Source organism: Hibiscus syriacus, unplaced genomic scaffold (genome assembly GCF_006381635.1).
Source record: "Hibiscus syriacus cultivar Baekdansim isolate YM2019G1 unplaced genomic scaffold, ASM638163v2 tig00110044_pilon, whole genome shotgun sequence".
In the NCBI taxonomy this organism is placed as follows: Eukaryota; Viridiplantae; Streptophyta; class Magnoliopsida; order Malvales; family Malvaceae; genus Hibiscus; species Hibiscus syriacus.
In genome coordinates, this window is record NW_024062574.1 from 769,858 (window position 1) to 827,424 (window position 57,567).

Here is a 57,567-nt window from a genome sequence, read left to right on the forward strand (position 1 = left end):
ACTGCTTCTGTCCAAAATGATTTTTCTAGGCCTGCAACCCTCAACATTGCTCTTGTTCTTTCTAACAAGGTTCTGTTTATCCGCTCTGCCACTCCATTTTGTTGAGGAGTGTTCGCCACTGTGAACAATCTTTTGATGTCTTCTTTCCTGCAAAAGTCATAAAATTCTTTACTTGTGTATTCTCCTCCATTATCTGTTCTGAAACACTTGATCTTATTTTCAGAATCAATTTCCACCCGCGCTTTGAAGTTTTTGAAAGTTGAAAACACATCTGACTTCTTCTTAATAGGGTACACCTAACATCTCATAGAGTAGCCATCAATAAATGAGACAAAGTATTTTTCTCCGCCTAGGTATGTAACTGGTGCTTGCCATACGTCAAAATGAACCAATTCTAGAACACTTTTACCTCTAGAATTTGACATGTTGAATTTCAACCGGTGTTGCTTACTTGTTATGCAATGCTCACACAAAGTAAGTGACACATTTGTTAAGCCTGGAAGTAGCTTTTGCTCCACAAGGACTTTTATTCCTTGTTCTGACATGTGTCCAAGTTTCTGATGCCATAGCATTGCAGAATTTGAACTACATGAGGCAACAGAGGATTATGCTTCTAGCAAAGTCTCTTCCTTCAGCATGTACATGTTTGCTACTATCTTTTCGCATTTCATCACCACAAGCGCTCCACGGAACACCTTCATGTTTCCTTTCCGTGTTTCAATCTTGCTTGCATTATTATCTAACAATCCGTATGATAATAAATTTTTCTTCAGGCCTTTCACGTGCCGCACATCTCGAACAACTTTAATTGTTCCATCATATATCTTCAATTTGATGGTTCCAGCGCCAAAGATCTCTAAGGCATGATCATTGCAACTATACACAGATCCTCCTGAGACATGTTCATAATGATGGAATCATTATCTTCTTGAGGTCATGTGATATGTTACTCCCGAATCAATGAGCCATATATCTGCAAATCTCTTTCTGCCTTCGACGGTGGTTGACGCTTCACAACATAGAGCATCTCCATTATCTGAAGTGTTTGAGGTATTGCCTTGTGGATTGGACTTTTTACTTAGACTCCAACAATCATTCTTCAAGTGACCCTTCTTTCCACAGTTGTAACACTTTAAATTCTTTTTGCTTCTCGACTTTGATCTACCATGTTTGTGACTACTGCTTTGACCACGTTTTGTTGATCTCCCTCTCATCGCTATCAACACTTCTGCTTGCTGCAGATTTACTTGTCTGTCTTCCTTGTTCTTGCGCCGATTTTCTTCATGTAGAACAACAGTTGCAATGTCATCGAAGACTAGACTGATAACATTACTATTTGTCAAGTTGATGAAGAGTTGATCATACGAATCATGTAGACTTTGAAGTAGAAGTTCAACACGTTCTTATTTTCCTATTGTACATCTTAAGGATGTAAGGTGAGAAAATAAAGTGTTCAGTGTGTTTAAGTGCTCCGTCACTGAAGTAGATTCTGACATCCGGAGAGTGTACAATTTCGTCTTAAGGAAAATTTTATTGTGCAACGATGTGGCCTTGTACAATTTGGTGAGATGATCCCATATCTCCTTAGCTATCTTCTTCTTCTCGATGCTTGACAATACTTCATCTGCTAATGCTAGATGAAAGTTTGTCATAGCATTCCCGTCCATTTCGATCTATTTGTTGTCATATGTGAAATCTATCGGACTTTCATTGATAGCTGCTAGACAACCGTCTTTCCTCAGGATGACCTTCATCTTTAATTTCCACAATGAGAAATTTCTCCCATTGAACTTTTCAATATCAAATTTCGTTGTCATAGCTTCTATTACGGATAGCTCCCACTATTTCACTATCATTAATAGTTCTCTGGAACCTTAAAAAAATAAGTAATACCTTCTTACTTTCTTATGTTAGAGGATCCACCTTTTGGTGGCAACCAAAAATACACTAAGTTGATATTTCACACTCAAATCTGGCTCTGATACCAATTGTTGCGGAAGACGGCTATTGGATAGAGCAAAATCGTAACTGATAATTTGAGAAAATAAAAATGAAGATAAAGAAGATACAAATTTTACGTGGAAACCCCCTAAATAATATAGAGTAAAACCAAGCGCAACGGTAAAATAATTTCACTATGAGAAAATATGAATTAAACTTCTCTCGATCTAACAATGAGAAAACAACAACAATTCTCTCTTGATAAAAAAGAGAAAACAACTCTCAAGAAAACTCTCTAAATTCTCTAGTATTGGGAGAAAACAAGAATGATTTGGGATGTGTTTGAAGCTAAATGAGTTAGGGTATTTATAGTTGAAGCTTAAGGACTAATCTTGTAAATATCTTAAAGTACAAGGACTAAATGTGTAATTATCCATTTACCCAATTTCGACATTTTCATCTTCTTTTTGACAATTTCCATTCGGTGGAAATTTGTTTTCAACTTCCGGTGCAATTTGTTTCACCAAAAACCAAATTTCAACACATGCTACAAGAGTAGAGAAAACATGTGTCATAAAGACATTGATTCTTATTCAAAATTAAAAAAGAATAAAAAAAGAAAGAAAATAAATAATAAACGTAATATATATATATATAAAACAAGAGAATTAATATTCATTGCGGTAGGTGACAAATATTAAGATTAATGTCACTGTCGGATAAAAAAAAGTAAAAAGAAATAAGAAAACGACACAAAATATTAAAAAAAATTAAGTTGAAAGAAAGGAAAAACGACTAGAGTTTCAATAATTATTAAAATAGTATATCTTAACTGAAATTCTTAGAAACAATTCTTCAAGATCGAAGAGAACACAATAAAACTACAGCAAAGTATGGTCAACTTCGTTATACTAAACAGAATTGAATTGAATATAATTTATATTCGATGGATATATGGTTGCTGAATGGTGCGGGTGATTTTTCCGTGCGACAAGTTAATATAAGATTAAAAAACGATGATATTTGACACAACTGAAAAAGTAATAAAAATTATGACATTTTAAGTTAAGTGGAACCTAAAATATTATATTTTTCTTAATATTTTTTGTCGAATCTAAAATATCACGAAGAAGATAATTACTATGATTTTTATTTTATTTTCGATTGCGTCCAAAGATTATTATTTTCTAACTTGAATTAGGTAACCGTCTCTCAGGCTTTCCCTAATTATGTTAAAAATATAATAGTCCACAAAGATATGGAAACACAGAACTTAGAGCAAACTTCATAGACATGAAATTCTGGAAATGGATTAACCGAAGTGAAGATCTGGGAATGGGATTGAAGAGAGGAATACTTACCACTATGAACCTTATGGGAACTTATTTCGTATCCAGTGAGTTTAGGAACTCGAACGAGTATCGTTCATTAAATAATCGATAGATAAATAATCATTTCACTGCGTTTGTCTTTCATTCGACTCGACTCGACTAGACCGAAATTTACTTTAAAAAAAAATACATAATCAATTGGAATGAAGGAGCAAAATATAAGTGCATTACATCACACACCAAGGTGGTTGTGGTAAATGGTGAAAATCCATAGTGAAACCCCGAAAGCCATATCTACTCCGATCCACCTCTTTGCCTTTTCTCCATCACTCTTGTCTGCTGCACTGTTAGTGGAGGAGTTGCCTGCATTCATCAAAACTCATATATCAAACTGTAGTAAAGATTTGAATATGTACTCAACCACAAAAATACTTTTATGTGCGATTAAATAATCGTATTGATCTTTTTTCGAAGTATTTTGACTTTAACGTTTTATTTTTTGAGTAAAATTATCGTTAGATAAAAACTGTTAATCAATTAACAGCCGATGCTATTTCTGACATAATAAGAACTATGAGTCTGAAGTGTTGATGTGATAAATACTACATATGTATAAGTAATTATACGATATATGTCACATAATTAAAGTGATGATATGGCATATATTATATATATACGTGATGACGTGACATGCAACACATATCTAACAAGATAATAAGACACGTGTCACATATGTATAAGTGATGATTTGTCATATGACATGTGTTTAATTGATGACGTGACATTACTCATTCCAAAATAATAATAGGTTATGTATCACATCATCACTTTGATCACATAAAGAAGAGCATTACATGTTAATCAATTAACGGTTTTCATCTAACTAATAATTATTTAACCCTAAAATAGAACATCAATAGTCAAAATTTACCTATATATATATAGGTTAAGGTGACCATATTTTCAAAGATAAAGGGTGTGGTTTGCTATTATTTTAAACATATTGTTATAACATAGATCTAGGATATTACCACGGGCTGTAGCTGCCGCCGGAGCACTGGAATGCCCATCCGTCAACTTTTGATATCCTTCAAACAATTTGGCTTCCTGAGAATTGGGTTTCAAGTGCAGAAGAGCTGAATAGATCCCACCACCCAAAAAAATCAGTCCAAGAACAGCAAAATCAAGCATGAAATGGAAAGGCATAATGTCAAAAATAGTTTCCGACATTTATCAAAATGATCATTTTGGTCTATATTTTTTTGGGAGAACGTTTCATTTTGGGATAAAAAAATCCCTCTATAAATAAAATTATTAGTTAACATACGATTAACACTATAAAATAAGGGTATTTTTAATTTAAAATAAAACCGTAAGAGCTAAAATGCACTAGAAAAAGAATAAGGATCAAATGATTATTCTGTCAAATGGGATCTTTTGCTTAAAATGATACGTTGGGGTTTAAAATGCTAAAAAAAAGAATATGAGCCAAAATATTTATTTTGATAAAGGACTAATTTAGACATTATGCGAAATGGAAACTAACATTTACAAATTTTACTTACAGATACAGTTCGACATGTTGACAGGAGCACGACAGGCACTAGGAAGCGTCAATGCAAGAGAAACATTGATGTTGAGGCCAAGCTGGGGGTCATCCCTGTCCTTAATCAACACACACAGGCATTTCCTGCTCTTGTCCAGTACCTGTTTCAGCCCGCTGCAGCAGTCTATGGTGGGGGTTCCGGCCTCTCCGCCCACGTAGGGGAGGCACGGAGCCAGCCCCACCAGCTGATCTCCGCATTCCGTCTTGTCTTGGTTGATGTCGGAGGTTGATAAACCGAACATGATCGGAAGGAGGATTACCGAGAGTGTCCACCGACTCCACTGCATGGTTTTGTTTTTTCCGGCCGACGAGAAGATTAGAGGAAGAGGGGCGGTGATGGAAACTGAAAGGCTGTTCCCAAGGATTATACACACACATGTATATATTCACATGTGATGGTGATGAGGGTCCCTTTGTTTTTACTACCTAATCAGGCTGAGGGAACATGAAAGAACAAGATAATAGCTTTAACATAATAATGGGTAAACTATCTCGTTAGTAACTGAACTTTACTTTGTGTATCAATTTGATCATTCACTTTAAAACACTTTAATTTTAGTACTAAATTTTCAAACACCTTGATTTTTTTTTACTTTTACATTGTGTTTTTTACCATCTAGTCATTTGATTGTTAATACTCGAATGACGTGATAATGTGATCTTGACATGTGTTAACATGGAAGACATTTTTTATTCCACATCATCATCTTTATGAAAATTAGAATTTTTTTCATCTACTTTTAGTTGTTGTCTAAACATTAATGTTCTCCCACGTCTTTTGCAATCGCCCTAGACATTTATGAACTCGTTTCCTTGTCCTCTACTACCATCGATTTATATTTCTCAAAACCCTCTTGAAAACTCGTGAAATTATACATGAAAATCTACAATTTAAAGGTTTGAAAACTTTCTTATATTTGAGAGATTTTAGGTGCTTGTTTGAATACACGAAACGTGAGAAGAATTATTTTCAAGAAGATAAATAGCATACCTAAAAATCAGTCTTATCGGAGGATCATCACAAGAGAATGAGCTTTAGGGTGCCAAACTTTTAGATGATTTTTTAACGATTCTAAGTAAGTTTCATGGAAAATCAATTCGAGAAGAATGAGTGAAATATGAATGTTTTGATGTCGATGTTATCATAAATATGACAATTGACTAGTAATAACAACCGAAGGAGTTGACAATTCTCTACATAAAATTTGGAAAAGAACGATTATGTCTTCATGTTGTTAACGATTCAACGACCCAGTGATAAAAAAACTATGTTAAAGTTTATTGCTAAAATAGAAGTGTTTTTAAATATAACGATGAAATCAATAAACAAACTAAAATTCTGTGACTAATGAGATAATATATATATATATATATACCTATTAAAAATAAATAATTAATGATTCATTTTTTTCAAGAAGATAAATAGCATACATAAAAATCAGTCTTATCGGAGGATCATCACAAGAGAATGAAGCTTTAGAGTGTCAAACTTTTAGATGAATTTTTAACGATTCTAATCAAGTTTCGTGAAAAATCAATTCTAGAAAAATTAGTGAAATATGAATGTTTTGGTGTCGATGTTGTCGCAAATATGATCAGTAACGATTGACTAGTAATAACAACCAAAAGAGTTGACAATTCTCTACATAAAATCTGGAAAAGAACGATCATGTCTTCATGTTGTTAACGATTCAACGACCCAGTGATAAAAAAACTATGTTAAAGTTTATTGCTAAAATAAAAGTGTTTTAAAATATAATGATGAAATCAATAAACAAACTAAAATTTTGTGACTAATTGAGATAATATATATATATATATATATATATATATATATATATATCCCTCATTAAAAATAAATAATTAATGATTAAACAGGAAGACCATAACTGGAACAATAAAATAGAATAAAATGTTGGGAGCCCGTGAATGATTTAATGGAATCCGTGATCATTTGGGATCCGTCCGTGACTGAACACCAATTAGTCTAACTTAATGTGGGAGGACCGCCTAATTTTATTATAACTATATCCGATTTATTAATCGATTAATTAGAACCAGATATAACAAAAATGAGAATGACACTCTCAACCCAGTTTGTTGAAAACGTTAGAATTCGAAACCTGAATTTTACTTAAAAAATTTAGTGCATCATCTCACTAGAAAATTAACTGACCCTTATTCCCATATGTAACGAGGTAAGGGAGAGGTAAGATAGTAGGCTGCCCCCAACGTTAGGTTGAGAGTAACTTCCGTAGGAGACCTCCAAATTATAAAATACCCTCCGTGAGACTCGATCCCACGACCCCAAGATTAAGAGCCTTGTGAGCAATCGGTTATTAGTGACCCACCTAATTAATACAAGAAAAACTACAAGTCAGAATTTTTTTTTCTTGGGAATCAACATAACAGACATCACTATCGACCAGAATAAGAGATTGTACCTATCTGGCTCCAGCCTCCGGGGCCACTTCAAAAACTCCGCCGCCCACCTGACTTCCGGCACATGCAGGGCTTGTTTTGACTGGTTCAGCCTGTACTGGTTTTACAAGTGCAGCATTGCCGAGCATCTTCCTCGGGCATTCCCACTTGTTGGTGTGGCAAACTCAACCGACCACCAGCCATCTGCAAATCTGAATCATTATTAGTTAGTATTCCATGTGTTTCTTTGTCAGTCTTAACCGAAGAGCATCCAGTAAGAGCATTTAGAAAGCACAACGGTAAATGAAAGAAGTTTCCGTCAACATCCTTTACAAATGGAATCACATATAACATCTCATAATTTATCCATATAACGATTGAAATCCAAAGGTTTCCCAACAATAGCACACCCTTTTCAAATTTCCATTTCTAACTTAGCAAAAAAGTATTATAAAGGAGACCCTTCCTTGCACCCTTGTCTGGTTAAGTTCCAATGGGAACTGCAATATCCAATCTGCAAAATGGTGTATCTTATCAGCTATCACATATCTGCAATTGCAAGCCCTTAAAATCTATATGTTATACCATTAACTTTGTCCAACCGAGTGGATTCTCTACAAGGTGAAGCAGCTTTTCGTCATTCATTAGCTTTCATTTGTTCTTTGTTGGCTTTGCAGACGAAATAAACACGGAAATCGACCAGTCGATGCAAGAAGAGTATGCATAAACAAAACAATGATGTGCTGGAAAAATAGGAATTAACGATCACTTTTTTTTTTATTTAATTAAAATATTATATTTTTGTTTTTATTTAATTAAGATGAGATCATCACGTGTTAATTGACAATTAACAGATTAGACGATGTGATATTTTGATGTAATCACACATTTTATCATCATTATTTATGTATTCTTTCAATTTAATTTAATTTTTAATAAATTTAAATATCTAATCGAATAATAATATGACACGTTACATAATAACACGTATGATTAACCCTTTAATAATAACTCGCAGAATCCTCCTCGTCCAGTCGTCCTAGAAAAACAACCCAATCCAAACCATAAAAATGCCCAGACTGTTGCACAAAATGCCCAATACCATCAACACTTAAACCCCTTTAGAATCTCGTCACCTTCTCGGATCCAAACTCTAAAACCCTCATGTTTCGTAGATTCTCCACGGCTCTCTTTCACACCAAACACCTTCCATTTCCCCTTCTCCCCAGACCCATATTCACCGCCCTCCAAACGCTTCCGAAACGCCTCCTCTTCACTTCCACCGTCAAAATGGCCGATACCCACAAGTCCTATTCTTTCCCTTCCCTCGAAAAAGCCTCCAAACCTGAGTTAATCCGTGCTCTCGAGTCTTCCCTAGGAACATCTTTCAGCTCCGACTCGATTCTCCCCACCCCAAACCCTTTAATCCTCGTCATAAGCGGTCCGAGTGGCGTTGGCAAAGATGCAGTCATCAAACGGCTGAGAGAGGTCCGGGAGAATCTTCATTTCGTCGTCACCGCCACGAGTAGACCGATGAGACCCGGTGAGGTTTATGGTAAAGATTACTTTTTTGTGTCAAAAGAAGAGTTTTTATCGATGGTTAAAAAAGATGAGCTTTTGGAGTATGCTATGGTTTATGGGGATTATAAAGGGATACCCAAAAGGCAAATCAGGGAATTCATGGGGAAAGGGTGTGATATTGTGTTGAGGGTCGATATTCAAGGGGCTGAAACATTGAGGAGGATCCTTGGTGATTCTGGGGTGTTTATATTTCTTGTTGCTGAGAGTGAATTAGCGCTTGTTGAGAGGCTGATTGAGAGGAAGACAGAGAGTAAAGAGGAATTACTTGTGAGGATTGCTACTGCTAGAGAAGAGGTCAAGCTTGCTAAGAGGTTTGATTATGTTGTTGTTAATGCTCAGGGGAAGCTTGAGGAGGCTGTGGATTTGGTGGGGTCTATCATTGATGCTGAGAGGGCTAGGGTTATGCAGAGGACGCCATTCATTTGAGGCAGTTTTTCTTCGATTTCTTGTCTACTTTTGTGTTAATTGGGAATCATTGATGCTGTGAATTTGATTGCATGATGAGATAGATATTGTTGGGTGCAGGATAACTATGCATTTAAGGTATTCAATTTTAGTGGATTTTAGTGGATTTGGGTGCATGATGAGAAGGCTAGATTTTTCTTTATTCATAGTTACATTTAGACGATTTTAGTGGATACTGTTTGAAGCTTTACCATCTTTAGTTCCATCTGAAGTTTATGCTAGGAGGAGACCTGTCAATCCATGTATTTGTTCCTATATTCTCACGATGTCATAACCGCGTTCAAGGTGTTGTATATTTATATGTTACTTTGATATGATAATATTGTCTGTTATATATATTTGTTTCTAGAGTGCATGATTTTGTGGTCATAGCTTGTTTTATATGGACTTTTTAAGTGCCTGTAGTAAAAATTTCATTTGTGATGCTGTTGGATTAGCTGATAGAATGATACTTGATCTTTCTGTAAGCAATATCAAGTTCAAATTCAAGTTGTTGTTAGAAGGTTTATTTACTCTCCATGAGTTTGGGTGAATTTCTTATTGGAGTTTAATCGATTTTTATGTTATCCATACTTGAGAGTGAGTGTCAGATGCGGTTATGCTCATGGTTTTTTTCTTTCTTTCTAAGTTATCCATGTATTTTGAGAATCATACTCACATACTCGTATGACTACGAGTAGTACACAAGTGCAGGATACTTGTATGTTAAGACAAGTGAAGAGTCTAGATTAATATATCGTTGTCTAGTGTCTAGAAAATTATCAATTGCCTTCACTTTAACTGTCTTCCTCATTTTTTGACATGCATCCACTGAATGTGCCCTTACTGACCTAAAACTCTATATGAAAAAGAGCAGAAAAATCGATTGATGAATCTGTTAGTCTTCAAATGAAACTGTTTTATCTTTTTTTCTTTCTTTCTTGATTTCCCCCCCTTAACTCGATATATTTATCTCCCACTTGTACCAGTGTAAGTAACAAAATCACTCCTCTTATTGCTTGCTGTTTAGCTGTGCGAGTAAAGTCGGTTGATTTCATGTCTTTTTTCCATATTCTCCACTGGTTGCTCATCTTATTTCTGATTGGCCCTCACATCAGCGTTGTTTGGACTTGAGGAATCAGTGATATCAAGCCAGGTTATTTTCACGCTGTTAACTTCTTTGTAGTTTTGTTGATTCTGAACTCTTGAAGTTTAAACCTACATTTTCTCGGAGTCCAGTGTAGTTAGATTTTCTTATTCTTTACACATATTTGGAGGGTTCTTGGAGGTCACATCTCCGTATCTATACGCCGGACATGAGTATTAATCACATGTAGAGCCAGGGCAACATAGGTTGAAGCTAGGAGATTTTGTGAAGTTTCTCAACTCTGATACTATTTCTCTTTGCTTTTTGTTTCTATCTTTTAAATGATGGATCTTGGATTGTTAGTAACTCACTCTATTTTCTCTTTTCTCCTCTCAAATCTTAAGATAGATGGCAATGAATGTGGCGCTTGGTAGATGATGTCGTTTTTTGGTTTTTTACTGTTGATTTTTTTAGACGAATCGAAACAAAATGATAATTCAAGTATCAAAGTGGATAAGAAAACAAATTTAGGTACCAAAGTAGAGAAAATGAGTATAGTTCAAGGATTAAACTGTAAATGAAAACCACGTAATTACTACTAAGCTCATAGCAATAAACAAACTCTTCGGGGCTTGAGAGATGAAAAGAGCTGTTGAACTTTGAAATCTATCCAGACTTGAAAGGAATCCATCCTAAATGGTCATAATTTCATCACACAAATTTTCAATTTGATCACTCATTTTTACAATTACCTTTTTTCGTCCCTTTGCACACCTTTTAAAAATCATTAAATGGTTCAACTTTTTTTTGTAAAATCCCCATTAAATCTTCTTAAATTTTAATTTTTTAATATTTTTTTATTTTCTGATGTTGGGGTATCATTTTCCTAATCACAACTGTGGAAACGGGGAGGAGGATGAGATGAGTTATATATTCTAATTCTACATTAATTAAATGGTAGAGACCACAGGTTGAAATCGTTTTTCTATGTGTTTTGGGTTGAATTTTATGAGTTCTAAAAAGATTTTAAAAGAATATGAAGTGATAAGAGTAATAAGAGATGATGAGACGAGTTTGTCGATATTTTAAATAGTAAAAAATTATCGAATTCAATACTGATGTGACATATAAATGAAACTCTTAAAATTCCATCGTTATGAAAAGGAAAAAAAGAAAGAAAAATTAGAGAGATAATATGAGACTTTCATGTTAGTAAAAAAAATTATGTCAGCATAAAACCATCCATGCTATCCCGTTGTCTTTAGTTCACGTGATGATGAATAATTTGAAAGTTTAATGATTAAATTGTTATTTTTTACAAGTTTAGTGACTAAAATAGAAACACAGACAAAGTTATGCAACGAAAACGATAGTTTACGCTTTTTCTACGAGGGAATTGATTACAGGGATCGATCCTGTGATCAATTTTGGCATTGATCTCCTCCGTACAAATCAGTCAAACATATTATAACAGGAATGGATAAACTTCATCTCCGGGAAGTAGTTTAACCCTGAACCAATAAAAGAACCAGAATCATTCTTGTTTCCACGTAGACCCATGTGTCATCCTGCAACTTAATTTTCTGATTAAACAAACAACAAATCGTCGGGCACAAGAACCTCAGAGAAAATCATTGCCACTAGTTTCATCAAACATCTTTGGGATTATTAAAACAAACGAACAGATAAACAAAGGGTCGCTGGTGTCATCTCCATAGCCACAACATCCAAGGTTGTAAAGATAAACCGTGGGATCTTCAACACGTGCATAACCGGACACGTATTCCATCATTATCCTGTGGTCCCAAAAGTGCAGATACACAGTTTCGTTTGTAATGTAATTGGTTTTAACATGCATTATGAGACGTGGAATTAAAGTTTGATGGTGATTAAATGGAGTTTAATTGGTTAACTGATATGAGTCAAAAATTGAGGTAATATGTTGGTATTAGTTAATGCATGGATGAATGTATTTTGTCACATGTAGTTAATCATCTCTAAACTCGATCTGAATACAGTAAAAAGTATGTAAATTAATAAGACTCGGGTGACTCTATCAGAAATTAGAAGTCTGGTAATAAATAATTCCAAGTTCAGTAATTAATCAGTGCAACGATTAACCACATAAACTTTAAATTTTGATTGTCCCGTTAAAAGTTGTAATACCAAAAATATATGAATAAGAAATTACGAAATTGCCCTATGATGTAAAAATAGCATGAAATTGCTCGTTAGTGGATTTGACATGTGAATTAGTTTTTGACCTAATAAAATTATTGATTCATCTGTTAATTTCATGATTTGTTCGGAGAATCATTCAGTTCATAACCTCCGTAAAGGCCGAAAACCTAGGATTTTCGATTTCTGAGCAAGTACTTAAAGACTAACACCATGGAAGTATTTTGTATGTCTGAATTGTTTGAAATTACTGAAATAAATGATTCATACTCTCATCATTTAAAGACTAACACCATGGAAGTATTTTTTTCATGCTCTCATCATTTAAAGCTTACATGATTTACAATTTGCAAGATTTGGGCCTGCTGGAGGCTTTATTTTAATTGTTGCTTCTATGCCTGCCCCCTAGCTAGCTGCATTTCATGTTGTTGTTTTTTTCCCTCGTCTGTTAATATCTGTGTGCATGAGCCATGAATGTGCTCTGCATCTGGTTTCCATGTTGGTGGTACGGAATGAATGCTTAATAAATAGAAAGTAAGAACAATGCTGGTAAGCAAGGGGATCTTGTGAAGAGATAATCAGTAACAAACAAGGAGAAAAGAAAAATCGAACTCCTAGTTTCACATTTTACAATAGCGTGCGCTGTCATGATCATCATATCACCTTCTAGGCATACCCATTAATGGGGCTTATCCATGCTACTCTCATTTATACATTGCAGCTGCCTGCTTTCATTTGGCTGCTATTTGGGTGCTAGAGTGTTCATATTGATATTGAAGCTATAGGATGTTTGCATAACGGATTGCTTTCATAGTGAGAAAGGGGAGATATTCCTTTCCTAAAGTTGTTTTAATCATAGATCTACATGCTGGATTTCTGGTATGATTTTGTTGAACTTGGCTTCGGTGGGAAATGAATCAAGAGCAAATTTTTATTTTTTTTCTAACTCATAACTTCTTAAATTCATGTTTCGTGTACTAATGTTTATGAATTACTTTTGGTTCTGCAGCCTACTGTGTAGTTGTTGTTGAATCTGTTGGCAGGCAAGTTCCGATTGCATTTCTGGAGAGAGTTAAGGAAGACTTCAACAAGAGATATGGAGGAGGGAAGGCTGCAACTGCTACGGGCAAAAGCCTGAATAGAGAATTTGGGTATCTATCTCTCTTTGTTTCTTCTTATAGATTTACTTTTTGACTTCTTGGATACATGCATAGCTCTTTGTACATAATAGGTCCAAACTGAAGGAGCAAATGCAGTACTGTGTGGACAATCCTGAAGAGATCAGCAAGCTTGCTAAAGTGAAAGCTCAAGTTTCTGAAGTCAAGGGTGTTATGATGGAAAACATTGAGAAGGTAATAGGTTGCTGCTAATTATATCACTGTTCTAGGTGTAGTTTGAGGGTTAAAACACGGCAAGATGCTTACAACTTTTAAAACCATGGCATACAAAGCAAAATGAAACTTCAGGTGTGTTGCTTGTAGCATGTTGTTTTCTTTCATTAATAACACTTTTCTTTGACCAGGTCCTTGATCGTGGTGAGAAGATTGAGTTGCTGGTGGATAAAACTGAGAACCTTCGCTCACAGGTTAGCCCTATACTCCTATTTAAACCACATTTTATGGACGACCAAAACAATGGCTTCTTTGTGCTTTGATCAAGTTGTTTCCTCTTCAGTTCTAGAAACCATTATAATTCTTGGTCTAAGTTTTCTATTATAAATATTGTCTACCATGGTCTCTTTATGCCTCTTATTTTGATACGTCATATAATGCATTTAACTCCGATAAATGTTAAACGCAAAAAGTACGATGCATTGAACTTAAAATTGGATTACAGGCCCAAGAATTTAGGCAGCAGGGAACAAAGATGAGAACAAAGACGTGGCTTCAGAATATGAAGATAAAATTGATTGTTCTGGGTATCCTCATTGGCTTGATTCTCATCATCGTGCTGTCAGTCTGCCATGGCTTCAATTGTTAATCTGCCTCGGATTTCCTTTGTTCCAACACTTTTCTGCAATGCTGACTCGATTGTCTTGATAGATTGGTTTGCTTTACTTTGTTGTTTTAAGGTGCGCATTTCTCCCTTTGCTTGCCATATAGTAGGATAGATGGAGACATTGTATCTTGTTTGATTGTATAGGTCATAGTTCGAGCTTCCTACAATAGATATATGTCCATTAATCGTTTCTTCTCAGATGTTGTAATGGAGAAATACTCGAATGTCTCTGCATTTCTTAGTTTTCCTACTGTGTTGCTTTGATTCTTAGTTCTTATTAGATACATCATAATAGTGATGTCTCCAAATACACAAATGCCTATGACTATATATAGTAAATACCAGGCTTGGACCTTCCTTGGGGGAGGTTGCTTCGAGTCGAGGAAGACTCGTGCATATCGAGTCAATGGTGACTCGGTTGTCTTGAGTTCGTGGTGTTTTAGGTGTTCAAGTCAGCAGGGTCGGTCTAATGAGTTTTAATGTCCTGAACGAGATAATAATTTTATGTCCCTATACTTGTACCGTCTAATAGACAAAACATAAATAATTTTTTTAAAACGAAAATGTAATAGAAATTATAGTCAAACAATATCATTACTAATACAAACCAAAACCTACAAGGCTACAAATATCACCTAAAACGATGCCTTCGTGCATTTTTTGAAGCAAAAACCTCTATTATTTTACAATAATCAAGACTTTGTAAAAATTGACTTTCGATGTGTAACAACCCGAAAAATTGAAAAAAAAAATATATAATTGTAATTTGGGGTTTTAATTAAGTTAATTGGTGAAATTTGAGGATTTAATTGGAAGTTTTTAAAACTTGTAGCATGTTTTAAAAAGTGGAGGAAATTCAGTGACCAATCACTGAATAATGCCAAGGAGTGTCGGCAGATTGTTCTTCTTCTTATATGCGTGCAAATTGATTCTGGTTTCATACCAGAACAATTTGCTAAGTTTTTACCCCCACGCATCTCAACTTTCAACCACGATCCTGACGTCGTCCGACCTCCGATCATTGTTTTGAAAACACCATCGTGTTCATCATCGAGCGAGGAACAAATCCCTTAGATTAATTGAAGCGAAACGCTGCCAAACGCCGGGAATTTCCAGTCAAAGTCTCGATGTATTTTTTTAGCTAAATCGCCGAGAAAATCTTAAATTCATCGCTGATCGTTGCTCCGTTTACGACACCTCCCGCACCATCGCGTTCCTTGTGCCGTTCCGAGTCCGCCGGTGTCATCCTCGATCTCCGTTGACGGCGGCGCGTGGGGAGGTGGATCAGTCAAAGATTCGGCCGAGTCGAAATCGAGCTCTCCGCCGTTCAAAAATTTGAACCGATCTTTGTAAGTATCTCGAAATCGCTCAAAATAATTTTTAGAAATTTTTCCGTGATTTTTAGAGCCCCGGAGGACATCGCACGCGCCCACACGCGCCGCCGCAGGCGAGTGAACGTTGGAAACTGGTTTTGACCGGTTTAACCGGTTTTGAACCGGTTTTGACCGGTTTGACCGGTCACGACCCGTTTACCCGACCCGACCAGTTTACCCGACCCGACCCGTTTACCCGACCGTTGACCCGACCCGTTGACCGTTGACCGTTGACCGGTGCTATTCTGGGAATTAATTCGGTTTTGGTGCTATTCTGAGAATTAATTCGAAATGGGTGCTATTTTAGTAATTTTTCGAAAAAAAATAATATTTTGGGAATTAATTTGAAAATGGTGCTATTTGTGTAAAATGTTTGAAAGTTTGTTGACCTACTTTGACCAGAACTTTGACCGGCTTTGACCGGCTATTAAACGACCTTTGTTTTCGACCGAGAATACCTATCCTGATAGTTTTCGACGTCCCGAATCCGTTTTTGGGGTCCGTTTTGCTAAATTCAAACCCGAAAGTCTCCAAATTGTCAGTCAAAACCGTTGACTTTAATTTTGACCAAGAATTTGAAATTTTAGAAGGTCATACTTTATGTTTTTCGACGTCCTGAGTTTGATTCCGAAGTCTATTTTGCCAAATTCTGACCCAAAATTCCCAAATCGAGCATGTGAACTCAAAAAGGCTTAGTATCTTAATGTTTTGATTATTTTAAGAGTTTTGGTTAAGGAATTGATTCGACAAAATATTTTATGAAGGTACTCGTGTTTCACCTGAGCAAGGATCAATTAGGTCCGGTGTTATCCATTCGTCAGATCAGTCTGAACCGCGTAATACGAGAATTACCCGTAGGTTTCAGTATATTATTTAAATAATATTTAGATTATTTATATTAGGATTCCAATAAGGATTTTTCCAATTCGTAGGGTCTAGCGCTGCAGCAGAACGTGATCGACATACCCAGTAATAGGCTTCCCTATCTGATTTCCCAGACTGTTACAGGTGTGTTTCCTAACAGTATTATATTACTGATTTAAATAATTTATCTGAATACCGAGTATTTGATATTTGATTTGCTGTATATTCTGATATAACTTCTGAATTAAGGTATTTCATACCGATTTCTGAGATCTGCTTATCTGATATTTGAATTATTGATTTGAATTCTGATTTCCGTATTTCTGTATATGGTTTCTAAGTATGAAATATTTGTTATGTTTTAAGTGATTAATCATTGTTTTCAATTTAATACATTCATTGTCATTTGGGGGGGGTATTGTTGAAGGAAGATTATCTGCAGACTTCTCGGCTTTGTGCTCAGGGTCTAAATGGCATGTGCGGTTGGGTGTATGGTTCTGGGGAACCTACACAACTATGATGTGAACGGATGGGGTTAGTGTTCATGTTTTAAAAATAAAAATAAAAACATATTGCATAAACCGATTTCATTGAAAGATTTTATCTGTATATTTTTCTTATATACTGTATGGAGCACACTGAGCTTTTTAGCTCATTCTGTAGTTTTTACCCTTTTTCAGATAGTAGCAGACAGTAAGCTAGCAGATTTGGCATCAGTGGAAATCAACTACTTATTTTGTACGAACATATATTTCTATATGTTTTTCAGTTATGTTTGGTGACATGTATTTGCTATAATTTTGGACATATCTGTATTATTAATATAATGTATTGTAAGATAAAAAAAAAAAAAAAACCTCTGAATGGGATATGTGACAACTTAGGTTTGAGTCTAACTCACAGACCGGGTCTAGGGGGTTACATTTGGTGGTATCAGAGCTTTCGGTTTTAAACACTCGGACTGTACATGGGTCCTAAATTTTGGATTTTTAAGAAGAAAAAAAAATGTCACCTTATATTATGATTTAAAGTTTTCTCGAGATCCCTGATGCTAATGTGACACATGTTTCAAATTCTTTCTGTAGAGCCTTATAGATCCAATGATGAATGCTGCTAGAGGTCGTAGGACAGGACGTGGACGTGGTAGAGGGCGAGTCACTCGACCTTCTGTTACGATAGACGATCCGATATCACCACGTGATCCTCCTGTTCCGCAAGTAGATCCGACTCTTTCTCATGATGATCAGTTTACTCCTATGGGAGACCCTCCCGTCACTGAAGATGAGGATTCTGAGATGAATGAAGACGCCATTAATAGAGCTATCTTCCGCATGTTTCAGAGAGCTGCTAGAGCCCCTAGTAACATGACGGCAGTGGAGATTTCAAATTCTCTGGTTGCTGCTGGTGTAGTACCATTTGAGGGTATTACTGGTGGACCTCCGACAGACGCTGAGTATTGGCTGGAGGACACAGAGAGGATTATGGATGAGATGGACCTCAGACCTGAGCAAAAGTTAAAGGGGGCCCTAACTATGTTGAAGAAAGAAAGCTTCAGATGGTGGCAATCCATTTCTGGTAGTATTCCGAGGAACCAATTAACATGGGATCTTTTCAAGACGCGCTTCCGGAGTCGCTACATCGGAGAGAGATATCTGCAGGAGCGACGCCAGGAGTTTCAGAATCTGGAGCAGGGTAATATGTCTGTTATGGATTATGAGGTTGAATTTATCCGATTGAGCCGATATGCTCCTGGACTTGTGGATACTGAGACAGATCGATGCTTGAGGTTCGAGAATGGACTCAGTTATGAAATCAGGAGTCGAGTCGCTACTCACCGAGAGAGGAATTTTGATGCTTTGGTTGAGATAGCCAAGACTGCTGAGGAAATAGAGCGACTGGGTATGGAGCACAAGAGAGATAGTGATCGAGCTCAAACCCGATTCAGGAGGCCTTCTGGTTCTGTTAATTCTTCTGCACATCCTAGCAAGAGAGGCAGGGGTGATTCCTTTCAGAGAGGCGGTGCGAGTGTCAGACCTGTTGCATCTGGTGCTTCAACTTTTCAGTCTACTAGACATGGTGAATCTTCTGGGTTGCAACCTTTGCAGACATGTGATTACTGTGGGAAACATCATCTTGGGGAATGCAGAAGAAAATTTGGCACATGTTTTAGATGTGGTTCTAGTGACCATATTATAAGGGATTGCACAGTGTCAGTTTCTACAGTTCAAACACCAGCTCGTACTCCCGCTCGTACTCAGAGTACTGTTCAGACTCCTGTAGGTGGTCGTACTCAGGAGAGAGCACCTGGATCGGCTAATAGAGGCCGAGCATCTCAGAGTAGGGGTCCAGTCAGATCTGAGGCTAGACAACCTGCATTGGTTTACACTGCTAGACTTCGACAAGATCGAGATGGGCCTAATGTGACTGCAGGTACTGTTACTATTCATTCAGTTCCATACTTTGCATTGTTTGATAGTGGCTCTACAAATTCCTATGTATCACATTCCGTTTCTGAGGGTCTAAATATTCCTGTTGAGAATACTGAGCGTTCAGTGATAGTTCAAAGCCCCTTAGGCAAATCCATCGTGTTGGATTGTATTTTTAGAGAGTGCCCTATAGAGATCAATGGGGAGATTTTTCTGGCTGACCTGATAGAGTTACCCTTTGAAGAGTTTGATTTGATTCTCGGTGTAGATTGGTTGGACAAACATCGAGTAAATATTGATTTTGAGACTAAGAGAGTTGTTCTGAAGACCCCAGATAATCGAAAGATTGTAATGATCGGGGAACGACGTGGATTTCTGACGAATGTTGTGTCTGCCTTGGTAGCGGAGAAGATGATCAGGAAAGGTTTCGAGGCGTTTCTTGCTTATATTTTGGACACTAGGAGATCGCAATCTGATATTGAAGGCATCCGAATTGTCAAAGACTTTCCCGATGTTTTTCCCGAGGAGTTGCCTGGATTACCTCCAGATAGAGAAGTCGAGTTTAAGATTGAAGTCTATTCTGGTTCTACCCCGATTTCAATGGCTCCTTATCGTATGGCCCCAAAGGAGCTTAAGGAACTGAAAGTTCAACTCCAGGAGTTGTTGGACAGGGGATTTATCCGACTCAGTGTATCACCGTGGGGAGCCCCAGTTCTCTTTGTCAAGAAGAAAGATGGGACGTTGAGACTCTGTATCGATTATAGGAAACTGAACAAGCTCACGGTGAAAAACAAATATCCTCTGCCCAGAATCGACGATCTATTTGACCAATTTCGAGGGGCTTCTATCTTTTCAAAGATAGACTTAAGATCTGGTTATTATCAACTTAAAGTGAAAGATTCGGATATTCCGAAGACTGCTTTCCGTACTCGATATGGGCATTATGAGTTTTTAGTGATGTCATTCGGGTTAACTAATGCCCCTGCTGCTTTTATGGATCTGATGCATAGGGTATTTCGACCTTATTTGGACCAGTTTGTAGTTGTATTCATTGATGACATACTGGTGTATTCTAGAAGTGAAGCAGAACATGAGGAGCATTTAAGGATTGTTCTTCAGACTCTAAGGGAGAATAAGCTATATGCTAAGTTGAGCAAGTGTGAATTCTGGCTCAGCGAAGTGACTTTTCTTGGACATATCGTCTCTGCTAATGGTATTCAGGTGGATCCGAGCAAAGTGGAGGCTATTCTGAACTGGAAGCAACCCAGGAACGTCTCTGAGATCCGTAGTTTCTTGGGTTTAGCTGGTTACTACCGTCGTTTCGCTGAGGGGTTCTCCCTTATTGCAGCTCCTCTGACGAAACTATTGAGGAAAGATGTTCCATTTGTCTGGTCTGAAGACCAACAATCTAGCTTTGAGAAATTGAAGACTGTTTTAACTCAAGCCCCAGTGTTGATTCAGCCTGAATCTGGGAAGGATTTTTCTGTCTACAGTGATGCTTCTCATTCTGGATTAGGATGTGTTTTGATGCAAGATAGGAAGGTTGTCGCTTATGCGTCACGTCAATTAAGGCCGCATGAGTGTAACTATCCTACTCACGATCTGGAATTAGCTGCTGTGGTTTTCGCTTTAAAGATCTGGAGACACTACCTCTACGGAGAGAAGTGTTATATGTATACTGATCATAAGAGTCTGAAGTATCTACTTACTCAGAAAGAATTAAATTTGAGACAACGTCGCTGGTTAGAACTTCTAAAGGACTATGATCTAGAGATAGAATATCATCCAGGAAAGGCTAATGTAGTGGCAGACGCCTTGAGCCGTAAGGCGATATCAGATCTCAGAGCCTTATTTGCCAACTTGAGCTTATTTGATGATAACAGTCTGTTAGCGGAGCTACAAGTTAAACCTACTTTGGCCAAGGAGATTAAGGCCAAACAACTCCTTGATAGCTCGTTGCTTCCTATTATTGAACAAGTTAAGCAAGGATCGAGTTCGGAGTATACTGTGGATCAGGATGGTATTTTGTGTTTTCACAGTCGTTACTGCGTCCCTAAAGATGATGAGTTGAAACGAGTTATTCTTCAGGAGGCTCATAGTAGTCCTTATGCTATGCATCCTGGTGGGGACAAAATGTACAATAATCTCAAAGAGCGCTACTTTTGGACTGGTATGAAGAAAAATATTTCAGATTTTGTGGCGAGGTGTTTGACTTGTCAGCAGGTTAAGGCAGAGCATCAGCATCCATCTGGATTGTTACAGTCAATTAAGATTCCTGAGTGGAAATGGGAGCGTATTACGATGGACTTCGTTACTGGTCTTCCTCTAACTCCTTCCAAAAAGGATTCTATCTGGGTGATTGTTGATCGACTCACCAAGTCAGCGCACTTTATCCCTGTTCGGGTTAATTATTCTCTGGATAAACTGGCTAAGTTGTACATTTCTGAGATCGTTAGACTTCATGGTGTTCCGTTGTCTATCATATCTGATCGAGATCCGAGATTCACTTCCAGGTTCTGGAAAGCTTTGCATGAGGCTATGGGTACTCGTTTGAATTTCAGTACAGCTTTTCATCCTCAAACTGATGGACAGTCTGAGCGAGTGATTCAGGTGTTGGAGGATATGTTACGGGGCTGTGTGATTGATTTCCGTGGTAGTTGGGAAGATTTCTTGCCATTAGCTGAGTTTGCTTACAATAATAGTTATCAGACAAGTATTCGCATGGCACCGTATGAGGCTCTGTATGGACGTAGATGTCGTACTCCTATATGTTGGACAGAGTTGCATGATAGAAAAACTTTGGGTCCAGACTTGGTACGAGAGACTGAAGATACTGTTAGACTGATCCGTGATCGCTTAAGGGAGTCATTTGATAGGCAGAAGTCATACGCAGATAAGCGACGTAAGGATATCGAGTTTGAGGTTGGAGATCAGGTTTTTCTCAAGGTATCTCCATGGAAGAATGTATTGAGATTTGGACGTAAAGGTAAACTGAGTCCTCGATTTATTGGGCCGTATCGTATTCTGAAGAAAGTTGGACCTGTTGCTTATCAGCTTGAGTTGCCTTCCCAGCTCAGTCGTATTCATGATGTTTTTCATGTTTCTATGTTGAGGCGATACCGTCCAGATCCAGATCACATCATTCAGGTTGATGAGGTAGAGCTGAGACCTGATTTGTCATATGAAGAGGAGCCTGTTCAGGTTTTAGAGAGAGATGAACCAGTTCTTCGGAATAGGCGTATCCCAATGGTTAAAGTTCAATGGAGTAATCGTAGCCCCTCAGAAGCTACTTGGGAGACGTTGGAGTCAATGGAGATTCAATTTCCGCATCTATTTTCATAAGGTAAATTTCGAGGAAGAAATTTCTTGTAGAGTGGGAGAATTGTAACAACCCGAAAAATTGAAAAAAAAATATATAATTGTAATTTGGGGTTTTAATTAAGTTAATTGGTGAAATTTGAGGATTTAATTGGAAGTTTTTAAAACTTGTAGCATGTTTTAAAAAGTGGAGGAAATTCAGTGACCAATCACTGAATAATGCCAAGGAGTGTCGGCAGATTGTTCTTCTTCTTATATGCGTGCAAATTGATTCTGGTTTCATACCAGAACAATTTGCTAAGTTTTTACCCCCACGCATCTCAACTTTCAACCACGATCCTGACGTCGTCCGACCTCCGATCATTGTTTTGAAAACACCATCGTGTTCATCATCGAGCGAGGAACAAATCCCTTAGATTAATTGAAGCGAAACGCTGCCAAACGCCGGGAATTTCCAGTCAAAGTCTCGATGTATTTTTTTAGCTAAATCGCCGAGAAAATCTTAAATTCATCGCTGATCGTTGCTCCGTTTACGACACCTCCCGCACCATCGCGTTCCTTGTGCCGTTCCGAGTCCGCCGGTGTCATCCTCGATCTCCGTTGACGGCGGCGCGTGGGGAGGTGGATCAGTCAAAGATTCGGCCGAGTCGAAATCGAGCTCTCCGCCGTTCAAAAATTTGAACCGATCTTTGTAAGTATCTCGAAATCGCTCAAAATAATTTTTAGAAATTTTTCCGTGATTTTTAGAGCCCCGGAGGACGTCGCACGCGCCCACACGCGCCGCCGCAGGCGAGTGAACGTTGGAAACTGGTTTTGACCGGTTTAACCGGTTTTGAACCGGTTTTGACCGGTTTGACCGGTCACGACCCGTTTACCCGACCCGACCAGTTTACCCGACCCGACCCGTTTACCCGACCGTTGACCCGACCCGTTGACCGTTGATCGTTGACTGGTGCTATTCTGGGAATTAATTCGGTTTTGGTGCTATTCTGAGAATTAATTCGAAATGGGTGCTATTTTAGTAATTTTTCGAAAAAAAATAATATTTTGGGAATTAATTTGAAAATGGTGCTATTTGTGTAAAATGTTTGAAAGTTTGTTGACCTACTTTGACCAGAACTTTGACCGGCTTTGACCGGCTATTAAACGACCTTTGTTTTCGACCGAGAATACCTATCCTGATAGTTTTCGACGTCCCGAATCCGTTTTTGGGGTCCGTTTTGCTAAATTCAAACCCGAAAGTCTCCAAATTGTCAGTCAAAACCGTTGACTTTAATTTTGACCAAGAATTCGAAATTTTAGAAGGTCATACTTTATGTTTTTCGACGTCCTGAGTTTGATTCCGAAGTCTATTTTGCCAAATTCTGACCCAAAATTCCCAAATCGAGCATGTGAACTCAAAAAGGCTTAGTATCTTAATGTTTTGATTATTTTTAAGAGTTTTGGTTAAGGAATTGATTCGACAAAATATTTTATGAAGGTACTCGTGTTTCACCTGAGCAAGGATCAATTAGGTCCGGTGTTATCCATTCGTCAGATCAGTCTGAACCGCGTAATACGAGAATTACCCGTAGGTTTCAGTATATTATTTAAATAATATTTAGATTATTTATATTAGGATTCCAATAAGGATTTTTCCAATTCGTAGGGTCTAGCGCTGCAGCAGAACGTGATCGACATACCCAGTAATAGGCTTCCCTATCTGATTTCCCAGACTGTTACAGGTGTGTTTCCTAACAGTATTATATTACTGATTTAAATAATTTATCTGAATACCGAGTATTTGATATTTGATTTGCTGTATATTCTGATATAACTTCTGAATTAAGGTATTTCATACCGATTTCTGAGATCTGCTTATCTGATATCTGAATTATTGATTTGAATTCTGATTTCCGTATTTCTGTATATGGTTTCTAAGTATGAAATATTTGTTATGTTTTAAGTGATTAATCATTGTTTTCAATTTAATACATTCATTGTCATTTGGGGGGGTATTGTTGAAGGAAGATTATCTGCAGACTTCTCGGCTTTGTGCTCAGGGTCTAAATGGCATGTGCGGTTGGGTGTATGGTTCTGGGGAACCTACACAACTATGATGTGAACGGATGGGGGTAGTGTTCATGTTTTAAAAATAAAAATAAAAAACATATTGCATAAACCGATTTCATTGAAAGATTTTATCTGTATATTTTTCTTATATACTGTATGGAGCACACTGAGCTTTTTAGCTCATTCTGTAGTTTTTACCCTTTTTCAGATAGTAGCAGACAGTAAGCTAGCAGATTTGGCATCAGTGGAAATCAACTACTTATTTTGTACGAACATATATTTCTATATGTTTTTCAGTTATGTTTGGTGACATGTATTTGCTATAATTTTGGACATATCTGTATTATTAATATAATGTATTGTAAGATAAAAAAAAAAAAAAAAAAACCTCTGAATGGGATATGTGACAACTTAGGTTTGAGTCTAACTCACAGACCGGGTCTAGGGGGTTACAGATGCTTAGAATTGTTAATCCGTTCAATCTATCTTGAGTTATTGTGCTTCGAAGATAGGATTTAAAGAGCTTTAATTTTGAAAAACTTCTTTCCGCGGAAGCAACCGTAACCGGTACTGTTAACAAAATTTTATATGCTATCAACACATTAGGGAACATATTCATTCTTCTTGCAAACTCCATTATTTGAATAGATGTCCGTGGACTTTCACCTTAGTGTCAGTAATATTTTCTGCAAATTTGTAACTCCATAAATAAATCTTTATCATCAATATCAAATTCTTCACCACTTGTCAAATTAGACTCAAGATTTAAACAACATTTTTTTTAGTTCGTCATCAAATAATGAAATTAACTTTGAACCATCAAACAAAAAACGAAATATAAACTCGAAATATTACATTTGTTCAAATCTACTTTCCAATTGAACAAGAGTCATATCTACAAGAATAATAAAGTAATCCTTTCGAAATGCTTCTTGAGAAGATTGTTGTTCTCTTTCGGTATTTGGAATTTCATCAAATTATTTTTTCTATAAGAAATACGTGTTTTAGGAAATTGAGGTTCAACCCCAATATTATATGCTTTGGGCTAATTTTTTATATATACACACTATAAGCACTAGAAAACTGATGCCCCCCTCAAACATGTTGCCCTGGGCTAAGGCCCATCTGACACATGTATTGGGTCGGGCCTGCGAGTCAGTCACGAGGAAATTAGCTTTTGTATAAGTTGATACAAGTTTTCAGGATGAACAAGTTTGTCAATGTTGGATCCAATGCATTATTTCGTGCATTTTGATATGATGGTTGACGGTGTGTATCTGTGATGATCGTTTTCTTGATTAATATTTTCTTTAAACTTAATTTCTAATATTCTATTATTTATAAAGGTAAAATACACAAATGGTCCCCGACTATCTGTACGGTATTGCTTTATTTTCGACTTAAAAAATTATAAAATAGTCATCCGATTATAGAATATTACTTTGTTAAGTCTTTCAACTATTAAAAGTTACAAAATAGTTACTCGATCATTTATTATGTTCAAAACTCGCCTTTTTTGTTAAAAAAATTGGTGGTTGTCTAAGCTGGACGTTAATATAATGGTTAAGATATGATAGGTTTTTGAGATTTCATGATCATATTTTATTATATTATAGTCAGTAGGTTAACGTTCAATATAGAATATTGTCATTTTTTTAATGAAAAAGGTGAATTTGGAACATAATGAATAGTCAGGTGATCATTTTATAACTTTTAATAGTCAGGGACTCAACAAAGCAACACTCTATAGCCTAATAACTATTTTGTAACTTTTAATAGTCGAAAGACTTAATAAAATAGTAGGATGACCATCTGTAGTTTACCCTATTTATAACAATAGGGCAAACGAAATCAATTGACCAAGTAAAAATTTATATATATATATATATATATATATATATATATAATATATAAATCTTCCACGAGATAAAAGTATAGGAAGCTAAGGTTGTTATTAAATTGGTTTTGCTTGGTCTTGAGAGCAAAGCCAAAAATCTCTGCTTCTATATGTGGTCGGAAAAATAACACTAAACAACTTCCCTTGTCATCAATCGTTATATCACGTGTCCGTCACTGTTCTTTGTAGTTAGTTTTTTTTAAATTAAAATCTTTAATCAATTTTTAATTTATTTATTAATATTTGATTTATTCATCGATTAATTTAAATTAATTGTTATATAAATTTATTATAGAATGGTTTAAATATGCATTTGGCACATGAACTAGGCATGTGATTCTAAGTTGGTACTTCAAAAAAATTTACTTTCAGTTGCACAAGGTTATTAACCTTGAGGTCGTGGGATCGAGTCCTATGGAGGGCATTTCATAATTCGGAGGTCTCCTACGGAAGTTGCTCTCAACCTAGTGTTGGGGGCAACCTACTATCTTACCTCCCCCTTACCCCATTACATATGAGAACAAGGGATAAAAAAATATTGATTTCTTTAATATTTTTATAACTTTTAATTTTAATAATATAATCTTATATTTTCACATAATCAAAATTTATTTAAGATAAAATTAAAGTTTGAATATCAGTTTTTAAAAAAATGAAGTATAATTTAAGAGGAATTTGTCAAATTCATATGCTAACTTAGTAACAAAAACCATAATTAAATTTTATATATTTTAAATTTTAAATTTTATAGAAACAATTCTTTCATGAATTAAAATTAAATTTTAGATATATATTTAAATTTTATAGAAACAATTCTTTCAATTTATTTTTATTTAAAAATTTGGATTATTAATATTTAATTTTTCATTTTACTAAAGTATTTCTTAGCCGGATCTATTTCTAATATTACTTAAAAAAACCAAAATTAATTAAATAAAAGGTTTAAATATAAAATAAGTGCTCAGAGTATAGTGTTTTTTCACGAGTATGTGTCTAAACTATTTTTTAAATAATCCTTGTGCCTAACGTTACAAATGTTATCACTTTAGATGCTCGGATCATCAACGGCGTTAATTTCATCCGTTAAGTGACACGTGTCATAATATGATGATTCTAAAAAAGTTATATAAAATTATAAGAAAAAATATATTTTAAAAAAACATAAAAAATTGAAATAACCCCAAAATTTTAAAAATCTTCATTTCAACCCTTAAATCTATATCGATCGTCAGTCTTTGCCGTCGATGAAACTCCATCCGACCTCACCTCCCCTGACTACCAAAACCCCTATGAATCATGATTGATCGACGACGGATCGACGTTTAATACTTCGTGAACTCTAGGATAAAAATCACGATCTCATTTGATTCCAACGGTCAGTCGGCAACAACTACGACGACATATGACTAGAAGTATGGCAATGACTATGTTGGCGGCGGTGATTGTGTGGGTATAAAGGAGACGGGTTAGGGTTCAAATTAGGGGATTTTAGGGATTTTGTGGTTTTTTTTTTATAATTTAAGAGAATTTCTAGTTCTTTTTATAAATATAATAATATTTTTAATATTTCTTAAAAAATAAATTTTAAAATTATCATATTGTAACATATGTTACTTAACGAAAAAAATTAAAGTCGTTCACGATTCAAACACCTAAAATAATAAAAATTATAATGTAATATATCAAGATCATTCAAAAAATAATTTAGACAATTACTAAAAAAACGCTATAATTCGAACCTTGTTTTATATTTAAGCCAAAATGAAAACATGAATTCCACACCTCGTCGCACTACGCACACTCATTCGCGGGAAACCAACGGTTATTAATTTAGAGGTAATAAAAACATTAAAATATTAAATAATGAGCTTTCCTTGCTCCAGCTTTCGCCACGTGTTCCTCCGACGGCCAGACTCTCCTTTCACTAAAAACAGAAAACAAAAGAAGAAGAGTTGAAATGCACTTTTTTTCTCCTTTTCCACTCAAAATTCTTCAGATTCAGAAAATCAAAACAATCTCTCTCTAGAGTTCGTTTCCTTTTCCTCTATCAAGGAGTTCCCGTAGTCGATTCCGCCATGGACGTAGCAGCGCCGCCGCGGCTCGTCTACTGTGGTATCGATCCGGTCCGTTTCTCTTCTCCGCGCTCCAACAGTGTGTCTATTCGTACGCGAACCAGACCGGTTCTGGTTCGCGCCGTAGCAACCGAACCTAAGCCAAGTCGTAACGCGCCGTCTCAGTCTCCTCCTCCTCCTCCTCCTTCAAACAACAACTTCAACGGCTCCTCCAAGTCCTCGTCATCTAAAAAATCCATGAACGGGGTAATTCATCAGCTAAAAACAGCATATAAATATTCATTTTTTCCTTCAAAAAATAAAGTATAACAATCTAATAAATATTTATAAGCTAAAAATATATAAAAAGTAAGATTATAGTAAGTTAAAAAATTCAACATATATAAATAAATCTAATAAAGATTACACGTTTAATGTCATATATATATATATAGGATGATTTTGTTATTAACTTATCATTAATTTGGTTACTTAATGATTAAATCAAATTAGTTCGGTAGGTTTGTTCATTTGGGTTTTACTGAAAATTGATTATTAATAAGTATAGAGTTTTCAATTTTCAATGATGATTTATTTTGTAAAAGTTTTAGTATTCTTCTACTTAATGCTTTGATGATAATTGAACTACCAGAGGATGGGAGAAGTTTCGCAGGAAATAAAAAGAGTGAGAGCACAAATGGAAGAAAATGAAGAGTTGGCTATACTAATGAGAGGACTTCGTGGGCAAAATTTACGAGACTCACAGTTTGCTGACAACAATATTCAGCTTCGGTTGGTTGAGGTAAAAATACTTTGATTGTATCTTATTTGTGTCATGTTTGAATTATAGTATACGTTTATTCTCTTACCTGGATGTTTTAGTACATGGGAGTAGACAGCTCATTTCATTTCTGAAAAAGTGGAATATATTGAAAGCTTTAGAAGAGTTTAATGAACTTAGGGCAGGTGTAGTGATGTTTTGGCGGAAATCATCTGTTCGGATTGCTGTTTCTAGCCTCTGTTCCATTTATTTATTCTGCTGTATTTTTGGCTGGTCGTGTATAAAAAAATTTCTCGTTGCCTAGGTTGATGAAAGCAGTGAGTTCTTACCATTGGTATATGATCCGGCTAGCATCTCTGCATACTGGGGAAAACGGCCTCGTGCTGTTTCAACTCGTGTTATACAGTTACTATCTGTTGCTGGGGGTTTCCTCTCACGTTTGGCTATGGATGTGATAAACAAGAAGGTCAAAGAGGTGAATACGTGATGCTTTATCACCTACTTTTCATGTTACCTTCTGATTTCTGAATGAGCTAATTGCCATAATTTTTTATAAATGATTCTCTCTCCCTCCTTGATGTTCTTTCATTAAAGTGGCTAGCGACAAAACCCACGCATATTTTTTCTCATTCAAATTTGTTTCTGTTTTATTAACAGAATGAAGTGGCTAGAGCTATTGAATTAAGGGAAATAGTTACCTCTTTGGGCCCTGCATATATAAAGCTTGGGCAAGCATTGAGCATTCGACCAGATATACTTTCTCCTGCTGCAATGGTTGAGCTGCAAAAGCTTTGTGATAAGGTAGAATTATCAAATTGGCATTTCTTCATTCTTTCCCTTCAAAGTTATTATATTGAATCAGTTTTTTTTTTCAAAAGGTTTCCAAAAGAAGTAATTTATCAGGAATGAAGAAATTTAATCCTTACGTTAGAACCATTATTACAAGAGATAAATAACACAAGAACATGACCGCCAATTAGTTCTGATGCCTGTAGATTTTGTTGTCTTACAATTGGGACGAATTCCTCTATAGTCTTCAACCTCAGAAATGTCTTCATTGGATGGCATGACTTGTTGCGCCCAAATTGTCAATCCATTTTTATAGACTTAAAACGTGACATGCATTTTATATATTGGTTTTAATACCATATCAATTTGCAAATCAATAGGTTTCGGGGAAATTGGTTTGGACGGAGACAGAGCCCTCTTGATTGGTCTCTGCAACTTTTCATCCCTTTATGCATAAACCATTCACAGACTTCAGCTTTTAGATTTTAGTGTGAAAGTTCCCCCCCCTCCTAAACTGCTGAAAAAAATTCTGTAATGTGGATATTATTAGTTAGCATTAGTATATTTTTATACTTCTTTAAGGGTGTATTGTAAGTATATGTTTCTAACTGACTTTTCTTTCCACATATGTGAAGGTTCCATCATTTCCAGATGACATAGCAATGGCTCTTATTGAAGAGGAACTTGGTCAGCCATGGCAAGAAATCTACTCTGAACTTTCCTCTTCGCCAATAGCTGCTGGTAATCTCAGCTTGAATATGTTGCATACACACACACACACAAACATATATGCATATTTATTTATATTATATTATGGAGATAATTTTATTAGTTTTTACCTGCTATTCCAACTTTAAATTTTTTGAACTGTTGTGGGATACTTTTGGCAGCATCTTTGGGACAAGTGTATAAAGGACGCTTGAAAGAGAATGGAGATCATGTGGCTGTCAAAGTGCAGAGGCCTTTTGTTCTTGAGACAGTGACTGTTGATTTGTTCATCATAAGAAACTTGGGTCTGGCACTTCGAAAGTTTCCTCAGGTATATAATATATATGTTAAAGCTTAGCTTTTTGCACTACATTTTCCTTCTTATAAAGATGATTCGATATTCTTTAGCTGTACTGTTGATAATTTCCTGTTCTTTGTTCGCTTTCCTTTATTCATTCCAGATCTCTATAGATGTTGTTGGGTTGGTTGATGAATGGGCTGCACGATTTTTTGAGGAGCTAGACTATGTTAATGAGGGTGAAAATGGACAACTATTTTCTGAAATGATGCGAAAAGACCTTCCACAGGTTAGTATGGTATTTTTTTAAGGTATTACTTTATGATGTCTGCTGAAGTAGCTCCCGATTTTGGAGAAACCCATATGATTATTCTATTTCGGTTAAAAAATGTTATTTCAAGTTGTTCTTTTTAGCTAGTTTCGTAAGAATATGTAGTGAAATCAATAGATTCTTAAAATTTGTTTTCAGGTTGTTATTCCAAGGACCTATGCCAAATACACATCCAGAAAGGTTCTTACTACAGAATGGATTGAAGGAGAGAAGCTATCACAAAGTACAGAAAGTGATGTTGGCGAACTGGTCAATGTTGGAGTCATATGCTACCTAAAGCAGGTAATTGTCATCCTACTTCATGTCTAATGGACATATGGTCAAGGAAGAAACTTGACTTTCACGTCAATCTTTCCTGGGTGCATCCACTTTTTTGTCACTTGTTTTGGATAATTAGTGTTAAAATGGGATTAGTTGCCTTCTCCTGTTAAATATTGATCCTTCAACTTATTAATGATAAGAAGGGTAGTGATGTCAGCAATGGTCGTGAGAGTTTCAATTTATCAGAGTGGCAGTACTGAAAATATTGGGACATTTAGGAGTGTTATTCATTCCTGCTTTAATTTCTAAACCACTAGCCAATTCCTTAGATATTTAATCCTATCCTGTGCAATTGGTAACTTGTTGCAGTCAAATTGTAGTTCTAAAATTCACTTTCATTTAGCTAGTTATATCGAAGGATGAGAGAAGGAATCTCTCATACACATTTCTTTTGGCAAGGCTATTTATCTGTGTTTCATAAATATTACTATGTGCACTGTTTGTGCATCAATAACCATCACTCAAAGTATGTCTTCACCTTCCTTTCTGCACTTATCAACTGTTGGGTACTTATAACTGCTACTAACAAGTCGTGTAAAATTCATTAAATGGGTCACCAAACATTTCTTTGTTTTTGATATTTGAGTGTTCTACATCAGACAAACACCTAAGCTTATTATCTAATCCGTGTGGCTTCCTCATTTTGATTTCAGTTGCTTGATACTGGGTTTTTCCATGCGGACCCTCATCCTGGGAACTTGATCCGTACTCCTGATGGAAAGCTAGCCATACTTGACTTTGGTAAGAATTAATCTTAAGCTTAGACTGGAGAATATTTTTTGGTCAACATGTTTAATGGCATTGCATAGGTTGAATTACTTCTTTGTTGAGAGATTGATATATGGTTGTCTTTCAATAGTTATTTAGTATTTCTCTTTACAAACTATTTATCTTATGTTGACCATGCATATAAATGCTAAGTTGTTACTGTGAGAATACCTTACTCATCAAGTCTTTATTTTATAGATTTTAAAGTTCACTTCTGTTGTAACAGGTCTTGTGACAAAATTAACAGATGATCAGAAATATGGAATGATCGAAGCAATTGCTCATCTTATTCACCGTGACTATAAACAAATAGTTAAAGATTTTGTTAAACTCGGTTTTATTCCTGATGGGGTTAATTTAGAACCAATCTTGCCTGTTCTGGCAAAGGTTTTTGACCAAGCACTTGAGGGCGGGGGCGCGAAAAACATTAACTTTCAGGACCTGGCAGCTGATTTGGCACAAATAACATTTGATTACCCATTTAGGATACCTCCTTATTTTGCTCTTATTATTAGGGCAATAGGGGTGTTGGAAGGAATAGCTTTAGTGGGCAATCCCGAATTTGCTATTGTGGATGAGGCCTATCCCTACATTGCACAGGTATGAATATTGTCTTTACTATGTCTTTTGAAAGTAAATTGATTTATAGGTGTAATTGTGTTGTGAAATAAGCATGTGGCTAACCAATCACCAATGGATATTTAGATAGGAACAATATGAAACAATGCAAACATTCGTACCATTGTTGTTGTGCCGTCTTAATAAATCGGTCCATCTTTTCCTGATTATAACATTTATCGTGTCCATGTATAATATTCTATGAACAGAGATTGCTTACCGATGAATCCCCGCGGCTGAGGAATGCTTTGCGTTACACGATATATGGGAAATCAGGTGTTTTTGATGCCGAAAGATTCATCGACGTCATGCAAGCCTTTGAGAATTTCATAACTGCAGCAAAAAGTGGAGGTGGGGAAAATATGAATGGAGATATGGCTGAACTAGGCCTTCTACAGAATCAAGCATATATTACCTTCCCTAGATTTTTACCAAGTGCATCTCAATCAAACCAGCCTCTTCAAACCCGAGCAGCCTTAGCATTTTTGCTGTCCGAGAGGGGGAATTTTTTCCGTGAATTTCTTCTGGATGAGGTAATATTTTTCCGAGAAAGTTGCTCATTTTGTGTTCTTTATATTCTTCTTTCTCTTTTGGTGTATGTATGTATGTATGTATGTATGGTTTTACCTTCATCATCCTTACCGATTCGTTACGGCATTTCGGTGTGAGGTTGCTCGGATATCTAACTAATGTTTTCGTGTTTGTTAAACAGATTGTGAAGGGCATTGATGCACTTACCAGGGAACAGTTAGTACAAATACTGTCAGTGTTAGGAGTGAGAAATGCTGCGCCGGTATTTAGCTTGGTTCCAACAGTCGGACCCTTCAAGCCTGCAGGACTTTTGCCTTCAGTTACGGAGGAAGACAGAATTATATTAAATAACGTCCAAAAAATTCTCGAGTTCTTAACAGCGGGAAGTTCTATACCAACGACATCAAGTCAGGTACTCCAAACTTTGCACCTTTTATTTAGCAAATGACATAATGTCAAAATTAGTCCCCAATATTTGTCTGAATAATCATTTTGGCCCCTTTGTTTGAGCACTTTAACCCTTGGCATTTTAATTTTTGGTCAAAATGATCCATACTGGATGGAAAATTTTGGTTAACTAACGATCCACACATATTATTGACATGCATTTTCATATATGTTAAATTGTTGATCTGTCACATATCACGCCACCCAAGTTGATGACGTAGCATGTGACACATCCGTAATTAATTACGTGAGAATGTCACGTCAGCAACGTACTTTGACTATTAGTCGACTAATGATTTTCATCCAATTTAACTAAAAATTGAAACGTTGAGGGATAAAATACTCTGAAAAAAGAATAGACTAAGGTAATAAAATAAATGTTGGAGGCTAATTTTGACATTACGCTTTAACAAATATTTACAAAGAAACTCGTCTCTTTCAGCTCTTTCAGAGAGTATTATTGGTTCGTTATTCATGTCTGAGTAATTGATTTTCATTTTGTTGAACACGAAACAGGGTGTAAATGTTTCCCGGGTCATCCAGGAATTGCTTCCAGTGTTGCCAGGCATATCAGCCAGGGTTCTTCCCGAGGTGATTAGCCGGTTATCGTCTCGGGTATTAGCTCGCTTAATCCGGGATGCCCTTTTGTAAGCATCTTCAACATAACCCACTGACTTTCTTCAATTGTGTATATATACTGATATTATATACAGAAACAATTTAGATGTCGTTTGGCATTTATACACAATAGATACACAAGATTTTGAGTGTGATCATGATTAAGAGAAAATTATTTAATTAAATTAAAATTAAAATTATAAAATATGTAAATAACAAAGATCGAATGTATGGTTATACTAATTTTATTAACTAACATTTATAACAAGTGACTTAATTAAAATTATTTAAATAATTAAACGATTTAATTATAAAAAATTAGAAGATATGTGATCTCTCGTTATTGAGTGATCACTGATGTAACTTACCCTACAAAAATAAAGTTGGTTCTTGTTCTCAGCTCTAAACTTAATTATTTGCACTCAAAATTCAATTTTATTCAACTTTCAAGAAGAATAAATTTGATTAAATGCAGAAACTACTGAAATAAACAAAAATCAGATTCAATTTTTTTAAATAATTGAGCTTCATAAATTAGAACTCAACTCGGCAATGAAGCTCAAGTAGCTTGCCGAATTACTAGTACATTAGTCTCGCTTACACCCTGGATCGACCTGTGATTCGATTCATATGAAAGTTGAAAGTTTTACAATTTATTCATCCTTTGCTGAAAACAATTTACTCACTTTACAATCGGATGGTGCAGAAAACTCTAAACCTAATTTAACATGATTCTCCGATCAAGGTTCGTCTTCAGGCAAATAGTGGCAACCTCAGCTCCCCCAATGCATACGAGATGATGCTCTTTTTAAGTGGTGAAATATGGTGAGCCCCGTGAAACGCAGCAGCTCGTAAAATGTTCAGAGGACCGAAATCGACAGAGTATGCCTTTTGAATACCATCCAGGACTGCCATCATCATAACGTTTGCTGGTTTTCGGTCTGCTTCGTATTTCTTTAGTAGCGATACCTGAAAGTGTTGAGAACACCACAATTTAAGGATCAGCATCGTGTTTCCGAATCATTTCTTGGAAGAGATGTAACTAGATTCATTGCATCTTATGGCGATGGTTTGTTTTATACATACCTCCCCGACGTCTGTGCCTACAGCAATGCCCTCAGAAATGACACTTGAAAGACTAGATGCATCTCCAAAACCCAAATTAACTCCTTGGCCAGCCAAAGGATGTACAGTGTGAGCTGCATCGCCAATTAGAGCAACACGCTTTGATACATAGTCATTAGCGTGCCTCAAGGATAATGGGAAAACCATTCTTTCAGAGGCCAACTTGACTACTTTTGGCGGAACTTCGAAGCAATTGTGAGCTGAGCTGGAGAGACCTCCCTTGAGCCAAGAAAATAAGTCTGAACTACCTAATATACTTGATGTAGGATGAGGACCATAACCATAATCCAGAGCATGATTTACAGCTTTCAGAAAGTCATCTTCGGTCATTGATTTGAAGTCGGATGACTCTTTCGGGGTCATAGTCCAAACTATATTGCTAAACTTATCACCTATTGGCAAAAGTGCAAGCGGACCAGAAGGTAGAAACCTCTGCCATGCACAATGGTTTTCTACACCATGTTCGACTGTACATATGATGGCATTCTGTGAGTAATTCCATCCGGTAGTTCTTATTCCTGCTAACTCTCTCACTCGGGATTTGCCCCCATCTGCTCCTACCTGTGATGAATCTCATGTAGCTTAATGCCGAAAAAAAATACTAACAAAAATTGTCACCCAAATAATATTATATTCAAAACGAACAAATCCAACTCATTCAGGTGCAAGTTCAATTACCACCAACTTTGCATATAGGCTATTGCCATCCTCTAGTTCTAACTTTGCTAAACGCCCATGGGTGAACAATTCTGTCATCGATAATGTGCTGTTCACTTCCAAGGATGAAGAATTTGGTAGTATAGACATTGAAGTCAATCTTGATGGGTATATTTTCTTTAGCAAATCCGTATTCTGAAAATATAAGTTGAATGTGTCACGAAAACTGAAAAAAAAAAATATGTGCACAATTGTTTTAACTCTAAATAGAAAATGAGGGCCAAATTGTTCCGAGGATAGATGACAACAAAAAGATTTCAAGTGAAAGAAATTAAGGTAAAGGTGTCATGACAAATTGATACCTGCACATGTGACAGAAGAGAACTAAGTAGCACCTTATTCTCCACAACGCACCTAATGTTGTATCCAAAACCAGCAAATAGGAATTAGCAACTAAAGATAATATTGCTGCCTCTTTAGCTTAACACAGGCACTCACCCGAGTACTTCTTTGTCTGCATCCCTGGCATTATATTTTGCGTAACTTAGGCCAGTATAATCCCAAACCTACAAAAGGTTATAACAAATATGTTAGCATTTTTTTATTGAATACATTCTAGGTGCCGATTGAAATCAATGATGCCCTAGGAAATAAGACCTGGTTCTTATTTCAACTAAGACAATGAATAAGAGCCATGAAAAGGGCATGAGAAAAAGACATCATCAGCAAAAGTGCAAATATAACAGCCAGCACCTGCATCTTATCAAAGTAGGCATGTCGATGCTGCTCAACAAATCGCCAAGCACCAATATCTGCAATATATGCTATCACTGTCACCGAGAGCAGAACAAATGTGACAAACAAGCACAGTACATAATAGCTAATCAGGGGGAAATATCAACAAGTCAAAGCAATACTTAAATTATCAATTAGGTCAACATTTTCCTTTCTTGTATGCTTACCTTGGTGGAGGGTCTAAAAATAATACTTAATAGTCCTACAATAATAAACTTTAACAAATCATGACTAACATCATAATCTTATAGCTGTTTCTCAAACACAACCAATATTAATCTTTCTATTTTAAATTACATTTTTCAATATTTTTAAGATGCTAGCACATAACCATTTCTTGAGCTTCCCAAATGGTCACAGAAACATAAGGACTAAAGTTGTCTAATACAGTATGTTTGTTACCTTTCAAGAAAGATATAGTTGAAGGCGTAATAGTACTGACCCTGGGATCAGGGAGGTCATCTTTCATAATGAAGTGCTTTCCCCCCAAAGCTGGATTGCTATCGACGATGACAGCATTCAAGTGTTTTGTTAATGGCATACTAGCTGCAAATTAGCATAGTATATAAACAAAATATTTCAACATCACAAAATTTTATCATCAACAACAAGAACATGCTCTGTAAGATTACAATAAGTTGTAATTATACATATTTATAAGTGTCATTAGCATCCATGTGCATACAATCATGATCATAGTGCCTTTTGATGAATGCTTACACCTTTGTGAAATTGATGAACCGTGTGTACATCTCAAAATAAATTTCATAAAATAAGAAGAAAATGATTTCGTATAAACGACTCAGCTACCTAAGGAACAGGCGAGAGCCAGGCCAACCATACCACCTCCAACAATTGCAATGTCATATTGTTGAGCTTCACTCCCCTAAAATGTTTAAAAAGACAAAGTAACTTAATCCAATATTTTACACCAATTTATATAACTAATTAAAAAATATAAAAGAGAAACAAAACTACAACAATCAAAAGAACAATCAGCCGCATTCGAATTCAAAACACCAGTAAAATGTGAAATAAACCAGAAACTCTAGCAAACGAATGTAGTTAAAAAACTTACTTTTTCAGGGTTTCCAGCAATTGGGCTAGATATTACTCTGGCAGCATCATTAGAAAATGGCCTCCAGGGTATTCTCAATCTATAAACGTTTGAGCCAGCTTTTGTTGCAAGAATCCTATTATTAAAGCCAACAGTCATCATTAAAAGCTAAATAAGCACCGAAAAAAGATCTTAATTCACCTAAAGAGAAGATATTAAGAAAGGAATTCGCACCTGTTCATTGTTGGAATGCCGCCGCAAACTTGTTGAGCTCCTTTATCCTTTGCTAAACGATAAAAACCTCAAAAAATTACTTCGTTTTCGTTAGGATATGGGCGTTTGTACTACTTTAGTACTTTTAACTGAACTAAATTTCTTCTTTCCCAGAAACAACACTAAAATTAGTCATTCATTTTCCTTTGAACATTTTTATTCCATTTATTATTCAAGCAATCAAACAAAAAATAAACGCATAAGTCCAAAATGAAGGCTTAAGACCAAACCTGATCGATTCGCTTTAGCTTCAGAGGATTGGAAACTTTGATTGAAACAGTAAATCGCTCCCCACTCGTGTCGACTCAGTCTCCCTCCCAACTCGCTGCTTAAGCTCAAATCTCTCTCTCCCAAGTGCGACGTGGAAAGTATTAAGAATTCGTTGTTGTCGAAGTAAGGGCCGAGCGTTCCGGTTTGCCTGGGCCAGCTCTTGGACCATTAGTTTTTATCTTTTTCACTAGGGACATGAATTGTACAAATTGAAAAATTAAGGGATTAATATGCAATTTAAAAATAATTTTAGTATATAAAACTCTAAGTTTATTTATGAAATTAACATTGAAAATAATAATTTGCAAAAAAAAATTAAAAAAAGGTAGAATTAAATTTATATCTCAATTAAATAATTTTGTTTTAGGGATTCAATTGGATAAAATGTAAAACTGAATTTAAAAATATATTAATATAATTTAAATTAATTTAAAAATATATTCACATTAATTAATTTTTATCTTATTTTAACATAGATATTAACCTTGTCCATTATATAACAAGTTTAAGGTTTAGGCTAATGATTAAGAGTAGGATTATTTTATGAGGAGAGTTGGGTTCAATTCCCCTTGTCGGCTTATTTTATTATTTTTCTATGTGTCATATTTTTATTAGATAAAATTAATATATCAAATAAAAATATTATAATTAATATTATAAAATAATATTGGACTAAATTATAAAAAAATAAAAATAAGCAAGGTTTAATTTTGGTGTAAATAAATTTTTAAAAACTAAATTTACCACTCTCGTTAAAGTTAAACAGTTAAAATTATTATATGACGTGCTCTGACTAGTCGATTTTTTTAATATCATTAAAAAATAAGGACAACAATACAAATCAATTTACCTTAGTGATTAAAAAATAAGGACAACATTACTATTCTTAATTTTACAATTTTGGGCTAGGAAGATTGAACAATAAAACTACTACCTTGAACCAACTTGGAGAACAAGAAGAGAGGAAATAACAGATGGAGAAGAAGACAATAACGAAGAGCTTTCCTGCCGTTTTTATTCTTTGGAACAACTCGATGAATTTAGTAGATCTTTTTAGGAGGACCCAATGACCTTAGATCGAACCTATCTAATTTTTACAGTGCGATGATTGGCATTTCACGGACTAACTGTACCTACCGTTTTTTTTTGTGTCAATATCAGCAATGCAGTTCAACCAACGATAAACCTAATTCGAATTAATTATAGAGCTATGACACAATCAAACCCGAACGAACAAAATGTTGAATTGAATCGCCCCAGTCTCTACCGGGGGTTATTACTCATTTTTGTACTTGCCGTTTTATTTTCCAATTATTTCTTCAATTACCTCACCATCTGAAATCAACCTTGTTTTCAAACAAGGGTCAAATTGCTACCTTGGTACTTCCTCTTTCAAACTCAAATAAAAAATTCCATCTTTACTTCATCATGGGCCCAAATCCAAGCCCAAACCACTCAATACTTGGACAAGGGTCCCTCACAAGCCTAAAAGGTTTATGTAACTATCTCTCAAGTTAGCCCGAAACCATTAACTTGGGAATCGAGACGTTACAAGTCATTCTCTAGTTTCATGGATTTGAGACCGACCAACGGGGTATATTGATGTTTGTTCGGTTGTGTATGACTGAATTTTACCTTATAGACAGTTACACGGTGTATTTTTTTTCCTCTGCTTAGGCTTAAGAGAGATTTTTTAATGAGACATATGTTCTTGTCCGTTTTGTATTTATCCTCCGTTTTAATACAAAACATCTCATTTTTCAAAAAACTATAGAATTTTTTTATTAAATCATCCAATGAATTAAATATAGGTTTTACACTGAACTATGTCAAAAAAATGTTAAATTAAATTATGAAAATTAATCAAATCTACAATTTTAAATAGATGTCGGCCAAACCAAAAATCAATTAATTATATAATCTAATTTGTTGAGAAATATTACTTTTTCATAGCAATGATTTCACCTCTTTACCACTCATTTGATTGCAGGCTCTCGTGCCATGAATAAAGCACAAAATGAAAGATTAGATGCCTATCTAATATATCTAACCCAAACTACTTATGCTACTTTTTAAAACAAGGTTATTAAAATATTTTATAATAAAATAAAATTATAAAATATCAAAATTTATTATAATACGGTTATTTTTTAAATAAAAGAATTTAAATTTATGAAATTAAATTTTCTTTACACATGCGTATAGTAGGAAAAATAGTTTTTATAGGTTAATACGGAGCTCCTAAATTTTTAGGCTCTATAATATATCACAAGTAACACTTGCTAATAGACAAGCCTTCGCATGATAGTATATTAAAGGAGTGAATTTTTAAAATTTTAAGAAGGAACGAATTTATAATATTTTAGGAATAAAAATACATTTCTAACTGAAAATACAAAAGAAAAAAATTAAAATATGTGTTAATTTAAAATTTTTAAGGGACAACTGTCTCACCCGTTCTCTTCGATTCATCCCTGAAAACAGTAAAAAGGTGTGGTTAATGAGCACTCCAACCCCCTTTTCTTTCACCCCATTTCCCCCTCTCTCATGAGTGCATTTCCCAAAAGCTAAAGACAACAACTTTGAGTGGGGAGAGATGTTATATCATGCCTTAAATTAGTCAATTTTTATAATTAATACTAATTTAATTCATAATTTCATCTCTTTATTATATTTAGAAATGAATTAAAAAAGTTAATAGAAACAGTCGTTCTCCTAAAAATTTATTTATATATATATATTTTTATTGGTAATTTTCTTTACTCCTAGAATTTTATAATTCTCTTTTTAAAATTTTAGAAGTTTATTTTTTTACTATATTCATTTTCCTTGTTTTAATACTTAAATATTGTTTATAATATTAGTGTTTATCTAAAAAAAAAGTATGATATTAGTGAAAATACGACAGTATATTATTATTAGACATCGATGATTTGGTATTCAGAGATAAAAATAGAATGCAAAAGATTATAGAATTTAAGTAACAATATGGAACAAAAAGGTTTAGGTATTAAAGTTAAAAATAATCATAACTTGAGGATCAAATTGTGAATAGAGATTTTAAGATTCTATATGATTCTCAAGTGTAACAATAATGAATAATTAATGTATTTGTACATAAAATATGATCAATTATGTGACTAATATAGCATATGCCTTCTATATATGGTTCAAAAAGAGGAAATTCTATATAGGTATTTAGAAAAATGAAGAAATAAGGATGTGTAGTTTAATTTTGATTAATCAGGGCAGACCCGTCCAATGACAACTGTAACATGTTGATCCGTCAAATGGCCCAAAATTTAAAAGTCCTACGACAATATCTTTATTCGTTTTTCATGATGAATTTTGATATAAAAAAATTCGTATATTTTTTATAATTTTAAATGTAATAAATTAATCTTTATTATAACATACTTAAGGAGTCTCGTTTTAAAAAGTAACACATAACATTTACGTCACTCGGAACGGGATTAAATCAAAACTTTATAAATCTGGAGGGTAAAAAAAAATCATACAAAATGAGTTTAAGTTTCATCCTTTATTTAACAATTACCTTTAATTTCCCACCGCACCTTGTTATTCCTAATACGCCATATGCTTTCTATCTACATATATATACGGCTGAAGCTGTTTCTTCTCCATTTTTGTTTAGGTATTGGATCAAATAGACATAATAAACAAAAGCAGAGCTTCCAAGGTCTCCTGGACTGATAAATAAGCTCGTTCGGATTACGGTTTAGGGTTTCAGTGGCATGGTAAGATCAGTAGGTAGGTAGGAAGCAATATATAAATATTTAAGCTTGATCGGATTAGGGCTGCACTCCTGGCGGCATCGGCGCAGAACCGGTGCACCGCTTTAGTCTGCTCTTGCTACGTGCCGTCAAGGAATTCGAGTAGCAAAGGTGAAGAGAATATTAACAACAGAAGCAGTAGTAGCAGCAACAACATCGGTAAGAGGACCGGCACCTTGGGGAAGAGCATTAAAGATGGTGTCATGGAAGGAGATGAATCACAGTTGAGCATCGACACGACCGGCAGCGGCGGCGGCGGCGATAGTAATGGCTCGCGCGTCGGAGGGAACCCGACGACTCGCAAAAGTAATCTGAAGAAACCGGTGGCTGATGATGATCGGAGCACTGAGTTAATAAGGGCTGAGACGAGGAAAGTTAGTTGGCCAGATTCTCATGGGAAAGACATTGCTCACGTTCGGGAGTTCGAGCCGAGGTAAATGCATACATACACATATATAATATAAGCTTGTTAAGCTTATAATTGAATAATCAAGTAGAATATATTTCTGACTTTATTTTGATTTGTAAAAGTGTGTCGGATGATGGAGAGCTGGAGGGAGTTAGGAGGTCTTGCGTTTGCATCATTCAATGAAGCAACATAATTCGGATTCGAATCTTGAAGACGATAATCAAGAATCGAACATAAACTACGAAACGAATTCACAAGTCTTCAAAAGATAATCCCTCGTAGGTAAAGCCATTCAAGATGATTTCAGCAACAAATTTATGGTAATCTTGGATTGTTTCATGCATGAATCCTGCACTTCCTAGTCGTTTATGATAACCAATTCATTGTTCATGAAGATAAATCGAACTCTGATTTTTTTTTATTCAGATGAAAAATCGACCCGGAATTTTATTCTATTGGTTCATATAAGTTGAAAAAGGATTTGTTAATGTTGGCTGATGGAATGCATGAAAGAAATGATCTTGTTGATGCTTAATTAGTGCCCACAAGAACAAGTATGTTCATTGTTCAATCAATGTCTTTAAATCTGAGGCATGGGAGGGTGAAGAGGAAGGGCCCCCCCCCCTCCAAGAAAAAACACTAAAGCAAAAAATTGGTCATAATTATTGCAAAACAGGTAAATATGTTTCTTCCTTTGTTAGGTGCATGTTGTTTTCTCATTTAAATATATATATATATATTCAATATAAATATGAGATTTAATTCATGTATGAGACTAAATTCACTTAATAATTGCATTATTTCATCTTATTTAAGACTCTCTCGATCTGTTACATAAATAACTCAGAATCATCGCTTTTTATCGATAAAACTAAAAAATTTAAGTTCGAAGAAGGTTGGTAATGGCTAAGTCGACATTATAATGAAGTTTGCAGATCTTTAAGCACAGGTAAGACCCGTAAAAGACGAAATCTTTGGTCATTACCAGAATCATGGCATAAATGCACACGCCTCTACAGCACCAAAAGCAAGAAAGCATCATGGCCTAGATGGCTTTTATGTTTTTTATTGAATTGGTTTTTCCACTTTACTTTTTTTTTAAAAGAAATTATATTTTAAACTAATTAACATGTCTTTCATACACACACTTGGATGCCTAAATTCCATGCTTTTCATTCTAATTACAACTTTGAACAGTTAAACATGAACACGAAAGAACCTTGCTCTGCCTAGATTCCACTCGGTTAGGCAAGTTTGATCCGAATATCATTTTAATTGATATATCGACCGTATCTATTAGTTGATTTTAAGATTAAAATGATACCGATAAATATATCGAAACCGGAATATGTAAATTTTGCTTTCAAACAAATTTTATTAAAGAAAGTAAATCGTTTCGAACTCGAATTTTAAAAGATAAAAACAGGAAAAAGAAAAGAAAAGAAAAAAAACTATTTCTTGATGTTTTGTTTTGTTTCTGGGACCTTGGGGTTCTGAGTCTTGCCTTTCTTAGCTGCCGCAGCTGCTGCTGCTGCTTTGCTCTTCTCTTGCAGCCTCTTCTTCATTTCTTGAGCTGTAATCCAAGTATAATCTTGGGGTATTGCGAATGGATCTTGAACATTTTCCGTCTTTTCGGATGTGCCCTGGCGTGGATACGGCACCTTTATCCACTGAAACCAAGACGAACCCGTCGGGCGTGTTGCCGAGGATCTTTCTTGTCCCGAACGGGGGCTCGAAGGGGGTGTCGAGAACTCGTCTCCGACTGGCTGTAGTTCTTCGAGCTTGGTGAAAGAAACCAATACTCTCACTGTTGGTACCACAGGGAAAGCAACCTAAGTGCAACCGTGAGCATTTCTTAGTATGAACATAAACTACAATCATACATTTCATTTGTTGGCCGAGCTAAAAGCCTAAAATAACCGAATCGACATCTATGACCGGCATATATTCGATCATTACCAAATAATTACGATAATTACGACAATGATTGACTAACGTTACTGGAAATGTTACATATATCTATATAGTATATATAAAATTTCATTGATAAAACGTACCTTGACAGGGAAGGTGCCGGGTGGAAGCTTTGTAGTGAGCAATTCTCTTAACCGACGAATGGCCTTAACTTTGTTTGCTAGAATGTCTAGCAATGGCAAGAGTTCATCGATTTGCAATGGGAAGTTGGAAGAAAGCCAAAGAACAGTCTTCAACCCTTTCCTAAACTCGTTGCCCCGGCCACTATCCCGATGCTGATTAACACTCTCCCAAGTCGTAGAAGTCGATGTTCTTGAATCCGTTACCCTTCGATGCTCGTCCTCCTTTGCTGCGGTCTCCACAGAATGTTTACTTGGTTTTATCCGACTCCCAGATGGAGTGTCTCCAACCGAATCACTCGCTTTTTCATTCTTTGAATCCCGTTTCCTCCATCCGCCAAACCATCCTTTCTTTTCCTGCTTAGTCTCTGCATTTTTATAACCATTGCCCTCCTCGGGACGGCAATCGCCATTCTCGTTGGATATCTCCGACTGATCGGACTTAAGAGCAACTTCGAGTTGTCTCTTTTCGTCTTCGGTCAAGATGTCTTCGAGCTCTTCACCCTCTGTTTCATTCTCATTGGAAGCTGCTAAGAACTCTTCATCTGTCATGGCCCCTGGCACCCTCCTAGATTTGATGAAAAAAACAACATTGTTCATATCGTACACCTTAGCCTTCCAGGCACCCACCATTTCGGTTCTCGGATGTCGTCTCCACGTCATTTGCGGCACAAGGACCGCCTGCGACACGTTTATCCCGGGTCGCATTATATTAGTCCGAAACATTGCAGCCACTTCTTGTTTAATCTCTTCCTCGGTTGATTGAGAACCGGTACCGTCGTATTCGAAAGCATTGATCACCTCTTTATCCTTATGTTTGATCATACAAAGTGATCCTGACGGAACCTTCCCATCCTCGGAACCGTCACCGTGGAAAATAATACTCTGATCCGAACGTTGAATACTAAGACCGTCGAATCCGGCCAACGTCATATCCGCTCTCAAATTCGCACCCCTCTTCCAAATTTTATACGTATCCGAAGGAGCAATCCTGGAAATGAAAGGTATCACAGAGCTCTCGAAATGGAACGTGATTTCCATGTAAAAGTCTCTCATCCTTCGCATTGTTCCCAACAGGCGAGGCAACCTTCGGCACCATTTTGCCCACGCCAACGGCGGATAATGCCGAACGATAATCGCCGCAATCGCTTCCTGCCGATTACAAATCGCTTCTTGGAGTGCACTCCATCCTAGCTCATTCCGAAGGCTCCAATCGGCACCGGCGATCATAAGCATTTCGGTCGACGTCTCGTCCGCGAGTTTAACGGCCAAATGGAGAGGAGTATCCCTGTTGGGAACCTCGCGAAAATCGACCACGGTGGAGATCGCATCGGCCTTCTCTTCCTCGGCCAACGAGTCTTGCTCCGTCCGAATCAAATCCGGGTTCCCGAGAGACGGGAGTGCGGCGAGTATCGTCTTGAGCCCGGCATGATCCTTGGTCGCAACAGCTTTGTGTATGGGACTGTGTGCGTACTTAGAAACATTAATACTCGCCATTGATCCCTCAGGAATCAAAACACGCCATCAACATTAGAACACACTCGATTTCAACTCAAAATCCCCCAACAATTCGAGCACATAAGCAAACTATTCCTCCCTACAAATCAACAAATTCAAACAAATTAAAAAGGAAAAAGAATTGCAGTAACAGTAATATTGGCAAAGAACAAATCGAACCCAATTTTCTGTATTAAACAGTTATTATAACTACCACAAAAAGAATCCTTGGGGGGACATAAATGGATATCCAGAAGAATTTCTCACCAGCTTCTTTCTTTCTGCCTGTTTTTTTCTAAGCAACCAAACAATGCTCCCAGAAAAAGAAAGAAAAATCATAAAGTTCTTCACTACAACGAGCAGTAGGTTGTGATTTTGGCCAGAAACCAATCAAACCCAATTTTGCAGCATTAGACAGTTATCGTAACTGCCATTAACAGAATCTTTAGGGGACACGAAACAGAGATCCAAAAATATCTCATCTGATTTCCCCTCAAAACGCTGCGTTTCATATATATATATATATATATATATATATATATATATATATATATATATATATATATATATATAGTAAGTTTCCGTCAATGAGTGTTGACACAAGTGGTTGAGATTCATGAATTTGAGCTTGTAAGGTCAAATTTGAATCTCACCACCGTCACTCTTAGTGGGTAATCTGTAAAGTCCTATGTAAATCACAATTAGGTCTTAAGTATGCCATGTTCCTGGACTGGGAAGCCACTCTGACCTAAACTTTTGTGTATCAAATATATATATATATATATATATATATTAGTAAGTTTCCTGGCGTTTGTAAAGAAAACCCATAAGTCGTCTTGTGACATTAACATATAAGAATACATGAAAATCATATGATGATGGATTTTAGTGATAAAGGATGAAATATATTTAAGCAGATCTCAGTCGATCAAAGCTCAATCTAACTTTTAAGAAAAAAATTTAAATTTGATTGGGTCAAAAATAAATATAAATATATTTATTCGATAAAATATCTAATTAAAAAATTATAAGTAAGAGTATTATAATAATAATCTTTAGATATATAGAAAAAATTATACATTATTCCGTAACATTGATTTTTTATCATAAATTCAAATTCAACCCGACCTTACTCTTTACAAAATCCAAATCAATTCAAATTAAATTTAAATTTTTTATATATTTTTTTTATTTTACCATATTAAATCAAAATCCATCAAGTTTAGATTAGATTATTATCTTAAATTCAAAGAGATTATAAATTATAGTTTGGGTAAATGTTTAGAAGAAAAAGTTTAAATATCTAACTAGCTAAGAAGGAATATAGTTTTAAAAAATATTTAGATAATTTTCTACTTTTAATAAAATTAATCGCTTTTATCTGGTAAAAAAATAAATAAAAAATTCACTAAAATGTCAACCAAATGTTGTACGTAAATGTAGGAATCACACATCAATTTTCATTTCCTGGATTTAATAGAAACATATTCTTGGGGTACTGCAAATGGATGTTGAACATCTTCGATCTTGTTGCAGCCGTGATTGGATGAGCTCGGGTGTTGGTACGGCGCCTTTATCAATTGAAACCAAGATGAACCCGTCGGATGTGTCAGGCTTGAAACGGCCGTATCGAACTCGTCGACCGGCTCTAGTTCTTCGAACTTGGTGAAAGAGACCAATACTCTGAGTGTTGGAACCACCGGGATGGCAACCTGAGTGCAACAAGGGTTATTTCTTAGTATAATTGATGAGACACCTATGACCAGCTCGTATTTGAACATGAAAAAGACAACATACCTTGACAGGGAAGGTTCCTGCCGGAAGCTTTGTAGTGGCAAGTTCTCTTAACCGGGGACCATAAGCATATCGGTCGTGGTTTCATCCCGGAATTTAACCACCAAGTGAAGGGGAGTATCCCTGTTGGGAACCTCGCAGTGATCAATCACCACGAAGATCGCATCAGCCTTCTCTTCCTCGGCCAATGAGGCTTCTTCCATTCAAATCTCGGCCGAGTTCCGAAGACGCCGGAGAGAGGCGAGTATCCTCTCGAGACCGGCATAATCCTCCGTGGCAACAGCTTTGTGCACAGGAATATGTGCATACTTAGAAACATAATACCCGTCATGCCGATCAAGAGTCAAAATATGCTATTTAATTATAGGATGAACAAAACTTAACTCTAAAAAATTGAATTTTTCAACTCTATGGAATGCTATTCATATATTTAATCCCAAGATTAGCTTCCAAAAATAAAAACAAAATTTCAATCATTCAACATTAGGAATACTCAATTTCAACTATTCCTCCCTGCAAATCAACAAATTCAATCAAATTAAAGAGGGAAAAGAGAAAACAATTCATACCCAATTTTCAGTACCATACAATTATTGTAAGTACCATAAAAAGAATCTTTGAGGAACACGAAATAGAGATCCAAAAAGCACTACTCTTTCCTGATGATAAGAAGGGATCATTTGCATGTGAACCAGGAAATGAGGAGGAATTGCTTTCTTGTTACCATTTTTGTATTTTGTTTGCATGCAAACATATAATAATGCACCATAGAAAATAACACAAATCCATGAAGTTTCATAAAAGAAAAACAAAGCAAAAAGGAAATTCATGCCATAATAAACAATGACTTGAAGTCCTAAAACTTGAAAATTGCTAAAATAAAGAACTTAGGATGATGTTATCAAATATATATAACTAAATTATGCACCCTGGTTGCTAGGAACCCGGCCTGTGTAAGGCCGCACTACTAGTTGTCCGGGACGAGGCTGCACTGGGCCGGAAACTGAAGAAACTAGTTGATGTTGGAAAAGAGATCGCAGCCGTAGTAGCTTTTCCGGACGAAGCTGCATCTGGGAAAAAGTTGAGGACTGAGGCTGCACTCGTTGCTGTTCAGAACGAAGCTGCACCGGGTTGAAATTTAAAGAACCTAGTTGTTTGGAAAGAGGCTGCACTACTTGCTGTTCGGGCCCAGACTGCATTGAGGGGAGATTTGAAGAACCTTGTTGAGGTGGATGCTGGTTGGGAAGCTGCTGTGACAAAATAAGCCGCCATTGTTGTTGCTGCAGTTGCTCCCATTGCAACTGTAGCTGCAATTGCTGTTGCTGCAGTTGCCTTCATTGCATTTGCTGCAGCTGCAATTGCTGTATCTGCTGTTGGGGAAGAGACTGTGAATGAGGATCCATCCCGAAAGAGTTCGATGAACCGAGTTGCTGCCGGGGTTCTATATTCCGTTCCGGGATGTGATCCTAAAGGGGATCCGGCTTGACAGATTCATCAACTTCCATCTCTTCCAACCCCTCCTTTGGCTCGACATTGTCTTCCTATTCATCAACTTCATTCTCTTTCAGACCCTCTTTTCAGTGACGGAGCCATGTAGGCCCCGGGGGCCACTGCGCCCCCCCCCCCCAACCCCCCACCATATTTTTTACCATTAAAAGAAATAGGGATAATTACCAATTTAGAAATTCAAATTTTGATTTATTTTGAACTAAAATTCCGTCCCTGCCTCTTTTGGATCAGCAACCTTAGTGATCAAAACTAGTTCATCATCGTCTCCGATCTCGAATTCTTGAAACTCCTCCTCGATCAACTTCAACACAAGGTTAATCTTCCTCAATGAGGTTTGGATATCCTGATCCTGAAACAACTTGAACTCCTTTAACTTGGCATCAAGCTCCGCACCATGTCGCCTCACTCTTGACTTGAATTGGTTCAAGTATTGTTCAACATTAGCTTTGATCGATGAAACATCGCTTTGCAAATCAACCCATTCATCTACTGTGACGTCCATATCTTGTCTAATTGAACCAGCAAATTCGTAGAGTAACAGAATTAAAGAAGAAACAAACAGTGGGTACAATAAAACGTACTATATATTAACAAAGAACCCTAAACCTAATCAGAAGTATATTAGAAGAGTCTAACAAATTACATTATATTTAAAAAGTAAAGATGTAAAAGAAATAAAACATAAATAATAAATGATGATAAATAAAAATAAAATAAAATAGGTGAAAACATATATATATAATATAATATAAAATATAATATAATATAATACATAATAAATATAATAGATATAAAAACATATATATATATATATTATTAATAAATATAAAAGATATACAAAACAGAAATATAAATATATATAGAAACATTAAATGTGTAAAAAAATATGTACTTAAAAAATAATAAAAATAATAATTTGAAAATAATAATTTAAATATATATATTCTTAATCTTTGATTGCAATGCCTTGGGTGGCTCACTTTCTCTCCTCTTTATTTTCTTGTGTAAGAGTGTATTTATAGACTCCCAAAAACCCTAAAATAAAAAACTCTAACATCCTTTAATTAATGTTAAATATGCTAATTAAAAGAAAAAAATATTAAAATAATAAAAAATCTTAAATTATCCTAAATAAATAATAGAATGTATAAACCTGAATTTAATTACAAATAATCAATAAAATAATTAAAAATTCGTAATAAATTCAAATTCCTGCATTGGACCCATATTTCATTTTTTGCCCGCTCTACCTACAGTAAAAATAAGCATATCTCGAGTTCTCGATGTCCGATTGAAACATTTCAAAATGTGTTGAAATTTATTATAAGTCTTTATGTCTCATACTTCAAAAATCAGTTTCAACAAAAGTATTTGTGACTTGAAAAAAAAAAGATAGATCAGACGAAAATCGAATATTACAACTTTTCCAAATATTAAGAGTTCTAAGTGAACTACGTATTCTAATCACTCAAACTAATGCTAAATTTAATATAAATAAACAAATTATATTAGATTTAAAAATAAAAATGAAGTGTAATTCGATATTTAGTCTACTTCATTTAATTGAATTTTTATTTAATTTAATTTAATACGATAATAAAATATTAAATGTATCGATTACACTGTTTTATTAGTCTTTTATCTTTTCTCACGTAGAAAGAACGTAGTAAAAGAGAGCCAAAACAGCAACACGGGAATAAGCGGGTGCCAAATAGGTAGTTTACCATATATATACACACACACACACACACAAACACAAGCTTATTAGCCAATAATGATCGTACCGACTGTTAATGGCAAAGCTGTCTGAGCATAAGTTGTGTACCTTGGCTTTTGGTGCAATCTTCAGCAGAATCGGTTTTTCGACCCTTTGAATGAAAGGCAGGCGGGTCGAAGAACCAGTTCTTTTATCATGGTTCTTCAGTATTTTCACCAATCCTGTCTGACCATAAGTTGTGTACCTTGGCTTTGCTTTTGGTACAACCTTCAGTAGAACCGGTTTTTCGACCCTTTGAATGAAAGGCAAGTAGGTCGAAGAACCGGTTCTTTTATCATTGTTCTTCGGTATTTTCACCAATCCTATTGATAGCATATAGAGTTTTGCAAGTTGCTATAAATCCTAGCATTTCACTGAATAAATCATTCGGCTGGTTAAAGCAGCGTACTGTTAATTATGCAAAGCATTGAAACAAAGTACAGAAGGAAGGGATAAGAAAGGTTGGAATACCATCTCGCCATGGATGTCCGCTCGCTTCCTTCCAAATCGTTCGGCCGGTTAAATCTTATCCTTTGTCTTCGCCTCGTTATCTTGTAATTCCTGCATCCCAAGCCAAATTAACTCATCAGACAAGCATGTTTACTGATCAAACAGATCGGATTCAGATCAGAGTCGGAGTTACCTTCAATCCAGTGATGTACTCTTAGGAAAATCAAGCTCTACGGAAATCTCGAGACTTGGATATATAAAATATAGATAAGGTGGGAAAAGAAATCACCAAAGATCCCCACATGAACAGCTTCCATTCTTGAAATGATGGAAACAGTTAGGATCTTTTATAATGATTTCTCTATCTACCATCTTGGATATAGCCTTTGCAAAGCCATGGCAGCTTCTACATACTAGGAGATTCTTTGTGACACGAACAGTTACTCTTTCTTGTGTACTGATAAGCCCGAGAGAAATGGCTAACATCTCACAATGTCCGATTAGAATACATTCGCGTTCTTCATCGACATCGTGGAGGCTAAATTCTGGATTAGGTCCGTGTCCTTCATCTTCCATTTTCTTCATTAAATGATGCAATTCCCAATATATTTTCTCGGATCTGGGGTGAGAAACGTCACCTGTTCCAAACACGTGAACTTTGTTTCGAAACTCTATCCAACTGTATGCACTTTTAGGCTTCAAACCCATGTCTTTGATCGTTGTCTTTAGTTTATCAACTAGGTCCCATTTTGCATTCTCAGCATACAAATTCGATAGTAAAACGTAGTTCTCAGCATTGAGGGGCTCCAATTCACAAAGTTGTTCGACAATTCGTTTTCCCATCGTTACTTGCCGGTGGATCCTGCAACCATCTAGTAAAGCTCTTAATACCTCTGCACTATTTTCAATCCGGTGTTCCTCAATAAAGGTGCCTACCTCATCAAAGAGTCCAGCACGAGCTAGAAGGGCTACCATCAGAACAAAATGTGCAACTGTTGGTGTCTTAATGCGGTTGAAGTAAGACATTCCAAAATCGACATTGCAATCTGTCACACAAGCATAGAGAACTGCAGCGTATGCGAACTCGTCTATATGTAACCTGGAATTTTTCTCCATCTCTAAAAGCAAATCTAGTCCTCGCCTTCCATGTCCATGCAAGCTATATCCCGATATCATTTTAGTCCAAGAGAAAATATCTCTCTTGATCATGGAAGTGAAAACATTTGAAGCTAATTCAATGAATCCCGATTTGGCATACATGTCCATTAAAGCATTCTGGACTATGAGATTCGTGTCTATTCCATTCCTAAGCAAGAAGCCATGTAGTTCCTTCCCTTGCTTATGAGTCGGTACACGTGCACAGGCCGGAAGAATGCTAGCGATCGTGAGAGAATCAGGTTTGATTCCGGCCCTAGTCATTAGGCAACACAATTTGAGGGCCTCGTTATATCCCCCGTTTTTAACATGTCCTTGTATCATCTCCGTCCACGAAATGAGATCTCGTGATGGCATTGCATCAAACAGAGATCGAGCTTCCTCCAGACTATCACAATCAATATACATTTTCATCAGTGAATTGCAGACAAGTACATGAAATTCGAAACGGCAATCCATAGCAATCTTGTGCACGTTTCTAGCATGTTGTATCGACTTCAAGAGGGAACATGTGCCAGCGGCTGTTGCCAATGCCACCGGATCGATTGCGGCCTTCGACCGCAGCATTCGGTTAAAGATCTCAAAAGCCTAGTGGGGTTTATTGTCCTCTAAGTACAGCTTAGCCAGTATAGTAAGAGCAACAGAACTGAAAGTGGGGGCATTATCCAACACCCATTTCGCAGTTTCGACACCCTGTAGACTACCATACAATTGAATCAAAGCAGTGACGACATAGACGTCGGAGGAGAAGCCGAGCTTGAAAGCATGTGCATGAACTTGTTTCCCGAACGCTAAGTCTAAGCAGAGGCGGGGGATAGTATGATTGTCGGGACGGACACCATGAAGCATCATTCCATGATAAACGGAGAGAGCATTGTGAGGATTCTTATTGGAGAGATGGCTTTTGATCAATTGGTTCCAGGCGTACGCCTTTGGTTGAGGAATTTCATCAACCATCTGGTGGGCAAAGTCCAACTTATTCAAATTAACCCGCATATTGTGAAGATAAGGAGGAAGCTGGAATTTGGGTTTGTTGGAATATATGTAGTCATCTTTGTTCTTGGGAAGTAGTAGGTTTTTATGAATGGAAGAAGGAAGCGCAGCCATTTGTTTCTTCTTCAACAGCCAATGCCTTGGGTTATTTACTATTTCTTGTATAAGTTTTGTAATTCCAATTCAAGGTTTCTATGCCGATGACCATGACCATGACGGCATGACCTTGTGATAAAATGAACTCAGATGAGACAGATAATGTAGGGGCTTGATGGTGATGTATGGTTATTGAAGGCATCCCACCAGTGTACCTGCACTGCATGTGACAGTTTCTTAAGAACAGTGACCATTTTGTAAACTTGTAAAATTAAGGTTTTCATTTTGAAATTTTTGTTGCATGCTGAAAATTTCTCTCCTTCTTGTATTTTGGATAAACTACTATATTGGTCACTAGAACTTTAAGGTTAATTTATTTTAATGACTGAATAGAAAAACCTTTTTTTATTTAATATATATTTTAATCATGCTCATTCATCGTCTATGTTGATATGATCGACGTTATTAAATATTTCAGCCATCAATAACAGTCGACCATGATAATAAACCAATTGTTTTTTTAACGTACAGTAATTATAACATAATATATGTTTATAATTTATTTTAGTAATTGATAATGTACACATATTTTACGAACACATTTATTATGATCTCAAATTTCTAGAGATGATAACATTTACTTTCATTGCCTTCAACTACTGAGATCGCTTGATAAGTTCATCAACTAATTAATTTAAGATAAAGTACATAAATAGTCCCTTGATTATAGGATAGTAATTTATGGAGTCCCCTAATTATAAAAAATTACAAAATGATCCTTGGGTCTTGACAATTTAAGCTATAATTTTGTTTATTTTTTATGAGTTAATTGCATCACATGTCCTCAAAGTATGACTCTCATTTCAAATTGGTTCTTAAACTTTTAAATATTCCAATTTCATCCTTCAACTATGACTATTGTTCTAAATTAGCCCTCAAACTTTTGAACATTTTAATTTCATCTCCAAAAGTTTTTGAACATTACAATTTCATCTCAAACTATACATATATACTAATCACATCCCTTGTTAATAAAATCATTAGGCCAAATTATATTATTACATGTTTCAAGAAAAACAAATTTTAGGTTAAACTACGGCTGAAAATAATTACATATTTAGACGAATTTGAGGATGAAATCATAATATTCAAAAGTTTTGGGACTAATTTAGAAATATGGTAGTTGTTTAGAGACGAAATTAGAATATTCAAAAGTTTTAGGACTATCTTAGAATGAGAGTCATAATTTGAGGATGAAATTGAAATATTCAAAAGTTTAAGGATTAATTTAAAAATAAGGTTACAGTTTGAGGACATATGACATAATTAACTGTTTTTTATTAAATAATTTTTTTTTGAATGGACAAGTAATAGTAAATTAAAAATTATTTTTGTATGTTATTATATTATGATAGCGTTAAGGTTGTAATTGAAAAAAAGAAGTTAAATTTTGTTTGTTATTATAAAAGTTTTACTCTTGATTTGTAATTTTATTTATAAAAACCAATATCTAATGATTGAACATAAAATTAACAGATGTGTTTATAAATCTTTTGTCACTCCATTTTTTTTTATAATTTGTTGAATATATATAGGGATGCGATCTAATTATATGGTATAAAATTTTATAGTTTTACACTTTTTAATATATATATATATATATATATGAAATTCTATTAATTCCATAATTGTACGGATAGGGATGGGCATGGGACCTGAATCCGACGGGTTCCGACTCGACCCGACCCAATCGGATTTTTTTAAAAGAAAATTAGATTCGGGTCGGGTCGGGTCGGATTTTTTTAAATGCGGTATTCGGGTTGGATTCGGGTTTTGGGTAAAAAATACCCGGCCCGAAAAAATAATTTTACCTTATATATTTAGGAATAATTACAATAATATCCCTCTATATATTATTTTTTGAATTAAATCACCGTTTTTATTGAATAAAAATAATATTTTTATTATTATTTCAGATCGGGTCGGATTTTATCTCAAAAAGTCAGGTCGGGGAGGGTATATATTATGCGGGTCGGGTCGGATTTCGGGTGGAGTATTCATTGTTCTCGGGTCGGGTCGAGTGAACCAAAAATCCGACCCAACCCGACCCATGTCTATCCATATGTACGAATCAAGCTACTTCAGTTGTTAAAGTGATAGTTATTATCCTAGAGATCTCAGATTCGAGCACCAATGAGATTGCAAAGGTGATTGAATATGATTGTCAAATGATTGAAAACGCTATTACAAATACTACTTGTAACCCCCTAGATTAATAAAAGAAATTCATAATTATATGGATAGGTTTTCTCATTTAAAATAAGTATGGAATTCTATTTTGGGCTTGCAAAACAGTTGGGCCTCAACATTACTCCTATTGGATTTGGATGAGTAAAAGGCCATATTTTGGAAATTAATAGTAAATTGCATAATATTATTTTAATTATTATAGATACTAATTTATAGGGAAATTCAATTTTAAAAATGAAAATAATAATTTTTTAAAATTAAAAGAGGGGAATCCAACAAATATGATTGGGAACCAACAACATGCAATAGTTTGTAGGTTGAAAATGAAGTATACGTAATGTTAATGTTAGCCAACAAGTGATGGCAATGGGGACTTTGCTTTGTTTATATCAAATCTCTTTGAGTGCACATGCAGCCATGTGACCATGTCCTTTGTGGACCGACCTATACCAACCGTCTTATTATCGTTATCAATCAATATATATAATATATCCCCATAGTATAATCTTGTGGATCTTATATTAACAACCAATATTCGGTACGAAGAAATAATAATTGTCCATAAATTTAAATATTTGATATATAAATTAGGTTTATAATATCTCATCTTACATAGGTAGGGAACAATGACCCTATACTAAAAAGAAAAAAAATAAGGTCATGGAACTCGAGAAGTGATGGTGTTATACGTTTTATAAGACATGTTCTTTAAAAGATAATATTCTCGTGACAAGTAATATTAGAATAATTGTTTAATTATTTGATTTCACGTTAAGCATCTTAATAAGTGAGATAAACATAATAAACAACTGTGAT

At 35.6% G+C, this 57,567-nt stretch overlaps 8 protein-coding genes across 9 annotated transcripts; 3 read left to right on the forward strand and 5 right to left on the reverse strand.

Moving 5' to 3' along the window:
• Positions 1-3,390: 3,390 nt before the first annotated feature.
• On the reverse strand, positions 3,391-5,220 carry LOC120213599 (non-specific lipid transfer protein GPI-anchored 6-like). Of its 2 annotated transcripts, none has more exons than XM_039211700.1 (3): positions 4,838-5,220; positions 4,307-4,408; positions 3,391-3,635 (listed from the first exon to the last, which is right to left on the reverse strand). In XM_039211700.1, the coding sequence occupies exons 1-3, from the start codon at positions 5,163-5,165 to the stop codon at positions 3,505-3,507; spliced, it is 561 nt and encodes a 186-aa protein (XP_039067631.1). In that variant the 5' UTR covers positions 5,166-5,220; the 3' UTR covers positions 3,391-3,504. The 2 variants fall into 2 exon arrangements, with proteins under 2 accessions (XP_039067631.1, XP_039067630.1); XM_039211699.1 differs by having other exon boundaries at positions 3,392-3,635; positions 4,304-4,408.
• Positions 5,221-8,415: 3,195 nt separating this feature from the next.
• LOC120213754 (guanylate kinase 3, chloroplastic-like) lies at positions 8,416-10,746 on the forward strand. Its single transcript, XM_039211810.1, has 3 exons — positions 8,416-9,306; positions 10,349-10,564; positions 10,602-10,746. Exon 1 carries the CDS (start codon positions 8,464-8,466, stop codon positions 9,304-9,306), a length of 843 nt encoding a protein of 280 aa, XP_039067741.1. The 5' UTR covers positions 8,416-8,463; the 3' UTR covers positions 10,349-10,564; positions 10,602-10,746.
• A 2,834-nt stretch (positions 10,747-13,580) lies between these two features.
• LOC120213756 (vesicle-associated membrane protein 721-like) lies at positions 13,581-33,997 on the forward strand. The gene is made up of 6 exons (XM_039211813.1): positions 13,581-13,740; positions 13,821-13,941; positions 14,112-14,174; positions 14,426-14,737; positions 17,956-17,958; positions 33,984-33,997. Exons 2-4 carry the CDS (start codon positions 13,840-13,842, stop codon positions 14,567-14,569), a joined length of 309 nt encoding a protein of 102 aa, XP_039067744.1. The 5' UTR covers positions 13,581-13,740; positions 13,821-13,839; the 3' UTR covers positions 14,570-14,737; positions 17,956-17,958; positions 33,984-33,997.
• On the forward strand, positions 28,489-34,849 carry LOC120213755 (uncharacterized protein sll0005-like). The gene is made up of 13 exons (XM_039211811.1): positions 28,489-28,835; positions 29,221-29,370; positions 29,654-29,824; positions 30,007-30,150; positions 30,774-30,879; positions 31,029-31,177; positions 31,308-31,433; positions 31,614-31,757; positions 32,450-32,537; positions 32,791-33,164; positions 33,392-33,715; positions 33,895-34,125; positions 34,677-34,849. The coding sequence occupies exons 1-13, from the start codon at positions 28,593-28,595 to the stop codon at positions 34,809-34,811; spliced, it is 2,385 nt and encodes a 794-aa protein (XP_039067742.1). The 5' UTR covers positions 28,489-28,592; the 3' UTR covers positions 34,812-34,849.
• A 516-nt stretch (positions 34,850-35,365) lies between these two features.
• On the reverse strand, positions 35,366-39,015 carry LOC120213757 (ubiquinone biosynthesis monooxygenase COQ6, mitochondrial-like). The gene is made up of 11 exons (XM_039211814.1): positions 38,916-39,015; positions 38,647-38,698; positions 38,434-38,548; positions 38,166-38,241; positions 37,758-37,901; positions 37,314-37,372; positions 37,059-37,126; positions 36,923-36,974; positions 36,582-36,755; positions 35,865-36,464; positions 35,366-35,747 (listed from the first exon to the last, which is right to left on the reverse strand). Exons 2-11 carry the CDS (start codon positions 38,652-38,654, stop codon positions 35,532-35,534), a joined length of 1,512 nt encoding a protein of 503 aa, XP_039067745.1. The 5' UTR covers positions 38,655-38,698; positions 38,916-39,015; the 3' UTR covers positions 35,366-35,531.
• A 5,618-nt stretch (positions 39,016-44,633) lies between these two features.
• Positions 44,634-46,867, reverse strand: LOC120213622 (ankyrin repeat domain-containing protein 13C-like; the record flags this gene model as incomplete). Its single annotated transcript, XM_039211712.1, has 2 exons — positions 45,216-46,867; positions 44,634-44,990 (listed from the first exon to the last, which is right to left on the reverse strand). Coding segments are annotated over exons 1-2 (1,890 nt in total), but the record flags the coding sequence as incomplete, so codon positions are not given.
• A 5,603-nt stretch (positions 46,868-52,470) lies between these two features.
• Positions 52,471-54,396, reverse strand: LOC120213758 (putative pentatricopeptide repeat-containing protein At3g23330). The gene has a single exon (XM_039211815.1). It carries the CDS (start codon positions 53,977-53,979, stop codon positions 52,543-52,545), a length of 1,437 nt encoding a protein of 478 aa, XP_039067746.1. The 5' UTR covers positions 53,980-54,396; the 3' UTR covers positions 52,471-52,542.
• On the reverse strand, positions 53,967-54,654 carry LOC120213759 (pentatricopeptide repeat-containing protein At3g12770-like). Its single transcript, XM_039211816.1, has one exon. The coding sequence runs from the start codon at positions 54,517-54,519 to the stop codon at positions 54,001-54,003; it is 519 nt and encodes a 172-aa protein (XP_039067747.1). The 5' UTR covers positions 54,520-54,654; the 3' UTR covers positions 53,967-54,000.
• Between the last annotated feature and the right edge of the window lie 2,913 nt (positions 54,655-57,567).

Coding starts and splice junctions, on each gene's coding strand:
- LOC120213757 (XM_039211814.1), bottom strand. Junction 37,902..38,165: donor GGCTCTCGCCTGTTCCTTAG/GTAGCTGAGTCG, acceptor GCTAATTTGCAG/CTAGTATGCCATTAACAAAA. Junction 36,465..36,581: donor GCCTATATGCAAAGTTGGTG/GTAATTGAACTT, acceptor GATTCATCACAG/GTAGGAGCAGATGGGGGCAA.
- LOC120213756 (XM_039211813.1), top strand. CDS start 13,840: ATGCAGTACTGTGTGGACAATCCTGAAGAGATCAGCAAGCTTGCTAAA. Junction 13,942..14,111: donor TGATGGAAAACATTGAGAAG/GTAATAGGTTGC, acceptor TTCTTTGACCAG/GTCCTTGATCGTGGTGAGAA. Junction 14,175..14,425: donor CTGAGAACCTTCGCTCACAG/GTTAGCCCTATA, acceptor ATTGGATTACAG/GCCCAAGAATTTAGGCAGCA.
- LOC120213759 (XM_039211816.1), bottom strand. CDS start 54,519: ATGGCTGCGCTTCCTTCTTCCATTCATAAAAACCTACTACTTCCCAAG.
- LOC120213758 (XM_039211815.1), bottom strand. CDS start 53,979: ATGCTGCGGTCGAAGGCCGCAATCGATCCGGTGGCATTGGCAACAGCC.
- LOC120213599 (XM_039211699.1), bottom strand. CDS start 5,165: ATGCAGTGGAGTCGGTGGACACTCTCGGTAATCCTCCTTCCGATCATG. Junction 4,409..4,837: donor CAACATGTCGAACTGTATCT/GTAAGTAAAATT, acceptor GGATCTATTCAG/CTCTTCTGCACTTGAAACCC. Junction 3,636..4,303: donor GGCGGCAGCTACAGCCCGTG/GTAATATCCTAG, acceptor TGATGAATGCAG/GCAACTCCTCCACTAACAGT.
- LOC120213755 (XM_039211811.1), top strand. CDS start 28,593: ATGGACGTAGCAGCGCCGCCGCGGCTCGTCTACTGTGGTATCGATCCG. Junction 31,758..32,449: donor TCATATGCTACCTAAAGCAG/GTAATTGTCATC, acceptor TTTTGATTTCAG/TTGCTTGATACTGGGTTTTT. Junction 33,716..33,894: donor GTGAATTTCTTCTGGATGAG/GTAATATTTTTC, acceptor TTTGTTAAACAG/ATTGTGAAGGGCATTGATGC.
- LOC120213754 (XM_039211810.1), top strand. CDS start 8,464: ATGTTTCGTAGATTCTCCACGGCTCTCTTTCACACCAAACACCTTCCA.